The sequence below is a fragment of the Onychomys torridus genome, chromosome 2, assembly GCF_903995425.1.
Source record: "Onychomys torridus chromosome 2, mOncTor1.1, whole genome shotgun sequence".
Taxonomy (NCBI): domain Eukaryota; kingdom Metazoa; phylum Chordata; class Mammalia; order Rodentia; family Cricetidae; genus Onychomys; species Onychomys torridus.
Genome location: NC_050444.1, coordinates 150,813,188 through 150,884,436, shown reverse-complemented (window position 1 = coordinate 150,884,436; position 71,249 = coordinate 150,813,188). Strand labels below are relative to the sequence as shown.

The 71,249-nt window shown below is 43.6% G+C and overlaps 1 protein-coding gene across 2 annotated transcripts; it reads left to right on the top strand.

Annotated features, from left to right (window-relative positions):
- Window positions 1-15,876: 15,876 nt before the first annotated feature.
- Cdc42 (cell division cycle 42) lies at window positions 15,877-54,302 on the top strand. Of its 2 annotated transcripts, none has more exons than XM_036178682.1 (6): window positions 15,877-15,990; window positions 36,873-37,027; window positions 40,043-40,115; window positions 44,799-44,908; window positions 45,015-45,212; window positions 51,380-52,236. In XM_036178682.1, exons 2-6 carry the CDS (start codon window positions 36,923-36,925, stop codon window positions 51,467-51,469), a joined length of 576 nt encoding a protein of 191 aa, XP_036034575.1. In that variant the 5' UTR covers window positions 15,877-15,990; window positions 36,873-36,922; the 3' UTR covers window positions 51,470-52,236. The 2 variants fall into 2 exon arrangements, with proteins under 2 accessions (XP_036034575.1, XP_036034574.1); XM_036178681.1 differs by lacking the exon at window positions 51,380-52,236 and adding an exon at window positions 52,820-54,302 and having other exon boundaries at window positions 15,917-15,990.
- Window positions 54,303-71,249: the final 16,947 nt, after the last annotated feature.

Sequence of the window (71,249 nt, the reverse complement as noted above, 5' to 3'; positions counted from 1 at the left end):
CACCAGGAAACTGAGGAGGGTGGATACATGCTGCCGACTTGCTCACTTTCTCCGTCTTATACAGTCCAGGAGCCCCTGCACAGGCAGTGTCTGTCTGCAGTTAAATGAGTCTTCCCTTGGTAATTAACCTGATCAAGATAATCATCTCCAGACATCTCAGAAGCTAGCCTCCATCTAGATGATCCCTCATGGGTGTTCGAAGAGGGTCCTGAGAGGCTTGCCTCCTAGAATTCCAGATTCTGTCAATTGACAACACTAACCACAGCAAATGGTTTTAAGGAAATAAGTAGTTTTTGAAGGGAGAGGTAACATTCAGGTATTGTGTGGAAATTTCCTCTTCCTCCTCTTCTTTGTCTTAAATTTTGAGATAGTTTCATGTAGCCAAGGATGACCTTGTACTGTTGATTCTCTTGTCTACCTCCCAAGTGCTAGGATTTTAGGTGTGGGCCATCACCCCCAACGTGTTTCCTGTTTTTAAAGAAATCTTAAAAACAGAAGAGAGGGCATAATCAAGTTGGGAAGTGATATGTCAATCGACAGGTCAATCGACCGGTCCTGGAGAGCAGTCACTTCTTGGGCAAAGGCATGGGAGTACAAGGCCTTTTGTCTGGGAACAGTACCTTTTACTAGCAGCTCCAAGTTAACCTTTTGAATGTTGGAGACAGACTCTCACTTTATAGCCCAGGCTAACCTGGGACTTGGTATATAGGCAAGGATGACCTTGAATTTCTGACCGCATGTCTCTACCTCTTGAGTGCTGGGATTACAGGTGTGCCTCACCACACTCTGTTTATACAGTGCTGGGAACTGAAATCAGGACTTCCTGCTTGCTGAGCAAGCACTATCCCAACTGAGCTGTAGCCCCAGCCTTCAGAGTTTATGGCTAGGCCACTGAGGTTTCTTTTCTTTCATTTATAAAAATTTGGGGGAGAGGAGGGCATTGTGGACAGGGTCTTACTCTATGGCACAGGCTGGGCTTGAACTCATTGTCTTTCTGTCTCTGCCTCCTAAGTGTTATGATTACAACAGACTTTGGAAACCTAGTGTAGATTTCCAGCCTCAGCACTGTTGACATTTTGGACAAGGTTTGTTTGGTGTGGGGGCTTGTCCCATGCCTGTGAGCATGCTAAGTAGCCTTCACCTCTACCCATGACATACTAATAACATCCTCCCACATATAACAGCCTATGTCTCCAAGCATTGTCAACTGTTTCTTGGGTGACAAAATTACCCCTGGATGGGGCTGGGGAGGTGACTCAGCTGTTAAGTCCTTGTCATGTAAGCATAAGGACTGGATTTTGGATCCCCAGAACTCACGTAAATGCCAGGTGGGCGTGGAGGCCAACCTGTAATTCCAGTCTCAGAAAGCAGAGACGGATCCCCAGAGAAAGCTGGCAATGGAGACCAGCCTTCAGTGAGCTCTGGGTCTGAGTGAGAGACCTGCCTTCATTAATAAGGTGGAAGGGCAGTGGAGGATGACTCCTGACATCAACCCTCTTGAGTCTTTATATGCACCCACACACGTGCAAAAGCGTATGCACATGTATGCATGCACACCACATAATACACACACGAAAAGAAAAAAAAATTGCCCCTGGTTGAGAACCAGAAGGCAAGTTCAAAATGGACACTGGAGGGGATCGTGGCAGAGGGATCTCAGATTTCTGACCCTAGATTTAGGTCACATTAAGAAGGCTATAGGGAGAGCAGTGTGCACTGGCCTGTGTGTACTCTTCAGGTGTGATTCCCCTCTGATTGTGCTTGTTACTAGGGATTGAAGTTAGGGCCTCCTGTGTGCTAGGAAAGTAAGTGTTCTGCTGCTGAGCCATATCCCCAGCCCAAAGTTGCTTCTTTCTTTTTTTGAGGGTTTTTTGTTTTTGGAAGATATAGTATCATGTATGACAGACTAGCCATGCAGGAATCAAAGCTAGCCTTGAACTCCCCTGCCTAATGGAGTACTGGGATTAAGAGGGCGTGCCACCACACCAAAGTAGCGTTAGCTTTATTAAAAGAGAAAATAAATTTGATTCCTGCATGGTGGCATACACACACATATAATCCCAGAATTTGAGAGGCTCAGGTAGGAAGATTGTGAGTTCAGAAATTAGCCTGGGCTGCATGTCCAGCTCTAGGCTAGCTTGGGTACACAGAGAGACCTTGTCTAAAGAAATTTTCTAGTTGTTGTTTTTTCCTGAGACAGGGTTTCTCTGTGTAGCTCTGGCTGTCCAGGAACTCACTCTGTAGACCAGGCTGGCCTCGAACTCACAGAGATCTGCCTGCTTCTGTCTCCCAAGTGCTGGGATTAAAGGTGTGCGCCACCATCGCCTGGCCTTCCAGGTTTTTTTTTTTTCCCCCGAGACAGGGTTTCTCTGTGTAGCTTTTCACCTTTCCTGGAACTCTCTTGGTAGCCCAGGCTGGCCTTGAACTCACAGAGATCTGCCTGGCTCTGCCTTCTGAGTGCTGGGATTAAAGGCGTGCACCACCACCACCACCACCACCACCACCACCACCACTACCACCTCCACCACCACCACCCGCACCAGTATTTTTTTTTTTTTTTTTTTTTTGAGACAGTCTCACTATGTAGCTCTGGCTAGCCTGGAGCTTGCATTGTTGACCAGGCTGTCCTTGAACTCACAGAGATATACCTGCCTCTGCCTCCTGAGTGCTCATCACCATGCCAAACCTAAAAGCGTTGTTTTATTCTTTTTTAAACCCTTGCATAATCCTCCTTGTCTTCGTCACTGTTCTATTTCTATGAAGAGACACTAGGACCAAGGCAACTCTTACAGAAGGAAGCATTTGTTAATTAGGAGCTTGCTTGCAGTTTTAGATAGTTCGTCAGTGATTATCATGGCAGGTAACATGGCAGCAGGCAGGCAGGCATGGTATTAGAGACAAAGCTGAAAGCTACATCTTGATCTGCAGACAGCCGGCAGAGGGAGGAGAATCTAGGCTTGGCATAGGCATTTGAAACCTCAAAATCAAGCCTCCAACAATGCCACACTTACTCAACAAGGCCATGTCTCGGAATCCTTCCCAAACAGATCCACTAACTGGGGACCAAGCATTCAAACATATGAGCCTATGGGGGCCCTTCTCATTCAAACCACCAGACCACTTATATGGTTTTCCAATAAGAGGTGTAATGTCAACTTAGCTGTGGTGGCTTGTGTCTGTAGCCCCAGCTACTCAGGATGAGGCAGGAGGGTAGCAAGTTCAAGAACTTGGGGAACTTAGTAAGGCAGGCCCTGTCTCATAAAAGAAAAGGGAGCATGGAGATGTAGTGGTGGAGTGTTTGTTTCAGGTGCACAGAGTGATGGGTTCAGTCCTCAGCACTGGAACAAATAAGGTCACAGGGTTAGAGTCAAGTCTCTGTTAGCTGGGGTTGGAGGGGAAGGACAGAGCCGGGGCTCAGGTTCCTTATGGAAACCAGCGCTGATGCCGAGAACTTGTATTAGTAGCTCTTTGTAGAGAAGCAAGTTTACAAGTGACTCTTCAAACACCCCTACCCCACCCGCCCCCACCCCTCCCAGTGGAACGAAGAGGCTGAAATTCCTGTCCATTTTGTGTGGCTCTAGCCCCCTGGGGAGTCAGGGGTTCCCTACATCTTTTCTGCTCCCTTCACCAGATGGCCCTTGGGCTGACTCCATGTATATGGTCAATGCTACCCATAATTCCTACCTGTATCTTTTATGTAATTTCTTTTTTGTTTGTTTGGTTTGGTTTGGTTTTTTGAAACAGTGTTTCTTTGTGTAGCCCTGACTGTTCTCACTATGTAGACCACGCTGGCCTCGAACTCATAAAGACCCATCTGCCTCTGCCTCTCAAGTACTGGAATTAAAGGTGTTTGCTATCACTACCCAGCTATATCATTTTTGAGACAGAGTCTCATGTAGCTCAGGCTACAGTCAAACTCACTATTAGCCCAAGGATGGCTTTGAACTTCAATCCCCTGTCTGCCACCTCCTAAGTGCTAGGACTGTGGACATGTGCCACCATAACCAGTTAATGTGCTGGGGATGGGACACTGGGCCTTGTGGGTGTTAGGTGAGCACTCTACCAATTGAAGTCCACCCACTCCCACCCTAGGCTATTTCTTGAGTCAATACAGACTCTAATTCTGAAGAACCCTAAAAAACGTGTAGCCTTGCAAGTGATGGGGAAGGAGAACAGCCCTGAAGAAATGCTTGTACATTTTGTTTCTAAGATGTCTCCTCTTGTTAAAAAACTGCTCCTACTTAATGGCTGCAGGGTCACATGTCCTCACAACTGGCTGGTGCCTTGGAGAGCAATCTGCTGGGCACAAGTGGATGCCAACCTCTGGCTGCTGGGGAGGAGTCCAGCTTGAGGGCTTGCAGGGGCCTTGGAGTCCACTGTGCTGGGGCCAGGGAATGTGAGTGCAGGTGGCCTTCCCAGAAGTGTCACATTAGTCTGTTTCCACAGGCAGCTCAGTACATGGCGTTGACAATAGCTTGAGTATTTCAGTTACATTCTCTTCCCACCCACTGCCATGCATGTAGCGGACATTCCTCCCCACTTTGCCTCCCCCAGGCTTTGCCAGCCTACTCCCGTCCATCTATTTATTCTTTCTTCTTCTTCTTCTTTTTTAATAGCTGGAATTTCACTATAATGCTCATACTAGCCGCCAGTTCCTAGACTCAAGTGATCTTCCTGCCCTTCCTGTGTAGCTGGGACTTAAAGCTTGTGCTACCACGCTAAGATTTCTTTATCTTGCGCACACTCACACATGCTATGGTTTCTGTAGGTTAGAGAGTACAACTTTTGTGTAAATCTTCGCCTTCCATCTTATTTGAGGTAGAATCCCTTATTAGTTTCTGCTGCATATGACAGGGTGGCTGGCACAAGGACTTCCAGAGAATTCCCTGCTTCCTGCTCCCATCTTGCCATCAGATGATGGGAGCACAGCTACCCACGACTGTGCCCCTGTCTTTACCTGGGTGCCAGGGTTCCAAACTCAGGTCTTCATGCTTACTTGAAAGGACTTTACCCACTGAGCCATCTTCCCAGCCTACTTTTGTAATTTCAATTTTTATTAATGATTAGTATGTGTATGTGCACAGGCACATGCATGATACATATGGGGGGGGCACGTGTGCCAAGATCAGAGGGCAACTTCGTGGAGTTGGTTTTTTCCTTTCACAGGGATTGAACTTGGGACACAGGTTTGTGTGGCAAGCACCTTTGCCCATGGAGACACTTTGCTGGCCCCATCTTTTTGTTGTTGTTGTTTTAGAGACAGGGTCTCATATAGCCTAGGGTGGTCTTGAACTTGCCATGCAGCCAAGGGTGACCTTGAACTTCTTATTCTCTTGCCTTGTCCTATGATTACAGATGCCACCAGCATCTCCAGCTTTCTTTTTCTTTTCTCTCCTCTTTCTGTTCTTTTTCTTTCTTTTCTTTTTTTCTTTTTTTTTTCTCAAGACAGGCTTTCTCTGTGTAGCTCCTGCTGTCCTGGATCGAGATCTGTAGCCCACGTTGGCTTTGATCTGCCTGCCTCTGCCTCCTGAGTGCTGGGATTAAAGGCGTGCTGCCTCTTTTTTTCTTTTGACTTGTTCTCACTCTATAATGCAGGTGGACTTAGAACTTACGATCCTGTCTCAGTCTCCAAGTGCTGAGATTACAGATACTGTATGCCTGGCTCCCTCCCTCTCTTCCTGGTGATTGAATCCTGGGTTTCTTGCATGCTAGGCTAGCTTTGTGCCACTGAGCTACACCCAGCTCCTTTTATTTATTGTTCCTTAAAATTTATTTGAAGTACATGTATGTCTTGACTCCGTGTACATATGTGTACCGCAGTGTGTATGACACCCTTGCATGCCAGAAGCAGGAGTCTGATTCCCTAGAATTGGAGTAACAGGTTACAGACAATTGTGAGCTGCCATGTGGATGCTGGGAATCCAACCCGTTTTTTGTTTGTTTGTTTTTGTAAGAGCAGTCATCTGCCGAACCATCTCACTAGCCCCTCATTCTTTATAACACTGGTACTAATGACCCCTTTTGCGACTTCTGCCCTGAAACAGCATCTGAAGATCTCCTATGGGCTCCTGTGACATCTTAGACGTGATTCACAGTCCCTGTCCCTTCAGCAAACATGTATTGTGTGCCCAATGTTCTATACCACATCCTGTTCTAAGTTGGTCTCCACAGTGCATCCTCCTGGTTTATGTTCCTGGCTCCAGGAGGAGCGACTCTCTTCATTCTTGTGACTAGCCCAGTGCCGGCACAAGGTGGGACGCTCCTGGTTGCCCCCTGATCTTAGGTGACCACAAATAACTTCAGTTTAGAGGTGACCATCAAATGTTGTGCTGGGGTAAGAACAAGGAGTAAAAGAGACTGCCACTTCCTGTGATGGGGACCGGGTAGAAGAAATAAAACAGGAAGAAGTGGGAAAAGACGGATCGGGGAGGGCTTCATCAGTGGCCTCTTCCTTCTCCACAGCCCTTGGCTGCTCTGTCTGAAAGCTGGAGGCCTCTTGGGTACTTAGCAACAACTGTAACTGCCCAGCACAGACACTGGGTGTGTCTCCTGGGCAGGAAGCCACTAACAGCCCAAGCAGCCACTTCCTCCTGCCACAAACTCCGCCCCTTGTCAGCTGATCCTTAGTGGGTTTTTATGTTGCTGTTTTCTTTCAGACAAGGTTTTACACAGTAGTCCAGGATGCTCTGGAACACACTATGACATCCAAGCTTGCCTCCAACTGATGGCAAGCCTACTGCCTCAGGCTCTGGGGTGTTGTGATTACAGGCATGAGTCACCGCCCCCAGCTGCTTAACATCTTGGGGCCCCATGATCACTTCTACCACTTAATAGGGTATATGAGCTCACCCACATCACACCTCATCTTTGAGCTTCAGTTCCTATATTTGTCTCATCCTCAGGTAGGAGCGGCCTAGCATAACCCCTAAGGTGCAGACAACCTCAGTCAGCATGCATTGTGGTAGTGTCTGAGCCTGCAGCTCTTGAAGAACAAGAAGTTCTTTCTCAGCTGCTCCTTGCATCTTGTTCTTCTGAGCCCCTCTTAAATTGGGGGCAATCGGTAGTCTTGCAGTCTCTCTCTGTCACTGTCTCTCTCATTATTATTATCATTATTCTATTACAGTCTGGATGGCCTGGAACTTTCTATGTAGACTGTGTTGGCCATGAACTCGAAAAAATCCACCTACCTCTGCCTCCTGAGTGTTAGGGTTAGGGTTAAATATGTGTGCCACCATGACTAGCTTATTTATTTATTATTATTATTATTATTATTATTATTATTATTATTTGGGTTTTTCCGAGACAGGGTTTCTCTGTGTAGCTTTGCGCCTTTCCTGGATCTCACTCTGTAGACCAGGCTGGCCTCGAACTCACAGAGATCCTCCTGCCTCTGCCTCCCAAGTGCTGGGATTAAAGGCATGCACCACCACCGACAGCTTTTAAATTTTTTTTGTTAATTATTTTTTTAATTTAATTATTTTATGTATGTGAATTTTTTGTTTGTTTGTTTGTTTGTTTTGTTTTGAGACAAGGTTTCTCTGTGTAGCCTTGGCTGTCCTGGAACTCACTCTGTAGACCAGGCTGGCCTCAAACTCACAGAGATCCTCCTGCCACTGCCTCCCCAGTGCTAGGATTAAAAGTGTGTACCACTTCTGCCTAGCTGTGTATGAATGTTTTACCTGCATGTTTGTATGTACACCACATGCATGCCTGGTGTCTGTAGAAGACAGAAGAAGGCTTTTAATCCCCTGGAACTGGAATTAAGGATGGTTGTGAGCTATCATGAGGGATTGAACCTGGGTCCTATTTAAAAGCAACAAGTGCTCTTAACCACTGAGCCATCTCTCCATCCATCCATCCCTCCCTCCCTCCTCCTCATTATTATTATTATTGTTGTTGTTGTTGTTGTTGTTATTTTGAGACAGGATCTCTCTACATAGCTCTCTGTCTGTCCTTGTCATTTTGTAGACCAGGCTGGGCTTGAACTTACAGAGATCTGTCTGCCTCTGCCTCAAGTGCTAGGTGAGGTTTTCTTTGGTGGTTGTTGTTTAAACCTCCTATTTTTATGTTTCACAAACTGAATTCTAATCTTACTTTTTCCCCTTCTCTCTTGGTTTTCTATTTCCCATGGTCAGCAAATCTCTTTATTAAGATTTCCAACTGGATCTGTAATCCCAGCACTCAGGAGGTGAGGCAGGAATATTGGGAGTTCAAGGTCATCTTTACCTACATAGTGATGTTGAGTCCAGCCTGGGCTACTTATTTCCTTGTCTTAAAACAGAAAAAAAGTGCCCAAATCTTTACTGAATGAGTCAGTGCATTAGTACTTAGTGTTCCACAGTTCACACGTGGAGGTCAAATGCCAGCAGGCGGAGTTTGTTCTCTCCATCCACTATGTGGGTCCTGGGGCTAGAACTCAGGTTGTCAGGCTTGTCATCAAGCACCTCTACTGTGCCGTCTCATTGGCCCTCCACCCCTCTCTCCCTGTTGTATCTCCCCTTGTATTTTGTTCTACTGTCTTTCTTACCCTCTCCCTCAATTCTCAAAGGCTCCTTGCTGGTTTCCTGCCCTTCACCCACATCTATTCACACATGGATACACATATAACAACTAGAGGCAAGGTCCTGCATTCAAGAGGGAGCAGGTGATATGGAACCCTTTGAGCCCGAGTTATCTCAGCATAACGTTTTACATTTTCTCCTTTATGACTGAATAATATTCTGTTGGATAGACATGCTACATTTTCATATCCATTCATTGGCCGCCAATAAACATGGCTGTGTGTGTGATGTGTTTGGGCACTGAGGTTGTACCCTGGCAGGAAGTCCTTGGCCGGTCTTCTTAACAGGAGGAGACAGAGCATAAGAAAACTAAAGAAATGAGATCACAAGATGGTGGTAAGCCCCAAGAAGGAAGTGAAGCTAATTGAGCAAAACAGGGCTGCGTGCCACTTAAACCCAGTCGGGGGAGGGTCTCCTTGAAGAGGTAGCTTCTTGCCAAGACCTCTAGGGGCCTGAACTGACTGACAGGACAGCAGAAAGGCACTCTGAGGCAGACTTGATAAACACTTCCTGTGTGAGGAATAGCAAAGCAAGCAGCCATGTTGGAGCTCAGTGAGCAAGTGTATGGTCCAGATGAGGTAGAGGCCTACAAGGCCAGCCATGGGGGCCTCATAGGTTATAGAGTCCAGGTTTTGTTACAAAGGCCAGAAGAAGCTAAGGGCCAGAATAGAAAGACAATCACCTGGCCCACAAGAGCAAGCCTCAGATTGCTTTCCTCTTAGAACTTGATCTTTCTGTGGGTTCTCCCTGAATCCTAAAGGGTAAAGGTAGAGATGCTTGACTATTTCTGTATTTTTCTCTTTCTCTTGCCCAACATGCTGGCTGTCTTAGTCACCTAGCTTACTTCCAACATAGATGTGTATCTGGGTGAAGTGGGCAAGCCTAGGCCAGTCAAAGGAAAGTCAGAGAGCAGGTTCAGTGAGTCTTCTTTCTTTGGCTCCTGAGAAAGATCCAGGTTCCTGGACATGCCTATTGATGTGGGCACAAACGGAGGCTAACAGGAGCTGCACAGGGTGTGGGTACTGGGTCGTGAAGCTGGCTTTGATGGCAGCGGCTGCATACCCACATAGGGTGGCAGGCCATTCCAGGAGGACATCTGCACTCCAGCAGTAGGGTGGGGCTCCTGGCCTGGGCTGGGTCATCATGGATAACCTTGAACTCCTGGTCTTCCTATCGCCACTATCCCCCAAGTGCTAAGACGTAATTTTCTGTGGTGTTAGGGATCAAACCCGGGGCTTTGCGCATGCTAGGTGAACACTACCAACTAACGCACATCCCTGACATGCCTTCAGGCTCAGACTGGCTGCAAGCTTGCTATGTAAATATACAGCCAAGGATGCCCTGGGACTCCTGATCCTCCTGTCTCCACCTCCCAAGTGCTGGAAGTACAGAAAGGCAGCAGCAGCATACCTGGCTACTAAAAAAAAATTACATTTATTTATTCGTTTGTGGGATGAGGTGGGGGCTCATGCCAGAGGTCATGAGTGAAGGTCAGAGGACAATCTGTCAGTTAGCTCCTTCCTTATACCATGTGGCTCCTAGGGAGTGGGCTCAGGTCACAGGCTTGGGAGCAGGCACCTTTGCTTGCTGAGTCATGTCACAGCCCCCCCCCCCCTTTAAATTAAGGTTTATTAATTTTTATTTTACGTGTTTCGGTGTTTTGCCTGCATGAATCTCTGTGTACCACATGTGTGCAGTGCCTCAGGAGGCCAGAAGGGAGGGTCAGGTCCCCTGGAATTGGAGGTACAGACAGTTGTGAGCTGCCGTATGGATACTGGGAATTGAACCCTGGCTCTATGGAAGAGCAGCAGGACTCTTAACTCCTGAGCTATCTCTCCCGTTCCTCTTTTTACATTTTTTTTTTAATTTTTGAGAATGTCGTTTAATTACAGTATTTCTCCCTTAACTTTCTCCCTCCAAGCCCTCCCATATACCTCTCCTTGCTCTCCTTCAATTTTATAACCTCTTTTTTCATTAATTGTTATTACATATATACACTCCTAAATAGAGCCTGTTGAATCCATAGAATATTATTTGCATGTGTGTTTTTAGGGCTGGCCAATCTGGCCCTGGACCGCCAATTGGTGTGTTCTTTCCTGGGGAGGTCCACCTCTCTCTCTCCAGCTTTACTCACCTGCCTGTAGCTCTTTGTGTAGGGTTGAGGCCTCCCCAGCTTTCCCCTGTTCAGTTTGGCATGTCCATTGATGTCCTTGCTCTGCTCATGTTTGAACGGCCATACTGGTGACTTCATAGGCGTAGCTTCTGATGTGACTAGAAGACACAATCTCACAGCAAGTGTGGCTCTTGCACTCTGTCCATGCCCACCTCTGCAATGTTCCCTGAGCCTTAGGTGTGGGAATGTCTTGTAGATCTAGTCATTGGGGCTTCCCAACTCTGCATTTTGATTGGTTGTACTTTTCTGTGGCGGTCTCCATTAGCAAAGACAAGTTCCTTTGATGAAGGGGTGAAGACTATACTTATCTCATCTTTTAAAATAGGTACAGGTCTGGTTGTGCAGCCTAGGCTGCCCTAGAATTTGTGGAAATCTTGCCTCAGCCTCCCATGTATAGGATTAAAGGTGTGTAACATTGTGCTTGGCCAAAAGATACTTTATTTTAGTATAATTTTCATGAAATGACATTTATAAAATATTATCAGTGAGGAAAACCTGCAAAACAGATATACAAATGCAATGGATGATCATGAAGTAAATATCCATGTCCTGGTCCTGAAGCCTTGAGAATTGTCCTCTTATATCCCCTGTTCCCTTGCAGATAGAAACCCTTGGGTGATGCCAGTAGCTGGGTTTTTATAACTGTTGTTTATTTTTGTATTTTATATGGGGAAAGTTTTCAATGAGGGTTCACTTGGGCAAATCCCAGGAGCATAGACCACAGGGCAGTCTCCTCACTCAAGGCCTGGATCTTCGTGCCTCTCTGCAGGCACTGGTAGGGTTCATTCGAAGTCTCCTGACTCCTCCTGCTCAGCCTGCTCAGCCCATGTTTCATGTTCAAGGCATCTGCATACCTCTGGTGCCACAATGGATGGAAGCAGCCTGGGTAGTCTGGTAAAGAGGCTAGGGCTTATCCAAGACTCCCATAGTGCTCTGGGGCTTTGAAAGAGGCAAGGATCACTTTTGGCAGTGGCAGGGGGAAGCTGGCTTTGTGGAAGGAGTGCCATTATGTTCATTCATGTGTCATTTTGCAATCTTAGTGTGTGTGTGTGTGTGTGTGTGTGTGTGTGTGTGTGTGTGTGATTTTATGAGGGTCAAACCTGTGTTTTAGGCAAATAACTTCCCTCCTAGCTATAACCTTCACCACACTTGTTGCATCTTTTTCTTTTGAGACAAAGTCTCATGTAGCTCAGGCTGAAGTTGAACTTTAAACATTAAAAAAGTACATTTATTGAGTGTGTGTGTGTGTGTGTGTGTGTGTACACGCGTATGCCCCTGTGCATACACTAAGGTGTACCTGTAGAAGTCAGAGAACAACTTGTGGGAGTCAGTTCTCTCCTTCCACCTTTCTGTAGGTTCTGGGGTTTGAACTCAGGTCATCAGGCTTTGGCAGCAAGTGCCTTACCCACTGAGCCGTCTTGCAGGCCCCGTGGCTTTAAATTAAAAGGATATCTATTTATTTTATTTTCTTATGTGTATGAGTTTTGTTCCCATGTATGTCTGTGTATGCGTGTGCCTGGTACTTGTGGAGGACAGAAGAGGGCTTCAGAGCCCCTGGAACTGGAGTTACAGGTGGAGTTACCTCCATGTGGGTGCTGGGAATCGAACCTAGGTCCTTTGAGCAGCCAGTTCTTTTAACTGATCTAATTGCCCTAGCCACCCCCATACTTAAACACAAAGTGTCACAGGAGTGATTAAGAGAATTCAGAGCTGTAGCCAAGCTAGTCTGTGGAGAAGAAGCGTTTGACAGGTAGTAAAGAACACAGTAGAAGCTAGAGACAGCCGAGGGAAAGACCCCAGGCTGATGTTGACCAAAGCGGTGTTCCCAGTGTGGTGATGCATGGCTGAGATCCTAGCACTGGTAGAGGCGAGACAGGAAGAGCAGGATTTTGTGGCCAACCGAATGACAGGAGTTTGAAGTCAGTCAGCAGTGCAGCAAGATCCCGTCAAAACCCCAAAAAACTAAGGGGGGGGGAGCTTCATTGGGACTTTGGGGTGCTAATAGCTGGGAACTTGGAGATGGGTGTGGTATCAGGACCTGGAAGAGATGGAGATGTGGAAGTTATGTAGAGAGTGGGTAGAGCTGGGTCCTACGTAGGTAGGGGCAGGCAAGGCGCAGAGGTGGCAGAGCAATTTCATCAGGAGCCTTGTGTTTGGAGTTGGTGAGATGGCTCAGTGGGCACACATGGGCACACACACACACACACACACACACACACACACATACACACCATTCATAAAATAATAAAAAAAAAATCTCAGCTAGATCTCAAAGAGAAGTAAGTTCAGCACGAGGGGAGGGCAAAAAGAAAAAGAACAGAGGAATAGGAGTCATGTGTTTGTGACAGAAACCCATTCAACCTGGTCCAAAGATGGACTACAAATGTGGAAGAGTAAGCCAAATAAACCCTTTCCTCCCCAAGTTACTTTTGCTGGTGGTGTTTCCTCATAGCAATGGGAACCCTAAGTCAAACCTTGCAGGCTGCATCCTGTTAGTTTAATGGAGCTAGAGCCAGGGGGACCGGGGGAAGGAGACATGAGAGACTGGAGTCTCAGCCGACAGCAAGGGGTAGAGTAGATTGGGGTCAAGGAGTAACCCCACTCCAGCCTGGGAATGGAGGAAAGGTCAAGGGTGCCGTCTGACAAAACTCCACACGAGAGACAAAGTGCTGAGTGAGTCCTTGCCCTAGAATCAGTGCAGGCAGGGCCAAGCAGTTGGGTGACACCCCATCAAGATACGGCAGCTGGTGGAAAGGGCAGGCATTGTCTGGGGACATTCATGGGACCGTGAGGCAGGATAAAGGAAAGGACACAGTCAACCGGCCTTGGAAACAGAGAAAACAGAGAAAACCAGCCATTTCTCTCAGGCTGAAGAAACTGATGTGGTTTTGTTTTTTTTGTTTTTTTTGTTTTGTTTTTTTGTGATGGTGAAAAATTGACATTTGTGGTAGTCTGAGGGAAGGGTGTAGCTGAGTGGCAGATCACTTGCCTGGCATTAGGGAGCCTTGGTTTCCACTCTGGCGCTGAGGGAAGAATTTACTATAGGCAAGACAACCCAAATTCCAGCAGCTGAGATTGCCCGCATAGGGTAATGTCCACAGGGTAGAGTGCAGCCTGGGTAAGAGGGGCTTCATTCGACACGGAAAGATGTTGGTTGCAGGCTGGGAGGTGGCTTAGTGCGTAGAGTGCTTGCTGTGCCAGTGTGAGGACCTGAGTTCTAATCCCCAGGGCCCACATCAAGCTGGATGCAGCAGCACATCTGTACTCTCAGAGCTCTCCCTCCCAGTGCCAAGATTACTGACTTGTAGTGACACACCCTCCTGGATGCAATGTGAACCCAGCTAAGGGAACTCACTTTTCCTTTATTTTTAGATAGGGTGTTATGTATCCCAGGACAGACGGAACTCTATGCCGTCAAGGATGACCTTTGATTTTTCCCGCTTCCACCTCCCAAGCCTGGCATCGTCACAGCTGCTCACCCCCATGCTTGGTTTATTAAAGTGGTACGAGGATCAACCCCAGGGCTTCATGCATGCTAAGCAAGCACTCTACTGACTGGGCTACACTTCCAGCCTGTAAATGAACATTATTAAGATAAGTTTTCCTCCTATGTTGGGAAGCATCTGAGAGTATGATAGGGTCTCTGTTCTCTAGCGGCGTGCACACTAACAGGGAAGACAGCTAATGAGCAGGTGTTTAGAAGACAAGAAAGGCAGAAGGATTTGAGAGACCAGAGCTGAAGGGACTAGTATTTGGCACAAGACAACCCAAGACCCAGTTCTCAGCACAAAGGAGATTTATTTGCCCCAGAGGGACAAAGGGCAGGGGATAAGAGACAAAGACAGGAGACAGAGGTCCAGGGAGAAGGTGAAGGGACCAAGGAAGAGGGGCAGGAGTATTTGTCCCAAGGGACAAAGGACCGCCTCTGGATAGAGAGGAGATGGAAGTGGTCCATAGGAAAATGTCAGTTTAGAAAGGTAGAAGGGGAATCTTGTGTTAGGATGAAGTGTTTAATTTTAATTGGACAGGCTAATTAGGGCAGCCACTGGGGGCTTTTGATTGCTGGAATACAATACTTTGATAGCTGGACATTGGTAGTCAGCCTCAGGAGGAAGTGGCCAAATAAAGGAAGAGACCTTGGTGGCTAGCTTTAGGACCATAATCTAAAAGTTTTTAGCAAGACAGAGGGGATAGGGGAGAAGGGCAAGGCCTGCCAGAGCCATGTTTGCCATGCTGGGGCTGGCTAGAGTCCTTTCAGGAGCCAACCAAAGGGGCCAGGGAAGAGGAGCCAGTAAATGCAGGGCCTTTTTGAGGGGGCAGGCCTCTAGCTCTAAACAAAACCCAGGGTGCTAGTCTATCTACTCTTACTCCAGGACTGGCAGGTTGTTGAGAGGCCCGTGGGTTTCAGAAAGCTATGCACAGCAAGTCACTACCTCTTTTTGAGAAGCAAAAAAGAGGTAGTGTGTGGAGGTGCATGCCTATAATCCCAGCACTTGGGAAGTGGAACAGGAGGATCAGGAGTTCAAGGTCAGCCTCTGCTACACAGTTGTGTTTAGAGCCAGTCTAGGCTACGTGAGACCCTGTCCCAAAAGTCATTAAAAAAAGGTATCCTGGGCATGGGGATGCACACTTTTAATCTCAGCACTCAGGAAGCAGAGGCAAGCAGATCTCTTGAGTTCCAGGCCAGCCAGGGCTACACAGAGAAACTCTGTCTCGAAAAACAACAAAACAAAGCAAAACAAAAAACAAACAAAAGACAGCCCAGGCATGGTGTCGAGTATCAACGCTTAGGAGGCAGAACCAGGAGGATCTCTGAGTTCTGGGACAGTCTGGTCTATATAGCTGTTCTAGGACAGCAAGGGCTGCATAATGACACCCTGTCTCAAAATAAAAAATTAAAAATAGGACATTTACAACGCTTTTCTTCACAAAGTTTCAAGGATCAAAATAAACTTTAGTGACAACATTGTGAACATTTCTGTTTATAGTTTTATTACGAATAAAATCACTGTTAAACGGTGCAGAGAATAAACCTGACCCATGGGAGGAACCCGCAGCCAGCGCGAGCGCGACATGGGCGGAGCTATCGCTAAGCCCCGCCCACCAGGGCCACTCCGGCCCCTTTCTCTTTGCCCCTCCCACTTCCGCGGGCACTCAACTGTGCGTCCCCTGCGTGCTGACGTCAGGCGCGTGCCCCTGTCCGTCAGCCGAGGAGGCCCCGCGCAGTGCTGCCAACGCCCCGGCGGAGAAGCTGAGGTGAGTGCGGGGCTCGAGTAGCCTCCCCGCGGGAGCGTGTTATGCACCGCCCGGTCCCAGTCGCGCGCCCCCCGTCCTCCCTCGGTCCTCGAGGATCCTCGCGGTCGGGGTCATCCCGGTGCCTGCGAGCCTCGAGGGAGGGATTGCCGGGTTTCGCGTGCGCCCGCGGGCCCGGGTTCTGCGGGGAACGAGGCGGGGTCGCGGAGAGGCTTGGGGCCCGAATGGCAGCGAGGCGCGGCCGGGGATGGCGGCGGCGGAGGGCGCAACGCTGCCGGTCTGTCAGTGGCCGCGAGTTTACCAGGCACACCCATCCCACCCGCTCCCCTCCCCCTCCGGCCGCCCGCGGGCTCCGGGGGCGCCGGGACAGCGGGACAGCCGACGTAGGGCCGGGTCCCGGGTCGGAGGCTGGGGGCTGCCGCTACGTAGTCGGCCTCGACTTCCTGCTTCCCCGGCCCCGCCGAGGTCGCGTTGCGGCGGGCGGGGGAGGGGAGCGGAACTGCGGCCGCAGGGCCGGGCCGGGGCCGAGGTGACGGACCGGGCGGCTCTGCGCCTGCGCCCCTCGGCGGTCCCCGGCCCCGCGCTCTTTCTGTCCTCTCCTGCCCCGGGCTCCCGGGGCTTCCACGACTGGGCCGGCCTCCTTCCCTTCCGGAACCTGCCTAAGTACCTCCCGAAACCCCGCCTGGCTGCTTGCTCGGTTCCTCATTACTAGCAGGAAATTTTTTTCTTTTTTTTTTTTTTTTTTTTTTTTTTTTTTTTTAATTCCTCTTTCCTCCCCTTTAAGTCCGGGAGAAATGCAGTGTGGAAGATTACGTCATCGCAGCATAAGGGGTGAGAGTTTTAACTCCTACAAGTCAGGGCTCACCAAATTAAGACAACATCTTGCGGCCTTAGTGGGTGACTCCTCTCAGCACATCGGTTCAGAATAAGGTGGTGGTTTTTTGGTTGGAAGTCATGTTGTCTGCCTTGATGGCTGCCTGAGATGCACCTGAAGTATGAGAACGTCTAAAATCTTAGGTTATTTTTGGCCAGGGGATACACACTGTCTGCAGCCACTTGGGTAGGCATGAACTTTAGAGGGCCGCTTGGCTGTACTCCGGTGAACTCTCCTGTGGGAGTTCTTTGCCACACTGACTGATGTGACTTAACTTGACGTAAAGAACTTAAATTCTGTGTGTGGTGCTAAGAGTGAGCCGAAAAGAGAATTTGGTTATACACCTGATTAGTCTTTGTTAGAATTGCAACTTAAAGTTGCATGCTTCAGATTTACCATTAATAATGGCTTTATTTTTTATTTTGAACCAGGGTCTCCATATTTAGTTCTGGCTAGCCTTGAACTTAGAGGGACATTCCTTCCAAGTCTCGCTTTACAGGACTTATTTATGTTCTGTCAGGGGAAACTGACAGAAGTAGTCTCTGCCTCCTAAGTGCTAGGATTACAGGCACAAGCTACGTAAATGACCACCCTTGGTTTTAATTTTTAACCCCCAAAACTTGAGTAATATTTTTAGGCTTCTTGTATCTTTATGTCCTTGGATTATAAAACGCAGCAGTGTTGAATATTAACGTTGCAAACTAAATGAGCTCCAATTGTGTAATGCCTCCTTGTAAGGGTGGCTCATGTTTGAAAAAGAATTTTCCAATTACTGCTCATTTGTATAGAAAATAGCATTGTTTGTTAAGAAACATCAGAGTAGTGTATCCACGTTGGCTTTCTGTAGTTTGTAGATATGGTGCTGAATCTTTTAAAATACAGTTAGCTGTAATGTGACATAGGAGTATAAAATAGGAGTACTTATCTACTGTATTTTTTAGTCTTCTATATTTAAAAAGTTTATGCATGGGCCAATTTGTATTTATTTAGAAAGTTCGTATGTGCACCAATTTGCGCTTTTTTTTTTTTTTTTCTTTTTAATGAAATAACTGGGTTGGTGAGATGGTGCAATGGATAAAAGCACTTGTCATGCAGGCCTGACTACCTTAGTTGGATCCTCAACCCATGGTGGAAAGAGAGAAGCCGGATTCTCAAAAGTTGTTATCTAGCCAGATTTAGTGGTTCATGACTTCAATCCTAGCTCTTCGGAGGCAGAGGCAGGTGGATCTCGGATCTCTGAGTTTGAGGCTAGCCCGGTCTACATAGAGTTCTAGGACAGCCAGGGCTAGAGAGTCCCTGTTCTGAAAAAAACAAAAGTTGTCCCTGATAATCATACTCTTGCCATCGTGCATGTGTACACACTTACAAATACACACAGTAATAATAAATAAAAATTAATAACTAGTTTGAATTTTTTAGTTTTAGACTGAGGCAAGGAAATAAGAGATGGTAGTTAATTGAGTCTTAAAAAGGAGCTTTAAATATATATACAGTAATTTGTTCAGTACCCAAAGGTGTCTTGTCTTCTGTTAAATTTTCTTAAAATATTTTCATATTGTGACCAACCCCCTGTGCTTAGTAAACATTTCTCCTCTCCAGTAATCTGAGCAAGCTCGTCAAGACTAAATCCTGAAATTTACAAAGTTTACAAAACATCAAGATTTATTTCCTTAGTTTTTTTGCATTTGAAATATTTTAAAAAATGTTTTTATTCTTTTATATTTTCACTCATGTATACAAAGTGTTTTGTATTTTGATCATATTCATCCCTTATTTCCCTCTTCTGCCACCCAACCCTCTCCCCACCATGTCCCCTCCCAACTGTGTCCTCTTGGGAGCTGCTGCGTCTAGTTAAAGCTGCTCCACTTGTCATCTCATGGTCTATGAGAGAAGCATTCCTAGTTATTTTTATGTGCACCCTGATAAAAATATTTTATCTAAAAGCTATTAAATTTGGAAAATTATGTACTCTTCTCTTTTTTGGGAAGGAGCACTGATAGGGGCTTGGAAGCTCAGGTCAAACTGCACTTTGATGTATAGTGCTACAATTTAAAAGGAGTTCTCATTTTAGTTTTTTTTTTTTTTTTTTTTTTAAGAGGATAAGAAATATTTAATCATTTTAGGCTACACAATCTCTTATGAAGGGGAACAGTTCATATTGGGTGCATTTTTCTCCCATAAACAGCTCTCTTTGTCCCTCAGTGTTAAAGGGCTATTCTGTATTTCTATGATAGTGCCTTTTCAGTCTTTGCAAAATGTTTGCTCTAAGTTTCCCCTGATAGAACATAAAAAAGTCTGAATCGAGGGCTTTGACTTGGTATGGTCATCTTGTATCCCTTTAATAAATATTTGTTGGATGAGTGAAATTGGTATTGTCTGAGGGTTAGTTACCATTCTCATTTTCTGCACATCCTATAGGACCTCATGTTTTGTCTCCTGAGATTATTTGCCTGGCCAACCATATCCTATTCTGGACTCACTGAAACTATTGCTAAGCTCCTTGCTTGACCTCATCTGTCTGTTTAGTGCAGTGTCTTCTGCAGCTGACTATCTGGAAAGTTTGCCATCAATTAGGAAATCTTTGGTAATTATTCTCTTACTCTCCTAAAATGTATCCAGACTTACCGCCTGCTTCCTCAACTTCCTGTATTTCTTTGTTTGCAAATAGTAGCTTATTTCTGCTTCCTTCTTCCCCCTTGCAGTGTCAAGTTTCCTGGTCATGTGATGTTTTGCCCTCCCGAGTTTCTACTTTTAGTCCTCATCTCTTCTGTCCAAAATATTTTACTGAAGTGTTTCTTAGTGTTATTCATCTTTGTCTGCCATTGCTGGTGTCATAAGTTCAGGGTGTCAGAGTTCCAATTCACTAATTACCCTGGGACATTGGTCTCAGACTGTATTTATTCTATGAAGAGACTACAAATATTTTGTTACCTAAATGTGTCCTTCTTGCAGTTGAGAAAAATTAAACTGGTCAAGGTAGCACATTCCTATAATCTTAACACTTGGGGAGTACAGGAGGGTGTAGAAGAAGTTTAATATCAGCCTTGGTGATATGGAGTTCTAGGCCAGTCTGAATTACATGAGATCATGTCTCAAAAAAATTAAGTTTTTAATTTTAAAAAATTAAGAGTCTCATTAAGTTATCAAAGTTGACCTTGAACTTGCCATACTCTTCCCTCAGTTTCTCTCAGTAGTTAGGATTACAGACTTGAGCTACCTGACCCAGCTGAGAGAGAGAGAGAGAGAGAGAGAGAGAGAGAGACTGTCTGTCTGTCTTTAGATTTATTTTGTGTGCATGAGTGTTTTGTCTGCATTTATGCTTGTATGTACACCATGTGCATGCCTGGTGTCCACAAAAGTCAGAAGAGATGGTTGGACCCTCTGGAACTGGAGTGAGGGCTGGCTGTGGGTGCTGGGAACCAACTTGGGTTCTCTGCAAGAGTAGCAAGTGCTTTTAACAGCTGGGCTGTCTTTAGTTTCTTTTTAAGTTGAGTACCTAGGCTGCCATGTTGGTGCACTGTCACAGGAAGAGAACCTCTGACTTGGCTGTGTTGCTCATTATTTTCTTTAACACTTCCTGCTTTAACACATCATTTTCTTGAGGCTCTTTATTTCCATCTGCTGCTTTAGTTCTGCTGCCGTGATTTCTGGAGATGCTGCTGCCTAGAGGGGTTAGAAGCATAGACTTTGGAGCCAGACTGCCTGAGTTGAAATCTTTGATCTGTCATTTATTAGCCATGTACAATCTTAGGTCATGCTTTGTGACTTGAGTTTATCCTTTGAAACGTGAAGCTAGCAAGCCTGGCAGGTAACTTAGGCCTGTATAATCCCTGCACTTAGAAGGAGGGTTGGAAGATCTGGAGTTTAAGATCATACAAGCCTTGGCTATAGGAGTTAGATGCCAGTCTGAGCTACCTGAGACCTGTTTCAAATAAAAATCAAAACAAGAAATAAGGCTAGTAACAGCACCTGCCTCACAGTGTGGAAGATTGTGTCAGTTAATGTATGTGAAATGTTTTAAGACTCATCACCTGCAGGCAGAGCTCTGTAGGTGTTTGCTCTCACTCTTACTACCTCTTGGGCACCACCCCTTGACCTTAGAAACTGTGTTTACTTCACATCTAAATTTTTTTTAAAGATTTATTTATTTATTATGAATACAGCATTCTGCCTGCATGTGTCCCTGCAGGCCAGAAGAGGGCACCAGATCTCATTACAAGTTGTTGTGAGCCACCATGTGGTTGCTGGGAATTGAACTCAGGACCTCTGGAAGAGCAGTAGATGCTCTTAACCACTGAGCCATCTCTCCAGCCCCTAAATGTTTTTATAACCATCCCTCCCACAGACTAATCTAATGAATCCTAAAAATTCCAGGTGGACATTGTTATCTCCTTTACATTTTTATTTTCCCTACTGTCACAGAACCAAATACTACTGGGGCTGGTGGTGTGGCCCAGGATAGTTATTAATGTGGCCCAACACAAAATCATAAACATAACTTAAAATCTGTGCATGTGTGTGTGATTTAAAATTAAAATTGTATGTGTGTACACTTCTGCCACAGCTCATGTGGAGTTTAGAGGACAACTTTGTCGAGTCTATTCTTATACCATTAATGTGGGTTCTGGCTATTGAACTCAAATCATTAAATTTTCATAGTAGAAATTATTTTGCTTTGAGCTATCTAGCCAGTGTCTGTCTGTCTCTTTCTTTCTCTCATGAATCCCAAGCAGGTCTTGAACTCTTTTTGTAATTGGGGATGACTTTGAACTTCTGGTTTTCTTGTTCCCACCTCCCAAGTGCTAGAATCAGGGGCATGCACTACTGTGCTAGATTTATGTGGATTTTGGAGATCAGGGCTTCATGCATGTTGGGCAAGCTCTCTGTTAACTGAGCTATATCCCTAGCACATAGCCCATTAAAAAAACAAAACAAAACGTATCTACTGTTTGTGGTGGTACAAGCTTTGATCCCAGCATTTGGGAAGTGGAGGCAGGCAAATCTCTGTTGGTGTTGCACACAACACACAAGGTGCAGGCAAAACACACATATACACAAATGCAAATAGTTCCAATGTGTCTGGTTTAAAAGGGATTTAGGGTCTGGCCAAATAGATCAAAGGGTAAATCAAGTGTGAGGAAAGCCAGTGGTCATGATATCCGACATATAATACCAGCTTGAGAAGTCAGAGATGGGATTCCCCAGAGCAAGCTGATGAGCAAGACTAAGCATGTTGGTGAACTCTGTATTTGACTGAGAGACCTTGCCTTAGTGTATAAAGGTGGAAGAGAGATAGAGGACAATTCCCAGATAACAACCTCAAGTGCTCGAACACACATGAAACATACATAGGCACATACGTACACACCACATACAGGAAACAGAAAAGGGAGCTAAGTATATGTTGATGGTGGAGAGGGAGGAAGATAGAAATGAATTTGGGTTTCCCACATCAGAAGGCATTTGTGCTAAGATTGGCATTGTGTCAACATCAGGAATCCCTCCTGAGAACCAGCAGGGAACAATGTGCTTTCCTCCCACATCAATAAAGTTTGGGAAACAGTCTGTTAGTGATGCATGCTCCTTTCATCCAAAACAATGAAGTGTTCTGTGTGCTGTCAATGTATCTTAACAAAAATGTAAAATTAAGTTCTGCAGTTTTATATAATTTGATAAGATATGACAAGTCACTAGAAGTACATAATAACCAAAAAAAGCACACACTTCCCATCACCAGTACCTTCAGCTTTCTGTGCTTGGTCTGTTTGGCATCTCCATTTTTTTGTATTATTTTTTCTATTCCATTACAAAGAGGTACTTTCTCCCCTCGTTGTAGAGGCCTTGTAGACAGCCCCATGTGTCTTCTAGCTCTTGTTCTTCACCTCCATACTTGGACTTTTCACCTTCAGCATTCCCACCAGCCTTTGTTTGGGCAACGCCATGATGCAGTTGTTGAGCATAAGATAGGTGCATGGCTTTGATTTATCTGAGGGTGTGTGTGTTTTTTTTAACTGCCGTCTTAATTTCTTTTTGATTATTTATGTAGATAGTAGTAGATCAGGGAGCTAGAGGAGTATATTATTTTGAGTTCAAAGAACAAGTTTTGACTTGATGCATATCTAAACCATACTCATTGTCTTACTAATTTAGGAACTTCTGGACCCTTTGAGTGCTTGCTTTGTGACAGAGTTCCTAGTGTTGGTGGTGGACCAGCGACTAAAGAAAGACCAAGACAAATCTATCACAACTTTACATGGGAGTTATAGATAAGGGTTTAAAGAAAATGTTATAGATAAGGGTTTAAAGAGGTGGCTTGGTAGCATGTGTCTTTATCCACTGAGCCATCTAGGCCCAAGTATGTCCCTCCCTCCCTCCCTCCCTCCCTCTTTTCTTTTTAAAGGAGAGGCACAGGGTCTCATGTAGCCCAAGTTGACCTTAAGTTCACTGTGTAGCCAAGTTTGAACTTGAACTTCTGACTTTGCTGCCTCCACCTCCTGAGTGCAGGGTTTCAGGTTTCTACAGCCGTGACTAATTTTCTATGGTGCTCAAGATAGGGAGCTTGAACTCAAGCTTTGTGTGTGCTAGGCAAGCACACTACCATCTGAGCCTTGTCCTCAACCTCAGTTTTCCTTTTATCTGCAGCCTTTACCTGATATTTCATCTAACTAGAGATTTATTCTTTCTAGACTGTTTTCTGCACCTGCTACTGTTTTACACCTTTTAGCACTTGTTGATAATGTAAATTTTTAGCAATCTGAGAATAATAATTTAACAATTTTGTTTAAAGCCAGTAAAGGTGTTATATTTTGAGCATTCTAACATTATATACAGTACAGTCTGTCTGTTCAGGAAGTTACTGAAGTTTCTGTCTTACTCAGTATACTGCTATAATAGGCATTTAAATATCTTGCTGACTTTTGTAGTTAATATAACAGAAGCCCATTACAAGAGAGGTTGTTGTTCCTAACTTAAATCCTGGTAGATCAGATCTTAGTTGCTTAGATTTTATTTATTTATTTTTATGACTTTTTTGTAATTATTTTTTTCTTTTTGAATACAGTTTTATTGTGTAGCCCTGGTTGGCCTGGAACTTGCTGTGTAGCCCAGGCTGCTGCCTACCTCTGCTGGAATTAAAATTGTGGGCCATTAATACCAAGCCTGTGTTACCATGTTGATATTCTTCACAGTTTAAGAATGTGTAACATTTTAATCTTGTGTGTTGTTACTTATTTTTCTGTTGCATCAGCTGTCTTGCTCTTACAGTATTCCATTGTAAGTGTATGTGTTTAACAAGGAGTCATGCAAGATGGATTTGAATTTCTAATTCTCTTTCCTTCACCTTTGGAGTACCGAGATTACAGGTGTCTTCCACCCTTCTAGGGATTGAGTTTAGTGCTCAGTGCATGCTGGATACTCTACCAAACAAACCTTACCACCAGTCCCTTTGTCTCTTTTTAAAAAATTTAATTATTTCTTAAAAATTGAATGTATATGGGTATTTTGTCTGCATGTGCCTGGTACCTGCAGAGGCCAGAGGAGGGTGTCGGATCTCCTGGAACTTCAGTTGCAGACTGTTGTGAGCCTCCATATGGGTGCTGGGCATCCAACCTGGGTCCTCTTGAAGAGCAGCCAGTGCTCTTAACTGCTGGCTGAGCTATCTCTCCAGCCCCCCAATGTTTCTTAATAAACTATTCTTCCTTTTGGAAAAATGATCTGAAATAGAATTACTGAGAGAAATGCTATGAATATTTTTTATGGCTCTTAAGATACCTTCAGTGGCTGGCCTTGCAGCCTGCTTTTTAAAATTTTATGTATTAAGAAATTTCTTGGGGTTGGAGAGATGGCTCAAGGTTAAGAGCACTGATTGCTCTTCCGGAGGTCCTAAGTTCAATTCCCAGCAACCACGTGGTGCCTCACAACCATCTGTAATGAGATCTGGTGCCTTCTTCTGGCATAAGTAATACATGCTGTATACATAATAAATAAATAAATCTTAAAAAAAAAAAAGAAAGAAAAGAAAAGAAATTTCTAGCTGGGCGACAGTAGTGCATGCCTTTAGTCCCAGCACTAGGGAGGCAGAGCCAGGCAAACCTTTGTGAGTTCAAGGCCAGCCTGGTCTACAGATCGAGATCCAGGACAGGCACCAAAAGTACATAGAGAAACTAGGAAGAAAAAAAACAAAACAAACAAAAAATTCTAATGACACTGTAGAGGTTTCAAGGACTGCCATGAAAATATCACAGATTTATCACTAAGGCTAGATTGTGTTAATATGGTTGTTCTCTTTTGAGGGCTCTCATATACTTTGAAAATAAACTTTGGTTAGGTGCACACATGTTTAATCCAGTAGGCAAATCTCTTGAGTTACAGGCCAGGATTTCATAGTGAAAGCCTGTCTTGAAACAAAAAACACCCAACACCACCACTACCAACAACAGTAACAAAAATAAGCTCTGGCAGATATTATTTTAAAACGTTTCCTGGGTTTATTTTTCTCCCATCTGTTCTGACATGCTTTTCATATTGGAATGGACTGATTAGGTAGCCATGTGCTCCCTCTGTAATATTTTCCACATACTGTGCCCAACTTAGTATTATTGCTCTTGTAGTGATGGCCACTAGTTTTGGTCGACACAAAATGAGTGATGGTGCTATTCTAGTTGCTTTATATGCATTAGTTTGTTTCTCTTTGTAGTAATTCTGTGAAGTAACTTCATGGGATATATAGGACCCTATCTCAGGAAAAATAAAAAGGCTGGTGAGGTGACCCTGGAATTGATGGTGGAAGGAACGAACTGACTGGTAAAAGTTGTCCTCTGACCTCCTCATGCACCATGGCACACAAACACATTGTGCATACACACATACAATTATAATAAATATCTGAAAAGTTAATGTTACTTGTCTTTGAAAATTTCATGCTTCCCCAATATTTATTACTTTAGATAACAAACATTTTAAAGGTATTAAACATTTTTAATTTTTTCTTGCTCTGTATTACATTAGATGCTGTGAGAGGGAGACAAAGAGGAGCCTAGTCCTTTCAGAGAGCATAACCTGTATTAGAATGAATGAAAGTGCCTGGGGATAAGGTAGCTTGATTGTGTGATTTATTCAGTGGGTGAATACCTACTATGTGACCAGTATTCTGGATGTAAAGCAGAGTCCTTGCCCTTGAGGATTTAGTAGAAAGTGTCTTATTTTTAGTACCTTTGCTCTTTCCACCGCCATGGGGAATCCCAAGGATGGAACTCAAGTTGTCAGACATGGTAGCAAACCCAATTTACTGAACCATCTTGTTGGATCTGTCTTTCTTGCTGCAGCAGTATAAGTAAACATGATAATTAAAAATTACAACCATATTATAGGGAAAGTAAACAGAGTGCTATAGAGTGTAAGGAGGAGGTATATTAGTTACTTTTCTATTGCTGTGATACAACATCATGGTCAAGATCACTTATAGGAGAAAGGGATTATATGGGCTTCTGCTTCCAGAAGATTAAGAGTCCACTAGTAAGCATGGCAGCAGCAGGCATAGCATCTGGAGCAATAAGCTCAGAGCTCATATCTTAAATCACAAGCAGGAAGCCAAGAAGGAGAAAACTAGGAAAACTCAAAGTTTCTTCTGTGCCTCCCAAAAATACTTCCTCCAGCAAGGCTACATCTTCTAAATTTACCCAAACAGTGCTACCAACTGGGGACCAAGTCTTTAAACTTCTGAGCCTATGAAGGGCATCCTCATTGAAACTACTGCTGGAGGAAACTATGACTTTGGATCAGGTAGTCAGGAAAATTTCTTGAATATGTGATTTAGACTGAGATGTGGGGGATGATGAGAATCATCTGCCAGAACAGTGGGAAGGAGGTGGGAGAGTTGACTCAATGGTTAAGGGCACTTGTTGCCCTAGTGGAGGACATGGGTTCAATTCCCAGCACCCATGTGGTGACTCAAGACTACCTAATTGCAGTCCCAGGGACTTTTAGTGCCCATATGCACTTGCCCACGTGGTGGTACACATACATGCAGACAAAACATGTATAAAAAAATAATCTTAAGAAAGTTATTTTTAAAAGAATACTGAGAAGCCAGGCGGTGGTGGCGCACACCTTTAATCCCAGCACTCGGGAGGCAGAGCCAGGTGGATCTCTGTGAGTTCGAGGACAGCCTGGTCTACAGAGTGAGATCCAGGACAGGCATCAAAACTACACAGAGAAACCCTGTCTCGAGAAACAAACAAAAAACAAAAAACCGTGAGAAAGGGAGTGGGCATGTTTGAAGATACAGGAGGTCTGAGGCACGGAGACCAAAGGGTCAGGGGAAAAGATGAAGGATTTAGAGCCAAGAAGGGCCTTGCTGTGGAAACTCTTTCTTTGGGCTGTGATAGTGAAATACCAAGGGCTAGGTAGCACAGAAGCTAATTTCTCTTAGTCTGGAAGATTCAAGATGAAGGCAGATTGTTTCTTGTGGGGCTGAGTAAACAGATGATGCTTTCTTGTTGCTCTTTTATCCACTTCGTTAGTACTTAACCCTCTCCCAAGAGGCCCTTCCTGATGCCATTACCACAGGATTTAAGGTTTTGTCATGAAATTTGGAGAGGGATTCAAGCATTCAAACCATAGCAAGAGGTCAGACAGCTGGCAATTTTTGAAATCTAGAAGTAGGGGAGGTTTTTTTTTTTTTTTTTTTTGCAGAGGTGAGGTTTTGGAAGAGGTGGAAGGTTGGGTGATGATTTGAAAAAAAGGTAGACTTTAAATAAGCACAAATCATATTGGACAATTGAAGTGGCTGGTCATTGATTAACAATTTATCTTGGCAGTGTGAGATTCTTAGAAGCAAAGTAAAAGATTGTAGCCCTGCCTCCCTCGGTCTGTCTCAGAGCTGAGGTAAATGCAGGTGTTACCTGGTATGTGTTATCTGCTTTTTAGATGAGGTATGTGAAGATGCACCTTTAATCCACATTTTTTGAGGTGGAAAAATCTACCTTTGATCTGGCCACAACTTAGTATACTTTATATAGCACATGGAAGAAGCTTTCGCTCTTTGCCTGCTTGCTCTTGCTGGCAAGTCCATTCCTTCACTGGTATTAGAGCCTACTTCTTCAGAATTCTGGTGTATACTAAAGACCTGCGGAGACATCCAGCCTTATGTACTGAACAGTTACTAGATCCTTAGACCTTCTTTTAGTTGACTAACAGTCTTTCTGTCTGTCTTATCTCTATGCTTATCTGTCTATCCATCTCTATGCATCTCTATCTATCTGTCTATTTTTAGATAGATAGATATTCCTTTAGAGAACCTTGACTAATCCAAATTATGGTACCAGAAGTGGTTTTAGAGCAACAGAAGTATAAGGATGGATATTTTAAGTATCTGTAATAGGCTTTCCAATTTGCCAACACCTCCAGTTACTGAAGCCTCTCCTAGAAGCTCAAAGAGTATTGAAAGCCCATGGTATGAACTATTTTACAAACTTAAGGAGACTAATGCATTTACTATACTGATTCAGTAATTTTGTGATAACAAAGTATTTGGTGACTCTGTATATAAAGCTTTTGACAATTTGTAGAAAAATAAGGAAAATGATGATGCTGATTGGTTGTTCCTAGCATCCCTGGATAAATTGACGAAAAGAATGAACTCTGATAAAATTAACCAACTTCAGCCAGATGGTGGTGGCATCTTTAATGCCTTTAATTTCAACACTCGGGGCAGAGGCATCGGATCTCTGAGTTCAAGGCCATCTTGGTCTACAGAATGAGTTCCAGGACAGCCAAGGCTACATAGAAAAACCCTGTCTTGAAAAAGAAACCCCAAACAAACAAAAACAAAAATTAACCTAACTTCTAGCATCTCAGAATATGGTGAAGGACAACAATGAACTCAGTAATAGGCTCCAGATGTGTACAGTTTAAAGGTTTCTAAGTGTGCCCTGGAAGAGAATCTTCTCTCTAGCAGCCACAGAGCTCAAGTTGTGGCAAATGAAACCCAAGCTCTTATAAGACTAGCTGAATCACAGTGAAAATTCAAGTCCTGTGGTGGTTAAAGTAAGGGAATTAATAAAGAGTGGGATTCTGTAGCTTGGAATGGACATATGTGGGAAGACCCTATCGAGGCTGAGAACCTTGAATTCTCAGATTCTCAAGTGTTGCACAAATCCTAATTAGTCTTAATAAAAACCCAGAGCCAGATGTGGTGGTATTGTGTTCCCCAAAATATTGTGCACGCTAATAAACTTATCTGGGGTCAGAGAACAGGACGGCCACAATATTAAACATAGAGGTTAGGCAGTGGTAGCACATGCCTTTAATCCCAGCACTCTGGAGGCAAAGCCAGGCGGATCTCTGAGTTCAAGGCCACATTAGAAACAGCCAGGTGTGGTGACACTTGCCTTTAATCCCAGGGAGTGATAGCAGAAATGAGAAAGGTATATAAATTGTGAGGACCAGGAACTAAGTTAGTTAAGCATTTTGGCTGGTTAAGCATTCAGGCTTTTGAGCAGTAGTTCAGCCGAGAGCCATTGGGATGACACAGAAGTTTGCAGTCTGAGGAAACAAGACCAGCTGAGGAACTGGCAAGGTGAGGTAGCTGTGGCTTGTTGGGTCTCTCTGATCTTCCAGCATTCACCCCAATAACTGGCCTCGGGTTTGATTTTATTAATAAGTACTTTTAAGATTCATGCTACAGCCAGCTTTCAGGGTGAAAGCTGAAATATCAGAGAAGCAGAGCAAGCCACAGCCACCACCTCTTACCTCACCAATTCCTCAGCTTGAAGGAACCTGAGTTTTTGTCTCCTCCCACTTTATATTCCTTTCTCTGGCTAGCCATATCACCTCCTGTCTCAACCTTCCTAGTGCTGGCATTAAAGGTGCATGATCCCAAGTGTTGGAATTAAGGTGTATGCCACCACTGCCTGTCTCTGTTTCTCTTTTAGTCTTGTGTAGTCCAGTGTGGCCTTGAACTCACAGAAATACAGACGGACCTCTGCCTCTGCCTTCCAAGTGCTAGGATTAGGTGTGTGCCACCACTGTCTGACCTCCATGGCTAACTCTGGCTGGCTCTGTCCTTTGATCTTCTGGCAAGTTTTATGTCTTAGATTACAAACAGTATATCACCCCATTCAAGGGTTTATCTCAGCTGAGGAAATAGTCTTTCCACCTTCAGCCTTTTCCACCTTTGGGGAAATTAATCCATCATTGTTTGCTAAACCAGCAGTGACTTTCTCCCAAGTTGATGCCAGGCAAGACAATACTGATGTCCTTCAAGGCTACCAATTGTGCCTCTTGACCTATAAGCAAATTAAAGGTTTGGGACTTTGGGCTGGAAAAGCCATTAAGTGTTGAAGGCTTGGTGAGTTGTTCTGTAGAAGCTTTGAAGGTGAGAATGTTAAGAGCAATGCAGACAGTGGAGGCTTGCCTGTAAAATTTCAGAGGGAAGTTTGAGAACCTCTTAATGACTCTGTCACGGCTGTTTGCTATTTTGAGTTAAGAATTTGTGGTTCTGGTTAGCTGGGGCTGAAGAATCAGCTGTGATTAACAAGATAGTAGAACCACTAAAGAAAAACCTTTGTTTTGCTGGGATATTTGATGCTGGTCAGCTGGGGAATGGTCCCATATTTGGGGCTCAGTGTTGGTCTCTTCTGTTGGCAGATCTGGCACTCAGCACCAGGTATAGCCAGGTCAGCCTTGGTGTGTAAATAACCCTCATCTCTGTCACCATGACCACTTTGTTTATGGGACCATTGGGCAACAACAGGGATGGCTGGAGAAAGAGGTTGACTGTCCACAGAATGGGTCATCCACTTAAGGTCATCTTTTTTTTTTTTTTTTTTTTTTTTTTTTTTTTGGTTTTTTGAGACAGGATTCCTTTGTGTAGCTTTGTGCCTTTCCTGGAACTCACTTGTTAGCCCAAGCTGGCCTTGAACTCACAGAGATCTGCTTGGCTCTGCCTCCCAAGTGCTGGGATCACAGGTGTGTGCCACCACTGCCCTGCTGAAGTCATCTTTTGATGAACATTTACGTGGGACACAAGTATCTTCACATCTTTTGTCCCATGTGGAGAAGTCCATTACATCTTCACCTCATTTTTCTCATCAGTTTTCCAATCATTCTCTTTCTAGTCCCTAACCAGCCAGCCAATCTGTTGGCTATAGCAAAATCTTAACATCTGGTCATTTTTCCTTCCAAACAAAATGAATGACCATGTGTACTGCTGGAAGTTCTGCCCAATGGAACAATTTCCCTTCGCTGGTGTTTTTCAGGGTTATCCCAGAAAGGGTTGCAGCTGTCCACTTCTGAGTGGAGCCTATATAAGGTGCAGAACCATCAGTAAACCAGGCCCAAGATTTCCTAAGAGAGAATTGTTGCCTCCCTTCTCTCTTTTACTTAGTGGGGATTGAACCTGAGAATATGCAAGTTAGGCCTGTGTTCTACTTCTGAGTTCCTATTGATCTTTCTGAATAACTGCTGAGAAAAGCATCAGTCATCAGTGATGTCAGGAAGAATCTATGGAAGTGATAAATCCATAATATCTGTACCCAATAGGCTTGTTGTCTCTAGGGGGCATGAACTATACATTAGAGATGGCTTTGTATGGTATAAAGTTTGGCACATATCAGATTCTCAATAAAATCTGTTGAATGAGTGAAAAAAATTATAAAGGGAGAGTTTTAATCTCCATTCTCCTAATAAAATGTTTTATGGTATCTTCATACATTATTGTGTAGTTTTCAAACTGTTTTGAAATACCGTTTAAAATTATATAGCTTATTTAAATATTTAACAATTGACTTGAAAAAAAAGTGCTGGGGGTTGAAATCAAGGCTTTATGTGAAGCACATTGTCTACTACTGAGCTGTACTTACTTATTGAAGCAAGCCCTCACCCTCCCATTTCATGGTAGCCCAGGCTAGCCTCAGATATGCAGCTGGGATGGCCTTGAAATTCTGACGCAATGCTTTTGTTTTCTTAGTGCTAGGATTATAGGCATTTGCTATCATGCCCAGCTTTTTTTGAGACAGGGTTTCTCCGTTTAGTTTTTGATGCCCGTCCTGGATCTCGCTTTGTAGACCAGGCTGGCCTCGAATTCACAGAGATCCGCCTGGCTCTGCCTCCTAAGTGCTGGGATTAAAGGTGTGTGCCACCACCATCTGGCGAAAGTTTTTTTTTTTTTTTTTTTTTTTTTTTAAGTATATGAGTGCTCTGTCTGCATATACACCTGGATGCCAGAGGAGGGCCATCAGATCCCACTGTTGATGGTTGTGAGCTACCATAGGGTTGCTGGGAATTGAACTCAGGTTGCTGGGAATTGAACCAGTGAGCCATCTCTCCAGCTATGCCCAGCTTTTTGTTTTGACTTTTGAAGAATTCCTGTTTACTGATGGTTTTGAAAACTATAAAGTTAAAACAACCCTATGTGTGACTTAAATATGCATGAATGTGCACTCACATGTACATTTTCATTATATAGCCTAGATTGGCATTGAACTCATGATCCTTTTGCTGAGATGACAGGCATGTACCACCATTTGTATAAAGTTTAGAGTTGGAAAGGAATGGCATGATACATACATATCAGCTTTCTGGCTTTGAGACAAGTCTTTCAAGTCATACTTTTCTCCTTTCCTCTTTGGAGCCTGAGTGCTATACAGAACACTCTCCTGGAATTTGCTGTCATGTTCCTGCCTCTGCCTCCCAGGTGTTGGGACTGTAGGTGTGATCTGCCTCACCTAATGCTTAATTTTCTTACCTAGAAAATTAGTTCATTAAAAGACCTTCCATTCTAACTTTCTCATTCTTGTCTTGGTTCTTTTGAGTAATATTTGGAGGATTAATACAATAAGTTGAAATATTTATTCCAGTGTTCAAAAACAGTTAACAGTGTTTTTGTTTGGGGAAAAAAGGTAGCTATGGTAGAGGTATAGAAGAAATGTTTGGGAACTGAAGATGTAGTTCATTTACCCAGCATGTACAAAATTCTGGCTTCCATCCCTATCTCTGAGGCCAGTTGGGGATACATGAGACTCTGTCAAACTTTTTCTTTTTTTTCAAGACAGGGTTTCACTGTGTAACAGCCTTGGCTGTCCTGGAACTCATTCTGTAGACCAAGCTATCCTCAGAGAACTCTGCCCCTATCACCCAAATGCTGGGATTAAAGGTGGTGTCACCACTTCCCGGCATCAAGGTTTTTGGGAGGAATTCCCAAGCAATGTTCTGTTCTTAGTAGGATGATGTGTGATGTAGAGCCAAACAGGACAATGTGCACACATGTAAATTTGGACTGTTCTGTAGTATGAGCACTTTTTATGTGAGTTTATGTGTACATGTGTGAGGCCAGAGGTTGATGTCAAGTGTCTTTCTCACTTTCCATCTTTTATTTTACACCCCCCCCCCCATTTCTCTATATTAACAAGCCCTGGATGTCCTGGAACTTACCATCTAGAGCAGGCTGGCCTCCCTCCTGAGTGCTGGGATTAAGGGGTGCACCACCATGCCTGGCTGTAAAAAAATTTTTTTAAAAAGCTGTATATAGATATCTACCATAATTTATGCTAAGGTTATGTAAACTGCAGTCTCCAATGTAAGTGGATTAGACAGGAGAGAGAGACAAAGTTTTGGTTTTATATATTCTACCTAATCTGGTAGCCAGGCTAGTTAGTCATTCTGTTGGATTGGCAAGAAAGACATGTGGAATTGAATAATTCTTTTCTGATTTCCTGTAGTGTCTCCTCTTTCTTGTATCTAGACAAAATGGAGTGCTTTAGGGTCAAGTGTATTTAAAATGAGAACAACTTTAATAGTATTTTGGGTTAGTGTGAATGTAATATCTTTTTCTCACACCATGTCAGTTAATGTAACTTTCACAGCATACTAACTTATTTCACAAAACTGCCCTCACTTCAGGGGCTAGCTGCAAATGGTGGTGCCAAGGCTATTTACCTCTTCCCATTTGACTATGGATTTGGTGGTCACCATGGTTCAGTGTTTTGGTACACATGTCTGAAACTCACCAAATAGGCTAGTATGGCTAGCTAGTAAGCTCCAGTGACCAGCCTTTTTCTACTTCTTTAGCTCTGGAATTGCAAATGTGTATACCATGCATAGGTGTGCTCAGCTTAAAAAGATTTCTCTTTCATTCATTCAACCATTCATTCTTTCATTCATTCACTGTGTGTGTGTGTGTGTGGGGGGGGATTTCATAGAGTGTCATGTCACATGTGGAGATCAGATGACAACTTGGGAATTGGTTCTTTCCTTCTAGTGGGCTCCCAGTGTTGAACTCAGGTCATCAGAATTAGTGGCAATTGTCTTGACCTTTTGAGCCATCTTGCAGGCCCCAGCCATTGTTTGTGCTGGGTGTGTTCTAGGAAACAAACTTGGGTCCTTGTGCTTACAAGGCAAACATTTTATTGACAGAGCCTCTCTTACCTTTTGAGACAATCTTGCCTATTTAATCCTAGCTGGTTTGGGATTTATTCTGTAGCCCAGGTTGTCCTCAAATTCATATTTTTCTTCTGCTCAAGTGTTGAGATTATTGTTATCAGCATGTCCAGCCCATATTTCTGTGAATAATGGGGGAGTTTATATCGCCTGTGACTACTGTTATAGTTTTATATTTTATGTGAGTTTTATATTCATTCATCAGCTTATAAATGTGTCAGTCTGTTCTAAATGTTTAAAGTACAGTGATGTGTAAAGTATTCTAGGCGCCTGTATAGAGGTGTTAATGAACATTTCTAAATTGTCATTAAATGTTGTGAAGGGAACTAGTTTTAGAAATACATAGACGTGGCATCCAACCCTTGGGTTTATATTTTAATTAGTGGAGGGATCTATCTATGTCTTTTTTTAAATGCATTGATTGGTTGTTTATGGGGGAAGGCCTATCTGTGCCATGCATGATATGCATGTGGTTGTCAGATGACAACTTGTGGAAGTCAGTTTTCTCCTGCCATGTGGGTCCCATGGATTGAACTCAGGTCATCAGGCTTGGTGGCAAGTGTCTTCTTTGGCTGATCCATTTTACTGGCCCAGAGGACTATATTTTCATGTTTAATAAGATGGCAGCTCTAACCAGCAAGAAATTGTAAACCCCCCCCCCCCCCAGGGATTATGTTGATGATTTATTTATTTATTTCTCTCAAAACTGTTGGAAGTATTTGTTCCTTTGTGGTTGGGGGAGATTACTCAGTTGGTAAAGTACAAGCATGAGGGCCTGAGTTCAATCTCCAGAACCCACAAAAAAGTTGGTACTTGATGCTCAGTTTATCTTTTCTACTTGGTGAACACAAGGCCAATAAGAAGCCCTATTTCAAAAAAACAAACTAGGCCAGGTGGTGGTGGTGGTGGTGGTGGTACATGCCTTTAATCCCAGCACTCAGGAAGCAGAGAAAGGCGGATCTCTGAGTTTTGAGGCCAGGCTGGTCAACAGAACGAGTTCCAGGCACCAAAAGCTACAGAGAAACCTTGTCTCGAAAAACCAAAAATAAATAAAACAAAAATATAACTAACTAACTAACAAGCTGCATGGTAGCTGCAGAATTACACTTGAGCCTGTCCTATGGCCTCCACACTTTTGCACACAAGTGCATATGTACTTATGTACAGATATACACACATTCACAGACACACAAGGATTTCATATCTTCATTTCGCAGATGTCAGAAAAATTGGAAGGGCACTGAAGAGATGGCTCAGTAGTTAAGAACTCTTGTTCTTGAAAGAATCTGGCTTCCATTCTAGCCCCTTTCTCTTCTGACTTTCCTGGCCACCAGACACACACATGGTAGGTGCATGGACACACATACACATGAACAGAACACTCATAACAAATCTAAAAAATTTTTTTGAGGGGAAGTATATCTCAAAATTAAGTATAACAAATTCTTTGTTGTTTTGTTTTGTTTGAGATAGGGTTACCCTTTGTAATCCTGGCTGTCCTGGAATTCACTATGTAGACTGGGCTGGCCTTGAACTCAGATATTGGCTTGCTTCTGTCTTCCAAGTGCTGGGATTAAAGGTGTTTGCCACTACTGCCTGGCAACATTTTAATGCCATAGCCACTTGCAGTTTTTTTTTTTTTTTCTTTTTACAGTAAATTCTTGGTGCATTTGTAATAATATGTCTGCACATGCTGTGGTGTATTAGTGAAGGTCTGAGGACAACCTTGAGTAGCAGTCCTGGTCTTTTACCTTGTGTTTTGAGTCAGGGTTTCTCTTGTTCACTGCTTTGTGTATGGTCTAGGCTACAAGCTTCTGCCTTCCCCTTCCTGGAGGGGCACTCTGGGATCCTGGCACTTTCACTACTGCATCTGACTTTGATGTGGTTCTGGAGATCTGAGCTCAGGTTGTCAGGCTTGTCTGGGAAAGTGCTGTGCTCTCTGAGCTATCTCCTCAGCCCATGTAATTATATTTTTAAATAAATCACTATGGTTAGAAGAGCTGATATTTTCATTTTTAAAATGTAGGTTGAAACTCTTCAGGCCATGAGTAATAACTAGGCTAACCAGAGATAACCTAATCATTGTCCAGTTCCTAATGCTCACATGTTCTAGGGGTAATGGACTGTGCTGCTTGGTACTTAGGTTCTGGGATGCTGCAGCTCTAAGGCTGGGTAATGGACTACCCTTTACAGTGTTCTTTGTGTTGCAATTTATCTTGCATATAGTACATATGTGTTCATACTAAAGTAAGCTTTCACAGAGTTCATATATCACATGGGACTCTTTCTCCTATCTCTTCCTCTTTGTTATTAGAAGAAGTAATTCAAAAAAAGAAATATACTGATTACTGTTCTACTTTTAGATTTTGATACTTAAGACAAAACAACCAGGTCCAGAAACTTAGCGAATGGACCCTTGCAACTGAGCCATTGCCGTTTTTCTTTTCAGAGGTTTTTAGCTGTATCAGTAATGCTAGTTCTTTTCTTTGAGTGTCTGAACCTGTTACTAATTGAGAGGGGAAAATATGTATATAAATAGAAATCAATAGAATAATTGTCTTTAATTTCTTTGTAGGTCAACATCTAATTTGAAATATTAAAAGTGGATACAAAACTATTTCCGCAATGCAGACAATTAAGTGTGTTGTTGTCGGCGACGGTGCTGTTGGTAAAACATGTCTCCTGATATCCTATACAACAAACAAATTTCCATCGGAATATGTACCAACTGTAAGTATAAAGGTTTTCTGATAGTGAAAGGAATTTTTTTTTTTGAGCTGAGGATTGAACCCAGGGCCTTGCGCTTGCTAGGCAAGCGCTCTACCACTGAGCTAAATCCCCAACCCAGTGAAAGGAATTTTTAATGTGATCTCCTTTGAAAAAACTTTGTCTGCCTGAACTGAAATATTTTTGCCCTTTTAAAAAAATGAAATTTCATTATCTTTATTTACTTTGTGGGGTGTGTGTGTGTGTGTATGTGTGTGTATGTACATACCCCACCTGCCTTGGCACTTGTATGGAGGGTTGAGGACAACTTGAAGGAGTCTCTTGATCATGTGGGCCCAGAGATTGAACTCAGATTGTCATGTTTGGCAGCAAGTGCCCTTACCATCTCAGTCATCACACCAGCCCATTGTTTGCTGTTTTTAAAGGTTTTTGACTTCTCATGGGTACTTACTTACACTTTAAAAATGACATTAAAGAGCTGAGGGTAGAGGGATGGCTCTGCAGTTAAGGGTACTGACTGCTTGCTTTTCCCGAGAAAGAGGAAGTTTCTTTGAGGGGTGAGAATTTAAAGATGCAATTTGATAGCTGGGTGGTGGCGGCAGCGGCGGCGGTGCACACCTTTAAGTCCAGCATTTTGGAAGCAGAGGCAGGTGAATCGTTGTGAGTTTGAGGCCAGCATGGTCTACAGAGTTAGTTCCAGGACAGCCAGGGCCACACAAAGAAACCCTGTCTCAAAAAAAAAAAAACAAAAAGAAAAAAAAGTAATTTGGTACTAAAACTAAATTTTTGAGTTAGCTCATTAATCAGAAGATATTTTGAAGTTGCAAGGGTCTTTATGAGATAGGATGTAAATTGTGGGGGTTGGGGAGATGGCTCAGAGGTTAAGAGCACTGGTTGCTCTTTCAGAGGTCCTGAGTTCAACCATCTATAGTGAGATCTAATGCCCTCTTCTGGCACACAGGCAAACATGCAGGCAGAATACTGAATACATAATAAACTTATTTTAAAAAAAGATGTGGATCGTGTCTCAAGGTGAGACATTCATTGGGAAACTTGTGTCTGAGCTTTTACTTGTAAATGTGGTTTCCAAGTCTTTCATGATTTCCTTTGATGTGAGCTTCTGAGTGTTTTGTTTTTCTTTCTTTTCCAGAACTGAGGACTGAACCTAGGGCCTTGTGCTTGCTAGGCAAGCACTCTACCACTGAGCTAAATCCCCAAACCCTCTGGGTGTTTTATATGTACGTGTATTGTCAGGGAAAGATTATCAGTGGAGTAAATTTTTTAGATGGGCCTGTTTAGGTAAATAGGCCAAAGTAATTCTCTAACTATGGCGTCTACATTGACATGGAAATGGATTTGGTATACAGTGCATGTTTATGCCCATCTGCGCACTGAGTTACCAGCTAGAAGACAGAGATTAGAGCTAAAGAATTTATACATCATCTTATCTTCCATGGGAGAGAAAAGTCAGCTCCAACCTGCAGATGAAACTTGGAAATCAAGCTTTTCTGATACTTTTTTTTTTTTTTTTTTCCTCGAGATTGGGTCTCAACTGTGTAGCCTTGGCTTTCCTGGAACTTGTTATGTAGACCAGGCTGGCCTTAAACTCACAGAGGTCTGCTTGCTACCTCTGTCTAATGCTTCCTGATTCTTAATTTTTTTTTCCTCCCTGAGGCAAGGTTTCACTACATTGTTCATATTGGTTTCTAAGGACTCAAGTGATCCTTCTGCCTTAGCTTCTCAAGTGGCTTATTCATTTGCCACATTCCTGGTTTTTTTTCCTTCTTGTTAATCAATTACTTACTTACTTACTTACTTATTTTTAAATCTCACTTGTTTGTTTGTTTGTTTCTCTGTGTAGTTTGGTGCCTGTCCTGGCTCTCGCTCTGTAGACCAGGCTGGCCTCAAACTCACAGAGATCTGCCTGGCTTTGCCTCCTAAGTGCTGGGATTAAAGGCGTGTGCCACCTCAGCCTGGCTATTTAATTACTTTTTAATTGTGTGTGCATGATGTCCACATGCCTGCAGATGACCAAAGAGGCCAGAGGTGCTAGATTCCTTTGGAGCTGCAATTACAGGTGGTTGTGAGCTTCCTCATGGAGGTTCTGGGAACTGAACTCTGAAAGAACAGTATACCACTGGGTCATCTTTCCAGCCCAGTTTCAGTTCTGAATTAAAAGTAGCTGTCTGTGAATAAATAATTTCTTAGAAATTAGATTGAACATCGTTGAAGCAAAACACTGTTTTAAGATTTTTAGATTTGAAGGGGATTATTTGAAAATTTTTGTTATTTATTTTTGAGACAGTCCTTAAATTCACCAAGTAGGTCAGAGTGACCTTGGTCGGTTTTTCTTTCTGCTTCTTCTCCTGCCTAAGTGCTGGGTTTGTGGGGTGTTCCACCATACCCAATTTGTTTTTTTCTTTTTCTTTCTTTCCCCTCCATCCCTTCCTTCCTTTATCTTAAGATTTATTTATTTATTTATTTATTTATGTATGAGTGCTCTATCTGCATGTACACCTTTATGCTAGAAGGGCATCAGATCCCACTAGAGATGGTTGTGAGCTACCATGTGGGTGTTGGGAATTGAACTCAGGACTTCTGGAAGAACAGCCAGTGCTCTTTACCACTGAGCCATTGCTCTAGCCCTTTTCTTTTTTTAAGCTAGTTTGTTTTCACTGAGCAAAGTGTTTTATTCCAAAGCTTCTCAATACTACTAGTTGTCAGAAAGAATGAATATCACTTTTCCTTTACTGCCCAATCTCATTGAAGACGGATGGAAGGATCCTCTAGAGTTGGAGGCCTGGTTTCTGTGATACCACTTATGATTTTGTGTTCCTCATGTAGTAGGACATCCCAGGACACAGTCTCTCATTTTGTTATCAAGAACCATTCAGCTCATGCAAGGACATAGTTGGTGAGATTGGTTACATAGAAAGATGAATTTTCTTCTTAGGAAGGAAATAAGTGGCTAGGAATTGTACTATCTCACTAACAATGTTATATTTGTTTTGTTTTTAGGTTTTTGACAACTATGCAGTCACAGTTATGATTGGTGGAGAGCCATATACTCTTGGACTTTTTGATACTGCAGGTGAAAACTTAATGTCTCATAATATTTTGATCTGTAACTGTAACAGTTGCTACTGGATGTCTTCTTTGGATACCATGAAATTAGTATATTAGTAATTCACTTATTTTTTATTATTAGCAAGGTTAAATATAATGATGGTTATTGGCATGGTGGCACACACTTCTAGTCCCAGGATTTAGGAGGCAGAGGTAGTCAGATCTCTCTGAGTTTGAGGCCAATCTAGCCTACATAGTGAGTTCTGGGACAGCCAGGGCTGTAGAGAGACCCTGTCTCAAAAGACCACACTCAAAAAGATGGTTGACCCTGGATGGCTAAAGGAGTTTGGAATACCCTGGGTAGATGGTATGGTAGAGGATACAGTACAGTCTGAGAGTCATTAGGTAAACTAATGAGTTTGGAGGCTGGAGAGAGACTATGGGACTGAGTTCAGAAAACATGTCTGCTGATCATTTCCTTTCATCCCCTTGTTCAAATCTCACAGTTGAGGACTAGAGATGTAGCTTAGTTGGTAGCATATTCCCCTTGCATGCATGAGGCCCTGGGTTCAATCCCCAGCATTACCACATAAATTTGGTATGACTGTAGTCACAGCAGAAGCTTCTCTAGGCAGAAGCAGGAGGATCAGAAGCTCAAAGTCATTTATAGCAAATTCAAGGCTAGGCTGGGCTACATAAGACCCTGAAATGAAGTACTCTGTTTCCTAAATATGACCAAGGTTGTAAATATCATATTTATTATTTTTATCTTTTCTTTCATTCATTCATTCATTCATTCATTCATTCATTCATTCATTCATTCATTGGTTTTTTGAGACAGGGTTTCTTTGTGTAGCCCTGGCTGTCCTGGAACTCTTCTTTGTAGACCAGGCTGGCCTTGAACTCACAGAGATCCGTTTGCATGTGCCATTACACCTGGCTAGTTGTAAGCATTTTGAATCAGTCCTTCAAAATGTGTTTTATTTTTTGAGACAGTATTCTTGTGTTGTCCAGGTTAGTCTTGAATATAAAGTTTCCCTGCCTCAACCTCCTGACTTTGGGATTACAGGTGTGTTCAGATAAAAAGTTGTTGGATATAACAATAAAATTCATTTTGGTAAGTGTTAAGTTTGATGAATTGTATTGACCTCCGCCATAATCAGTATATCTACCTTGTCTATGGATCTGTTTTATCCGTCCATCTATATCTGTCTATTATATCCATACATCCAGCCACCCACCCACTTACCCATCCGTCTGTCCATCTATTATCCATCCATCCATCTAATTTTTAATATCCTAAAATTTTGCTTGTGCTTTTATAGCTTTTTCTTGGCCTTGACAGCCACAGATGGACTTCTAGGTTCCCACTATTTTGCTCTTCTAGGATTTCTTGTGAATCCTTTGTGTTTGACCTGTGAGAGCCATCCATGCATGTATATCATGGTTCTTTGTTTTTGTTGCTAAGCCCTATCCTACTCTGAATACAGCATAATTGTTTATCCACATGCGAGCTAATATGTTTGGGTTCTAGTAATAAGCTATTATAAATATTGGTGCTGTGAACTGCTTCTGTTTTATCTGATGTCAGTAACATTGATAGGAACATAGGTTTACAAATTCTTTGAGACCCTGCTTTCAGTTCTTTTAGCTGTGTATATCTGTAAGTGGAGTTGCTGGATAGTGTGAAAATTCTATTTTTAGTTATTTTAGGAGCCTCTTTTCAAGAGCTGTGCCAACTTACGTTCCTGCCAATAATGTGTGAGAGTTGTATTTTCTTTGGAGAAATGTGAGTCCTCTGGTTTTTTAAATTTTTTTTTTTTTTTACTTTTTTATGAATTGGATTTGTTTGTAATTTGGTTGAGTATTAGGAGTTCTGTAGATAATAATCTCTCATCCAGATCAGGATTTGCAGGCTATTTCTCCCATTCTCTGCATCGCTATAATTTTTTTTCCAGATTTTATTTTTATTTTATGTATATGGGTGTTTTGCCTGCATGTGTGTCTCTGCACCACATGCATGCAATGCCTGTTTCAGCCAAAAGAGTGTGTTGTATCCTCTGGAACTGGAGTTAACAGATGGTTGTGAGTTGCCATGTAAGTTCTGGGCACCAAATCCTAGTCCTCCAGAAGAGCAGCCAGTGCTATTAACTACTGAACCATCTTTCCAGCTCCTGGATTGTCTTTACTATGCTGATACAGTCCTTTTGAGGGATGAGTTTGGATTTGAGCCTAGGGCCTCATATAGATGAGGTAAGCACCTGCCAGTAAATTATACTGTTCTGCTGGGTGGTGGCACATGTCTTTAATCCCAACGGCAGAGTCAGACAGATCTCTGTGAATTTAAGGCCAGCTTGGTCTACAGAACAAGTTCCAGGACAGCCAAGGATACACAGAGAAATAAATATATACTCTCTCAATACTCCTTTTTATAAAAAAATAAAATAAAAAAATTTTGTCTGTGTGTGGGTGTTTTGCTTGCATGCATTTCTGTGCACCACATGCGTGCAGGGCCTGTGGAGGTCAAAAGAAGTCAATGGATCTCTTGGAATTACTGACAGTTGTGAACCTCCATGTGGGTACTGGGAATTGAACCTATGTCCTCTGGAAATACAGCCAATGCTCTTAACCACTGAGCCTTCTCTCCAGCTCCTTGATACTGGCTTTTGATGCATAAAAATGTTACATTTTCATGAAGTCTAATCTATTTAGTCTTTGGTTCCTGTACTTTTGGTGTTATTAATGCCCTCCTCTCCTCCCAGTAATTGTCAGGTATGATGCTATGAAGGTCTGCTCTAGGTTTTCTGAGAGTTTTCAGGTTTAGGTCTTTGATCCATTTTGTGTTATTTTTTTCTGTGTAATATTAGATAAGGGCCCAACTTCATTGTTTTGTGACTAGCCAGTTTTCCTAGTACTTTGTATTTACTATTGGATCCTTGTCAAAATTGTTTTGTATTATTTATTTCTGGGCTTTTCATTTTCCTCAGTCTATTTGTTTTTAACTCAGTATCATATTCTTTTGCTCACTGTAGCCTTTTAATAAGGTTTTTAAAAATTAGAACTATTCAATTTATGGTGTTTGTGGGTATTTTGCCTACATGAATCTATGCACATTATGTGCATGCTTAGTGCCCCCAGAGATCAGAAGCTGGCATTGGATCCCTGGAGCTGGAGTTACAGATGGTTGTGAAGCACTCTGTGGTTGCTAGGAATCAAACCCAAGTCCTCTGGAAGAGCAACAAGTGCTCTTTACTGCTGAGCCCCTTTCCAGCCCCATTTATTAAGCTTTGAAACCATAAAATAGGGTCTTCTAGCATTGGATATGTAGAGTAGAATTGACAGTGTCTTAATATTTGATCATCTAGCATATGAGTGTAGGATGTCTTTCCATTTCTTGGGGGCTTCTTTACTTTTTGCCCTTTTCATTTTCCTGGTTAATTCCTAAGTATTTTATTTTTTACATATCTTGATTCTTGCCAAGTTCATTTTTCTTAGGCCTTTCCAGTTTCAGATATTGGCTTTAACATGCACGTGGCAAGTATTGGGCTTAGTTTGATTGTTATTATGGATAGTGTTTGTCTTCACTAAGAGCTTCACTAAGATTAGTATTTTTTTAGGTAGTTTTCCTGTGATTGTTACATAAGCAGAAGTAGATCTGAATTTTTTTTGAATCACACTTGTAGCAGTAGTTTATTGTTACTACATTTTTTTTATTGAGTTACTAATAAAGAACTAAAAACTGGAAATAAAAGCAAATAATATGCCAATTTCCTTGTCGTTTAAGTATTGACATATGTAAATAGAATTAGCTCAGAGAGTATTGTCCAAACAGCTTGTAATAATACTAAGCCACACCTTTGAGTAGAGAACTTGCTTTGTTGCTAATGGCCAGTATGCTATGAACTGTACACTTGAAGTATTGACAGAGCTGTGATTCTTCCCCCCTTTGTTTTTTGAAATAAGAATTTTGCTATGTCATTTTGGCTGGTTTGGATCTTGCTTTGTAGACCAGGCTGGTCTCAAACTTGTGACTCTCCTGCCTCTGCCTCCTGAGTGCTGAGTTTATAGGTGTGTTCCACTATCCATCTCTCTCTCTCTTTTTTTTTAGCTGAGGATCGAACCCAGGGCCTTGCGCTTGCTAGGCAAATGCTCTACCACTGAGCTAAATCCCCAACCCCCACTATCCATTTCTTTTCCTTTTAAATTTTATTTAAAAACGTTTTCCTTATGTGGAAGCACATGCCATAGCATGTGTGTTTGGAGGTCAAGGGGGGTAAACTTGGTAGATGGTTCTTTCCTTTTTCTATCTGTTTCCTGGGGATGGAACTTAGGTTGTTAGGCATGGTAGCCTGACTCATGGCACTTTTTTTTCCCACTGAGTGATCTTTCTAGCTCCGCTCTATCCAGCTTTGACTTTTTTGTGGGGGAGTGATATCTGGTCTCATGGTCTCATGTTGCTCAGGTTGGCACACACCCAACCTTCCTGCTTCTGTCTCCCTAGTGCTGAGATTATAGTTTTGTGTTAACCATGCCTCGTTTTAATGTGGTATGGGGTTGAACCCAGGGCTCTGTGCATGCTAGGTACTCAATACCTACTAAAGAGCTATTGCCTTAGCTCTTGACCTGTGAATTTCCTTTTCTTAGACCTGTGATTTTAATGCCATGTGGCCATCAGATTTCAGTTGCTGACTTATAACTTTTTCTTTAGGGCAGGAGGATTATGACAGACTACGACCGCTGAGTTACCCACAAACAGATGTTTTTCTAGTATGTTTTTCAGTGGTTTCTCCATCCTCATTTGAAAATGTGAAAGAAAAGGTGAGTCAGACTCTTTCCCCTTTCAACCTGTACAGATGTTCTGTTGCCCTGTTACAATTTAAGAGGCTTGTGGATTGACAAAAGCAATTTGAAACCTTCCTTTTAGTGGGTGCCTGAGATAACTCACCACTGTCCAAAGACTCCTTTCTTGCTTGTTGGGACCCAAATTGATCTCAGAGATGACCCATCTACTATTGAGAAACTTGCCAAGAACAAACAGAAGCCTATCACTCCAGAGACTGCCGAAAAGCTGGCCCGGGATCTGAAGGCGGTCAAGTACGTGGAGTGCTCCGCCCTCACACAGGTAAGGGCTCTGAAACCATATCTCCCTGTAGTTGATTTTTTTTTTTTTTTTGAGTATTAGGATAACAGTGGCTCTTTTCCTTTTATTTTTCTTTTTCCCTTAAAAATTAAGAAAAAATTACTTCTGTCTGTGAATGTATACTGTGAGTGCAGTTCTGCAGAGTGTGTAAACTAACAATATTGCCATTCAAGGCATGACTGAGAGGAAGGTTTCTATTGTAGATATGAGAGAGAATGTAGCTGGAGGCATCTGGATGCATCCAGAGCAGAGAGAGAAAACTGTAGGCTGAACATGGCCAGCAGATTAGACTTGGTCATGAGAGGAGAGAGATGGGTAGAGTGAGAGAGGAAGAGAAAGATGCCCGAGACAGAGAGGTCAAGAGAGGACAAAGTGGAAAGAGCAGTTGAAGCTGTGTGGAGGGAAGCTTCTGAGCTGGAGAAGTTTAGGGTAAGCAGTGGGGTGAGAAGAGCCAGGATGCCAACATAGACTCTGAAATGTGTAACAGGTACTTGTGATAGTGAGGGAACATGTAGATGGGCATGTGCTTTGATATGCTAAGGAGTCCCATAGATAGCCGCTTGTCCCTTCTGCCGGTGATGAAGAATTGACTTCTTTGGTGGAGGGTAACTGCCAGAATTTGGACCTTATGTTCCAGCCTTTGTTTGTGATAAGAGGCAATGTAATCTCTTCTGTAACTGCTTCTTAGCTGAAATTAGGACATTATTGTCAGAGACCAAGAAGGCTGGAATGTTGGTTTAAGGCTGGGGGAGTAGGGGAGGCTAGGCTGCTTTGAAGCTGGAATGCTAGTCCATAGCTTGAGCCCGTCAGAAATTCTGTCAGCAGCGTTTAGTTTACATCAGCTTTCAGCAAGTCCAGGCTTTGCTGGTTCTGAAGAACCCCCTGAGACTGGCATGTTTGGAGCCCTTTGCATTCTGTAGTTGTTTGGAAATGTGCAGGGACAGATAGAGGCTAGGAACAAACAGTGAAGATACAGAGCTAGGGGGGAATCTTTATCTTGGGTATCGACTTGAAACTTCCAGGCCTTTGGTCCTGGAGGTTGGGGTAGGGGTGGTGGTGGAAGAAGAGAGTCCATCCTCAGGTATAGCTGGAGTTCCCTCCAGTCCCACTCAGTCTCAGGCCCGCAGCCACTCAGACCCAAATAAACACACTGTTTGGCCTAATGGCTCAGGCTTCTTATCTAGTTCTTATATCTTTTTTTTTTTTTTTTTTTTTGCTGGAGCTGAGGACTGAACCCAGGGCCTTGTGCTTGCTAGGCAAGTGCTCTACCACTGAGCTAAATCCAACCCTTTATATCTTAAATTAACCCATTTCTATTAATCTATAAGTTGCCACGTGGCTTGTAGCTTACTGGTACTTTACATCTTGCTTCTCATGGCGGCCACGGCTGGCAGTGTCTCCTGACTCAGCTTTCCGCCTCCCAGAATTCTCCTCTCCTTATCCCGCCTACACTATACTTCCTGCCTGGCTACTGGCCAATGAGTGTTTTATTTATCAACCAGTCAGAGCAACACATTTACAGCATCCCCAGCACTCAGGGATAGGCAGTAGGCAGGAAAGGTTAAGCTGTTGATTGACAGGAATACTTATTTGGAGTCTGGTTGACCTCTGATAGGTGGATCCAAGTCTTGACTCCCTGAAGCTTACATGAATTTTTTTAAAGTTTATAAAAAGATGAAAGTTTTAGCATTACAACTGTTTGTAATCTTCACTGAAGTCCTCCTGTAGAAAAAAGCAGTTAACGAATGTCTATAAGCCAAAGATGTTTTCAGCACAGTGAGAAATACTTTTAAGTCTATATTAGGAAACAACCAAAAGAAGTTAAAAAAATTTGAGCCTGTGACTATAATAGTAGCCAGTGCTTTGCCAGGTCTAGGTCAATAGCTTATCAGAACTCTGCTGATTAATGTTAAAATTTCTAATTTTTGAAGTCCTCCCTCCCCCCAGACAGGGTTTCTTTTTGTAGTTTAGGTGCCTGTCCTGGATCTCGCTCGGTAGCCCAGGCTGGCCTCTAACTCACAGAGATCCTCCTGCCTCTGCCTCCTGAGTGCTGGGATTAAAGGCGTGCACCTCCACTTTTTTTTTTTTTTTTTCTTCTTTTTAAGCTTTCAGCTTTTCTTGTGTGATATCAGATTCCCTGGAACTGGAGTTATAGACAGTTGTGAGCTACCATGTGCTGGGAATTGAACCTGGGTCCTCTGAGAGAGGAGTCAGTGCTCTTTAACTGCTGAGCTATCTCTCCAGCCCCCAAATTTTTGAAGTCTTGATGTAACAATAGTATATTGAGAGGGAAAGAAATCTGAAACATTTCTCATTTTTCACAATACTTTAAGTCACTTCCTCAGACTTTTACAGCTTGCATTTACACACCACTTTCTTAGACCCTCACAACTTACTTAAACTTTCACATCCTCAGACCTTTACAACTTGTACTTACTGGAGTCCAGGAATTGTGAACCGTCTGTAGTGGGTGCTGGGAATGTAACCCCAGTTCTCTGGAAGAGTAGGAGGCTCTATTAGCCACTGAGTTGTCTCTCCAGCCCCCTTTTTCTTTCTTGAGGTAGTGATTTGTTATGTTGTCCACGCTAGCGTGGAATTTGTGCCAGTCCTGACTCAGTCTCCTCAATCCTGGGGTCACAGGATTGCACCACCAGGCCTGGCTTTACAGAGGTGGTTTTCAGCAGTAATAGTGCTCATAGCTGTCCAGGAAGAACATGTCTGGCTTCAGTATGTTGTTTTGTGAGAGAGCTGTGTTTATGGAGAGCCTTGTTAGTCTCTTAAAGGTCTGGCATTGTTTCTCTTCCATGTTGTACTCTTGCTGAATGATTTGGATAGTCGAGATGATGAGGTCCAGATGAGTGTGTTTTTTTGTTTATCTGTCTGTTTGTTTGTCTTTAGATACTAAAATCTTTCTTCCTTCCTAGTTCTGACAAATGATATAGGCTAATTCAACTGGGACAGAAAACTAATAAAAATATTTGAGGCTTTTGAGTCAAAGAAGGTGTGGCTACTGTGTGGGCTACTTTTGCCATAGTCCTCAATCATATATATTATCTTCAATTCTATGGTTTGTTTTTTTTCCCTATGATGTATTTTTATCTATTTTATGTATATGGCTGTTTTGTCTGCATGTATGTCTGCACACCAGAAGAGGGTATCTGATCCCATGGGACTACAGTTATAGAAGTTGTGAGCTACCATGTGAGTGTTGGGAATTGAACTCAGCAGCCAGTGCTCTTAACCACTGAGCCATCTCTCCAGCCCCCAGTCCTGTGTTTTAAGGGTATTATTTCCCTTTTGGAATTTTTCCCTGGACATTTCTGAGTGATGTGACTAGAAGTGCTCTTGGAACTGAGTTCAGGGAGCAGTGAGTGAGAGTTTAACATGCTTGTGCACTGACCAAAGCAACATACAGGAGAAAGGTTTCTTCTGGCTCACAGGGTAAAGTACAGTTCATCATAGTGGAAGCCAAGGTACAGAAACTTAAGCAGCTGCTCACATGCATCCAGTCAGAGACAGAACAAATGAGTATGCTAGTTAGTGCTTAGCTCACTTTGTCCTTATTGAGTCGAAACTCTTCTGCCCAGGGAATGGTTCCACCCACATTTAAGAAGGGTCTGCCCACATCAGTTAATGTAATCAAGTTCATCCTCCATAAGCATATCCTCCAGAGGCCAATTCCCAGATATGTCTGGATTCTGTTAAGTTGATAGTTACTAACCATACACTGTCCATTCCTGGTTTTGAGTGTGGTTCTAGGAACAAAGGAAAGAATTTGGAAATAATTAGCATTGGACTCACTGATTTACATACCTAATTAAAATAGAGGTTACTAATATATTAAATCCAGTTATATTCATTGTGGTTTTTCAGCTATTGGTCATTTTTAATACCATTGGGTTCTTGATCAAATGTTTTTATCAGTGATATATGTATAATTATGCATACTTAGATTTTTATGAGGAATTTAGTGTATGTAAGACTAGATGCATAATTTAAACTCACAGCTTTTTTGCTTGATTTTTGTATTTAAGCGTAAAGCTTTTGTACTTAACCAGGTTTCTGTAGGGTAACTTGAAGGCACAATTTCTTAGTTTCACATCCCCCCGCCAGTTTAGTAGTTGATCTTACTATAGAAGCAAATATTTAAAGATTCATAAAAACTTAACCTTTTCAGAGTACAGACTGAGACAATAACCAAATAGTGTTCTAGTACCATCCCTTGAGAAGTGAAAGCAGGCATGGGGAGTGTGTCTAGTAAGAAGTGTGTGGAACCTGACAGCATGTATCTGAGGCATGCTCTCTGTTCCTTAGATATGGCTCCTTTGGGGAAGAGGCAAGTAGGCCATGTGGACCAGTTTTAGGTCACCGGTGAAGCTTATTTTAGACAGTTGGATACTTCATTTAAGATTTCTACAGTGTGAGCAGATTATCAAGTTACTTAGAACTGGAAGCATATGGAAGTTACTTAGGAGAAACATTTTTCTTTCCAGATTCTGAAGTTAGGAGAAGTCAGAGAGGTAAAAGATAGAAAATGGGGGGCTTTGTGGGTATGTATAGGAGTTTAAACTTCAGGTTCTGTTTGTTGATTCCTCTATAACTAAAAGTTTTGTATAACAAGGTGCTAGTAAAGCCAAGATTAGCCTTGTTTCATAAGGTATTTGTTGATCTTTTCCCAAAGTAATTACACAAGAAAGGATTGCTGTTTTGATTGTTAAAAAATTTTTTTCGAGACAGGTTTCACACTGTAGCCCAGGCTGGCTCCAAGCTCAGAGTCTCCTCTCTGCCTCCTGAGTGCTGAGATTAAGCCACTTCCCCTGGCTGGGAGTTCTTCTTCTGTGGGGTATACCCTACTTTCTAGCTGTCCTCTTCCTCTGTGTACAGTCCGTGCAAGATTTCCCTCCCCGTCTCGTTTCTTCTTCCGTGCCTGTGAGCGTTCATACAGATGTGTGGACAGACAGCAGAGGTACTTTAGTGTTTACGTAGTATTTCTACAGGAAAAGGAAGTCAAAGAAGAAAACATTTAAATCTCATTTGTTGATTGCTCTCATTTATTTTGTATTACATGGATTGTGTGGGTATGGTTCCTCTGGGGGTATGTAGGGTATAAGGAGGGCAGCCTGGGTAGTCCATTGGATGACACCACTGGAGCTAAGTTCTGGAACTTTGGGGACATTTTTTACTTAACATCAAACTGACCTAAAGAACACGTGAAACTGCTCTGGGTACTAAACCTGTGGCCTCAAGGGTAGGTGAGCTGTCTGGGCTCTAGAGTTCCGCTGCTGCCAATCTCAGTATCCTTGAAGTTTCTGGCAGAGCTGTAAGTGTATTTGTAGTCTAGTCCCTGTAGATGTCAGGATGGTCTGTTTTCATTCCATGCTACATGCGCTGGACCCATGCAGACATCTGAAAGCGTCGGACTGCTTGCTGACTCTCATTCTGAGACCCCATTCTTTGTTTCTTTATGACTTGGGTGGTGGTTCCTTGCTCTAAAAACATTGCTGAGTACCTGAAGTGCATGCTGTTTCTGGGGCCCATTCTTTATGAACTCCTTACAGTTGCTGCTGCTGCTGCTGCTGCACAGGGAATCCTCCTGAGTGGCTGGGAAACTGACATACTAAATCCCGATTAATCCCACCCAGATATGTCACTGAACCTGTCAGCATGTAGCATGCCTGTTAGTTGCTGTTTGTGCCCTTCAGTTATTCAGGGGCTGAATTCACAAAAGCCTGGAATTCTAATAGATTGATTTCCAAAATATGTATGTCATCATCATCAATAGTAATGTTGGGGGAGTCTCACTTTTTCCAACACATCTATCTTGTGTTTAGATAGCTATTTTTTTCTTCTTGAGATTTTATACCAAAATGTAATACTAGATTTCAGTATGTGATTCTTTAGACGTTAACATACTGCATTTTTCATTAGTTTTTTTCCTTGTTTAGTTAACTGTTTTTGAGGTGACATTTCTGTCCAGCTATCTACCCTCTCAGTGCTCTTTCACTCAAGAATGAACATTCTAATGTCTCCTTTCCTTAAGCACACATTGCTTCTGTGAATTCAGCTCTTAACCCAGACTGCTATTGTATCTGCTAGTCTCTAATCCTCTAACCTGGCTGCTATTCTCTCTCCTCCCCTCTGTCTTGTAGAGAGGTCTGAAGAATGTGTTTGATGAGGCTATCCTAGCTGCCCTCGAGCCTCCGGAAACTCAACCCAAAAGGAAGTGCTGTATATTCTAAACTGTTTTCTCCTTCCCCTCTTTGCTGCTGCTTCCTGTCCCACTACTGTAGAAAGATCATTTAAAACAAAGGAATAAAACCATCCTGTTTGAAAGCCTCTGCGTCTTCTTACTCAACACATTAGAGCAAACTGTATTCATTTTTGATCATGAATGCAATATCTTAGAATATTTTTTGTGATCAGTAGTCACATTAGACTTGTTTAACTTTCTGCTGCTTGAGTTGCCTGATGCTCAGAGCCTTTGGTTTGAATTATTATTGCGAAAAGGAATGTGGTTTGGCATTAAGAATGATGTCTTGGAGAAAATAAGAGTTTTAACACTTCTAGATGTTAGTTCTAGATGGACAAAGTATTGCTAAACATCATTTTACTCAGTAATTACTGATTGTTAATTGTAATTGCATGACAAACTATGAAAAAGGTTGACTTGCTAGTAGAGTGTATTGGGGAAGGGAGGATTCTCCTGTGGTTTTCCTGTGTGCAGTGAAATTTGTGTTGCTCTTGCTTTGGCTGTTTGTGCTGTAGGTGGAGTGTTTGTCATTCTGGGATGGGGACAGTATCCATGTATCTGCTACTGCTTTATGAGTTCATTGTTGTTACACATTATCTCCTAATCCTAGCATCCATTCAACAGTTGACTCACGGTTTGCTGATGTTGAAATGTAAAGCTACTGCCTTTATATTTGATTTTACTGTTGTGAGGGAAACATACAATTGTGGTTTTCTTTACATTTTGAAATTAAAAATATACAATTGTTTGTATAAATGCCTGGTGAAGCTTTATTCTTATTGCACTGACTGGCTCTAACTTCACTTTTATATCAGGTACCAACCTCTGCTTACTTGAATCCCCTTGGCTCTGTCTAATTAGTGGGATAAAGGGAGTTCACAGTGAATAATAGCTGCCATACCCTTGCTGCCCATTCCCTGCCTTTCGTGTAACATGGATGCCACTGCCCAGGTGTATTCTCTGTTTACATACTGCTGCTCCATTTGAATGCAGAGCTGCTTCCCTTGTTCCTATGTACAATATTCTAGCAATACATCACACAACTCATCGAATGGTCAAATGACATGTGCTTGTTTGCTTCTTGTGATGCATATTGGTTTGCAAAAACTCAGAGGACCACTCACGAGTATCTGCTCATCTGTGCCAGCATTCCTGAATCTCTTCTGTGCCCTGACGAGACAACTGGGTGAAGCACGATTGTTAGGTCAAGTTTCAGGGTTATTAATATTTCTTTGTTTGCCCACTGTCTTTGGGGTTTGTTTGTTTTAAACATGAACTCCAGCTCTGTTGTTATACTGAAAAATCAGATTGCCCATTTCTTCTTTCTACCCCTTTTCAGAAAGGCCTAAAGAATGTGTTTGATGAAGCAATATTGGCTGCCCTGGAGCCTCCAGAACCGAAGAAGAGCCGCAGGTGTGTGCTGCTATGAACGCCTCTCCAGAGCCCTTTCTGCACAGCTGGTGTTGTCATCATACTAAAAGCAATGTTTAAATCAAACTAAAGATTAAAAATTAAAATTCGTTTCTGCAATAATGACAAAACGCCCTGCACCTACCCACATGCACTCATGTGAGACAAGGCCCATTGGTATGCCCCCCTTCCAGTAATAGTTAATTTTGAATAATTGTGTATTGTCTGAAAAGTGATGAGTGCTAGTTTTTGTTTCCTTGCTTAAAAAAACAACAACAACGACAAAATCCCCACCAATGTTTTGTTTTGTTTTTTTGTTTAAAGCAAGGCATGCTTGTGATGACTTTGTAACAGACTAATTCGAATTGTCAAAGCTGCTCCCTGGTTCCATTTTGGAGAGTAATCTGGGGCATCTTAGGTCCCCCGCACCCCAGCTCTTCTCTCCTTTTGGGGTGTGTGTTTCTTAGTCTTGTTTTTTAAAATTTGTTAACCAGTGGGCAGCCCTTAGGGAGGAGGACAGATTATTTCCACATTCCACTCCCCAGGTGTAGTTTAGCAAATGTGTCCCCACCTGGTGCTCTTAGGAAGGAGTGTAGAAATGCCTCGTCTAATAACATACTCCTTCTTGAAAGTTGCCTTTTCCCTCCACCCTTGAGTGGATCCAGTCTTTGATGAAACTCATGAAGGTGGATGGAAGCTGTCTTGCCCCTCTTTCTAGGATGCACTCTCTATGTGACTGTGACTTTCAAGGGTGTTTGTTTGCCATTTGCTGATTTGGGGAGGGGGGGATAATTTCTATCTTTCATTGATAAATGAAAAAAAGTATTGCACCTTTTGAAACACCAAATGGATTGAGTTCCTAATTAAAAAGGAAGTTCTTTTGCCCTGTCAGTCATTTTCTTATATGCTTAGCATAGATTTACAACTCACTGTAGTGTCCCAGGTCTTCAGCTGAAGACCTGGGACATAGGGTTCCTTGAGGGATGGTGCTAGAAGACAAATGGTTCCTGATGATTGCCATCTCCTTTCAGGTGATGAGGTTACAGGCCTGCTTCATTAAGAAGCCATGAGCATGTAGGATGGGGAGAGCATAGCATACTTAACCAACATGGGCACCAGTTAGGGCTATCCCCTTCTTTTCTTCCTTGCCTGTGAGGACCCTTGAACAACTGGCGGAAGTTCTCTCACTCAAGAAAAATGTTAAGAGTCTCCTGACTCTTCATAAGTGTTAAGAGATTTTATCAGATTATTTTGTTTTCAGGTTCCAATTTTAAAAAATGTTTAGGTAATCTCCTTCCCCAGTCCTAATCTTGTGGATTCGTCAGTGCTGAACCAATGCTTTCTTGTGTCTCAGTTCTTTGTATATGAATTCTTTTCAGATGTATTAAACAAACAAAACCCTTCACAAGCCAGCCTGAAGGTCGTTGTTTTCCCTCCGCCTCTTACTTTTCAGGTACTTAGAACCGACGATGTGATTGTTACATGACATCAACATCGACCAGATTTTGGGATAAAATTTTTAAGCTTTAGTTTTGTTTTCTGGCAATAAGCTTGTGTTGTTTCCCTCCATATTATGTTCAGGTTTATTCCTTCCCTTCTAAATTGATAGCTAGCTCAGAAACTCCTCACCGTGTATGCTGAGTAGGTCAGAGCAATTGTTAGTGCAGAAATACTTGTGAAGAAGATCTCATCTCATGTTGTTGGAAGGAAGCACTAACGTACTCCTATAGTGCAGTAGCAAAGTAGACCATTTGTCCCAGCCTGCCTGCATTGGTGGCTTTCAAATTTGGTTACTTAACAAAGTACAACTTGCATAGTGAAATCTACAAATAGTGTTCCAGGCATTTCTAAAATGCAGTCAAGTTTGAGTTCCTAGATAGTTTTTCCTCTCATATTAGAAAATTTTTTGTTTTGTCAATATGATTCATTTTCTTTGGTCGGTAAGAATGATATGTTTACCTTAGTTGCATTATATCTATTTGTTTGGGAAGCTTAAACTTAGTCCAGTTCAGTGTAGGCTCAGTTCCCCCTGGGGATTCAAGTTTGGCATGACTGGATTATGTTAAGACTAAGCAGGGTGGGGTGTGAAGGGGTTTAAAAGAGGCACAGTGAAGCTTTACTAGTTTTTGGGGTTTTGTTTGTTTTTAATTACATTTTTATTTATTTTGTAAGTATATGTACAAGCATGCCATGGCCCATGAACTCTCCTTCACCAGGTAAATCCCATGATCAACCTCAGGTTGTCAGGCTTGGCAGCAAGTATCTTAACCAGTTGAGCCATTAGCTGCTATCTTGCTGATTCCTGCTTTGCATGTTTTAACTAGTGCATCTTGTTTTTTGAACAGTCTAGAGAGGGGTACCTGGATTTTGCAGTGATATTTCGGAGAGCAGAGATGTCTATCCCAACATCTTAGCACAATAGCTCCATTGTGGCTCTGTGCCTGCCTTAGAATGGTGCTTAGCCCAAGATTTGGCTGAGAATAGTTATTGGTTAAGTACATGATCCAGGACAGGGTTTCTCTGTGTAGCTTTGCACCTTTTCTGGAACTCACTCTGTAGGCCAGGCTGGCCTTGAACTCACAGAGATCGGCCTGGCTTTGCCTCCCGAGTGCTGGGATTAAAGGCGTGCGCCACTGGAAAGTACATGATTTTAAGAGTGAATACACAAAGTTGGACAGTGATACTTTCCAGGCGGTGGTGGCGCACGGGAGGCAGAGCCAGGCCAATCTTTGTGAGTTCGAGGCCAGCCTGGTCTACGGATCGAGATCCAGGAAAGGTGTAAAGCTACACAGAGAAACCCTGTCTCGAAAAACAAAAACAAAACACACACAAAAAAGAGTGAGTACACACACAAAAGCAGGCCATGTGATTGAGGAGGGAAAAAAAAAACTTTTTTTTTTTTTTCCCCCTGGTTTTATTTTTTGGGACAGGGTCTTGCTATGTGGTCCCATATGTGGCCTGGAACTTGCTATATAGTCCAGGTTGTATTGAACTTATAGAGATCTACCTGTCTCTGACTCCTGAGTGCTGAGATTAAAGGTGTGCACCATTGCTCCTGACATTGATGGTAGATGTATACACATGAGAAGAACAAGGGTGACAGGTAATTGAAGTTAAATTTAAGTACTTTTCATTCTGGCTTCTTCATATTAGGAGACATGCATGGGTAGCAAATGGATGGAGATAATGTGGGTTTTTACTTAAATACTGTTTTCTTTGACTCAAGAAATTTGTTTAGTCTTGGTGAGTGATACTGCTCTGTAGTGTGTGGTGGGTTAGACTCATGGCGTTTTCAACCCTAAAGACAATTTAAATTTGTGTGTATGTCCATGTGTCTGTGTCTTTGTAGGGTTATACATACAGGAGTGCAGATACCTGTTTAGGCCAGAAGAGGGCATCAGAATCCCTGGAGCTAGAGTTACAGGTAGTTGTGGGTCTTGGGAATTGAACTCTGCTCTTTTGTAAGAACAGTGCTCTGTCTTAACCACTGAGCCACCTCTAGCCAGTGTTCAATCTTTTGACAATATGGCTTGATCATCTGCAAATATGTTGGCCAAATTCATAGCAGATTTAGCTTGTAGCAGAATTTACAATATCAATACATCACTGGTGTTCTAAAGAGCAGTTTACTGGGGCTGGGGATGTAGGTCAGTTGGTAGAGTGCCTGCTCTGTATGCATGAAGCAAGCCCTGTTTTCTATCTCCAGCATGGGAAGTGTTTAATGTCATTTTCACCTGCCTATAGTGAGTTCCAGGTTAGCCTGGGCTACAGTCTCGAAAACAAATACTTTGTATACAGTGGCTCTGCTTAAGGATTGAAATCAAGAATGGTGGCACATGCCTGTAACCTAAGCACCTGGGAAGTGGAGGCAGGAGGATCAGAAGTTCGAGGTCATCCTTGGCTTTAAAGTTTGAGGCTAGTCTGGGCAACATGAGGCCCTGAGATCTCACTCCTGCCCCCAACATACCTTAAGTCCCCCACATCCAAACAAACCAGCAAAAACCAAATTCAAAATTTGATCCTTGCTGATCCTGGCTTTCCTCTTTAGATGAAGTCTCTTATGTCTTACTTGGTAATGACAGCTGTAATCTTTGAGGAATGGCCAGTTAATCAGACTATCTGACTGAATATGAGGAAAGGAGCTTCCAATCGCACTCCCATTTTAGCTTTCCTTGTTCTCTGTAAATCATTCCCTGTGTTCGTTCACCAGCTTCAGAGCGTGGTGACATAATTACACAGAGAAGCCGAAGACCTCACCAAGTGTGTGCTTTTCTTGCCACTGCCATGTAAGGTATTGCTCTGAGTCTCTTCAAAGGGCCCCACTTCTTTTTAAAGCCCATTTTAGTAGCCATGGCCATGGTAGTGTGCTGTAAACCACAAGAAGGACAGTAGTTTAGTGTTTACTTTCTCAAGTTGGATCATTTGCACACACCTCCAGTTTCAGGTTGTACTTAGCTGGGTCCTATATTTCTCACTCCAGAACCAGCTCAGGAGAGCAATGACTGCCTATGAGTGACTTCTCATGAGCAGCATGTGGGGGTAGAGGGAGCTACATTTAAGTACATTGAATTGTTCTCATTCTGTTGATTGGAGGATGCCAAAGTGCTAAGCTAGCTCAAAAAGTACTGTTCATTCATTCTCAGCAGTCATTGGTAAATTTAATAAGTAGTATATTTAAAAGTACATCATGCAAGCTAGGTGTAGTGGTGCACACATTTAATCCTAGCACCCAGGAAGCAGATCTCTGTATGAGGCCAGTCTGGTCTCCATACAGAGTTTCAGGACAGCCAAGGCTACATATATTCTGTCTAAAAAACAAAACAACAACAACCAAACACTTAATGCACTAGAGAATATAACAGAATTAAGTAGCTAACACCTGCCTTCTAGTGGAAGTTTCTTTCCTTTATGGTTTTGACAGCTGCCTCTTCTTGAGTAAGCATGTGTTCTCATCCTACTTTGAACTGCTCCCAAGACAGTCCAAGGCTTGCTGTGTGCATACCATGATACATTCATTTTCCAGTATTTAGTGAGGATGTGTCCCACGTGGGGCACTGGAAAATGAGTGTCAAGCAATGCCTATGTAAGCTGGCAGGGTAAAGATGTCAGTACCCCATAGGTTACTTTGTCCACTGTATTTGCTGTACATGTACTACAGTACCCAAAGTTCTCTCGGGGCCATGATTGGCATGTGGCCCACTGTCAACCCCCTGTAAGACTGTGAAAGCCACTGCGTAACTGTATTAGTAATAGTCTTTTCTTTCTTTCTTTTTTTTAAGACAAGGTTTTCATTATATAGTCCTGCCTGCTTCTGCCTCCCAAGTGCTGGGACTAAAGAGGTGCACCACATCTGGCTTTTCATTATATTTTTATGTGTTTGGGTGTTTGCCTGCATGTGTGTTTGTGCACCACATGCATGTAGTGCCGGGGGAGGCCAGAAGAGGGCGACAGATCCCCCGGAACTAAGAGGAATGGGTGATTGTGCATCACCATGTGTGTGATGGGAGTTGGACCTGGGTTCCCTGGAGGGGTAGCCAGTGCTCATAACTGCTGAGCAATGCTTCCACCCTGCTAAAGTGGTTTCTGTCAAATTTAGGTAGTAGAATTTAAAACAAGCTAAGGACAGCTGGGTAGGTGAATAGTTTTGTGATTCTTTCATAGTCCTTGTATTTTGTAATTACAGAATTGAGAGTGGTTCATATAGTCCCTTAATTGTGTGTGTGGTGAAGAAAATGAGGCAATTTAGACATCTTTTCCCTGCACAACTGTGTGACAGCTGGGCCCACATTCCTGGCTTCCCCTTTTATATTGTTTGCTTACAGTTTATTAGCCCTCAGCACTGAGTACTGGTTTCCATCTCTGCTTTTTCCTAGATTCTTCCTACTGTCTTGCTGCCTTTGGGTAGTATGGGCATTAGAGCTAGCAATCGACAGAATTGTTAAATTTTGTGGTGGTGGACACTTGCCTATTGAAAGTATATACATTAGAGTACTGGGTTGCAGGAAGACTGAGATATATGTCTGAAGGGGAGGTTTAAAATAATTGTGCAGATTAGTGAGTCCAGGATATAAAGAGTCCTCATTGCACTCTTTTTCTGAAGTGGAAGGGATAGGTTTTGAAGGGAAAGGTGAGTGTGGTACTCTGTTACCTATTAAAGTACACATCAGAAGCAGCCCTGGCTACTCTGTCACATCCTTTCCAGCAGCATTCTCTGAGCTCTGGTCTTTGGCCACTGTTCTCTGTAGAATCATTGACCCCCAGGCAGAAGAGCATCCCTGTGATGAAGCTATTTTGTTGATCTATTGAGTTGCCCTCTGGCTTCTGAGTTCGTCTTACTTGCTTATTCTGCTACTTTTACTGGAGTATACCATCAGATACCAGGAGCCCCAGTATGCTGATCTTAGCCACTCACCCACAGTACACCAACTAAAAGGTACAAATAGTGCCAAAAACCAAGAAAGGAGATTAAATTCGCAAGGCTAGCAATTAAGCTAGTTGGTGAATACTGAAAAGGGGGTACACTGACTCCAAGTCTTCCTTGTGGGTAATGACTTAAGCTCTATAAAAATACAGAGGAAGAATTGGGCAGGGTCCAGAGGTACACATAATTAAGCCACTGGTGTGGTCTGCTTGGTCAGTGAATCAGTTTAGGTACTGCTAGGTGATTTGGTGAAGTTACTGCTGGAGGCTCTGTTCTGGTTCCCAGGAGATTGCAGCTCTTGTTGAGGGTGATTTCATTATCTATTTGGGAGGCTCTGATGGTCTGGAATCTGAGGTAACTGCTGGTTTAAGACAGTGACTGAAGGCTTCCCGGTGCCTTTATGGAGGTCTGGAATAGGACACTAAAAGCGGACAGTGAGGTGCCTCAATTACTCTTATCTTTGTGTCTTTAGCCTCAAAGGAGAGTGAGATAGGTATCACTGGCAGGTCAGTGATTAATGTGCCTGTAGCAGAGTTAAGCATCACTTTGACCTGAAAAAACCCGTACAGCTGAAGGCAAGCAGACTTTTGTCCTGTCTTAGTTATAAGTGTGAAGTAAGTGCTTTAAGTAAAAGCACCTTCTAGTACATGACAGTGTGCTGTGTGAGTTTTCATGGAAGTTGGTGTATTTTCTACTCAGAAATATTTCAGTTTACTCCCAGAGAGAACACAGTAGCAAATTTCAGGTCATGTGAATTAGTGTTAGAAGTGAATATGAATTAAAGCTGTTCTCATAGGCTAAGTTGGGCTTCTAGGAAATTCATAGACGCAATGGTTTGTTCCTTTGCTGAAGATCCCATCTCTGTTATCTGTCTCACCTCACCTCCGCACAATGTCAGGCCCATGTTCCATCAGTTGGTGGGAAATTGTAGGTGGGTTGATTTTTTTTTTTTTCCTGATTATTTAGGGTTGATAATTTTTACTTTCTTTGTTCTTCCTATTTTTGTTTTGTTTTGATTTTTGATTTTTCAAGACAGGGTTTCTCCATGTTGCCCTGGCTGTCCTGGAACTCGCTCTGTAGACCAGGCTGGCCTTGAACTCACAGAGATCTGCCTGCCTCTGCCTTCCTGCTGGGAGGGTACACTACCACTGCCCCTAGCTAGGATTGATTTTTAGCTGTAAAGGATTAAACAGGTAGTACCTGCTTTTGTGGATTAGCTTAATTTGTGAGCTATAATTTAGGTATCTGGACAATCTCAGAGGCAGAAACTGGAGGGTGTTACTGAGCTAGTTCTCATCATGAGCTTTGGAGCAGCTTTAGGAAGGTGGGAAGGCCTCTGCTAACACCACACTGTCTAGTTCTTTAGAATGATTCCTAGAGAGACTTAGCTCAGAACCCAGACAAGAGTTTCTGGTAAGAGCTGCTTGGATGGTTGAGATTAGTGCCACCTAGTGGTAAATTTAGGTTAAAACTCCAGTAGTTGAATCCAAATTATAATTTGGATGTCAATTCTTCCTTATGGGTGACTTTTGCTGTTGTTTTTTTTAAATCAGTGACAGAAAGTAATAGAGCTGCCTTTAGTAACTTGCTGGACTGGGAAGACTAGTGAATTGTTCAAGAGGTCAAGAGTTAGCCTAGAAATCCCATAGGCAATCAAAATGTAAAATCCATGGAACTTCTAACATAGGAAAATTGTGCAGAGCCTTGACTGTGCTGTTCAGTCTTGGCACAGTGTATGAGTGCCCCTAATACTTCAGTAGGTTGTTCAGAGATAATGGTTGAATCTATACCTGAGTGTGAGGACTAAATGAGATCATAGCTTTTGCTGTGCAGTGTTAGCAGTTTGTAGATTTGCATTGCAGGGGGAAAGAACATGGTGTGTGAAGTTCTGGCTGGCACCACTGTGGTGTGTCAGAAATTTTGTGTTTTCTCTAGCTAGCTTTAGACTCACTCACTTGTTCTTCCTTGAATCAGAAGCTCATGAATATCTTATAGCCCATGCTGACCTTGACCTTTTTATATAGCCGAGAAAGACCTTGCTCACCTGCATGCTGTGATTTTAGGCATGGACTGCCACAGTGTTTATACAGTGCTGGAGGTCAGTCTTGGGGGCTTGTGCATGGTAGGCAAGCAGTCTACCAACTGAGCTACACCCCCAGCCTCAGATTCATTTTTTTTTTTTTTTTTTTTTGAGAAGAATGTTAACAGTGCAAGGAAGTTCCACTTCCTTTAGGAAGAGCCTGATGAGAGGTGGTATTTCTCTCCAGCTCTTTAATTTCATAGAAGTACTTCATGTGCACAGTATTTAGTTCCCGAGAGCTCCAGAGATCTTGCTGTCTGAAATGGCGTCTGTCCTTTTTTATGTCCTTGGATAATCTGGCTGAAGATCAGATAAGCAGTGTGGTATTCTGTGTCTCAGAATGGTAAGGACCATCTTCAGGATGGCTAACACAAGGATTCTGGTGGAAGGAATAAGAAATGCTTAAGACCATACATCTCCTAAATGTCTTTTGTGTAGAGACAGTGTACTTTTAAACAATTGCTGAGAGATAGAAACTGGGACGAAAGCTGTCAGAGTGAAAGTAAGTGGGGAGTTACTAAACACTGGGAGAAATCATAGTTGGATATATGGAAGGGTGTCAGATAAACCAGGAAGGGCTTCTCCAAAAAATGAACTGTCAGCTCTGGAGATGCAGCGGTTGTCGCTTGCGTCACTGCTCCCACCAGTGACATTTAATCGTCCTTTTAGTTGACACACAGAAAGAATATGATGTGTGAGTGTGTGTGTATATGAGTAAGGTACATAGCTAAGAATTTCTGGGTGGGAGCCTGAACAAATATGGGAGAGCCTGGGCATGTTGAGGGGAAGCCAAGTGTCATGCTCCACCACAACATGACTCCCAAGGGCCCACAACCAAAGAGGGGAGTGGCTCTTAACATTCAGGACCTTAAGAGAGATGACATACATTTGCTGTAATAGCTGTGTCGACTGAGTGCAGAGTATGTATTACACTCAGGTTTATAACAGCCTGTGAAGTTGATAATGCAGATACCTTCATTGACTAGAGAAGGACTCTGATTGGAAATTCCCTCATGTCTGCAGCCAGAGTTAGAACAGATCTTTCTGATTGGAACATGTGGGTTTGACTAGTGTTCTGTGGAAGTAAAATCCTGTGACTAGTCACCCAGCTGAAAATTGGAGCCTGAGCATCTCAACAGAGGTCAGGGCCACAGCGTTGGGAAAGGCTTCCTGTGCAGGGCAGGTAAGTTGGGAAGCAGCATTTTAGAGAAAGACCTTTAGGGCCAATACTAGAGTAAGGTACCCTTTCCTTTGCCTGGCTTAGAGCAGTAGTTATCCTGTGGATCGTGACCCCCTTGACAAACTTCTGTCTTCAAAGTATTTAAGATTCATAACAGTAGCAAAATTACAGTTCTGAAGTAGTAAGGAAAATAATTGTCTGGTTGGGCGTCACCACATGAGGCACTGCTTTAGGGGGTCACAGCATTAGGGGGGCTGAGGACCCTTGGAATAGAGGATCTTGAAAGGGCTGAGGGTGTAGCTGAGTGGAAAGCAATTGCCTAGCATACCCAAGGCTTTGGGTTGGTTTGATTCTCAGCACTGGGGAGGTGGGGGTAAGAGCAGGCCGGGCCTAGGTGAGTACCCGAGGCTGGGAATGGAAACTGGGCCTTAAAGCCTGCTCGCCTCCCTCCCTCCATTTGTTAGCCCTGAACTAGGTTAATAGTTGGGCTCTAGCTGCATATTTCCCAGCAGAGGCTCTCAGCCATTTGTGATTTACTTGACCCTCTCCCATCCTTGAGGAGAGAGAGGCAGGGGCAGGTGGCGAGAGTGAAGTTAGACGTCTTGGCATTGCAGTGCTCTGCAGATTGTATACATAGGCTTGGGGCTTGAGTTTGGCTCCAATTTGAGGCCAGTAAACATTTCCCATGTGAAGTGGAAGTAGTTGTGTTTTGCTGAGGGTAGAGAATGCTCTCTGTAAGGCTGGAAAGTGGGTACCATCATCACTTTCCTTGTCATTATCAAGCAGGGCCAGAAAGGTCTGTTGACAGACTCCTGCCCTTGGGCTACTCCGTGAATAAGGGATCCTCGTGTTTGTTCTTTCTCTCCTCCCATCCCCATCTCATCTCCCCATCTCTTCCTCTCATCTCTAACCAGTTCTGGAGGTGTGGGGGAATGTGCCTGAAGTTTTAGACTTAACCCTGGAGCCCTGATGCCAGTCATCTGGCTTTTGTGGAGCTCGGAGGACTGTCCTGGTCTGATGGTAGGGGATTTGAGGCTTCCTTTCTGAAGCACTTCTAAATGAAGCCCTTTGTTAGCTAAGGGCATAGGGATACTGGAGTTAGTTAGATCCATCCCTCCACCTGAATAGTGGACAGTACCTGCCTGGCCTCTGGTGAGCTGATCTGAGTCTGCACTCACTCTTTTTGCTGTTGTAAGGACTCTGTTGTGACTGCCAGCTTCTTCCAAGACCCCCAGGGGCCTCGAGCACTGGCTGTGCTTTCTGCTGCAGCATGGTTTTTGATGTTCCCTTCCACTTCTCCCACTGTCCTGACAATACCACTGGAAACAGCTCTGGGAGTTGGAGACCCAGGTTTTGTTTGGGGTATGTGATTTGTGTGGTAGAACCCCATGATAGAGACAAAAGCTAATGGGAAGCAGCTCCTCATGGAGGCTCCTCACTTTTGCTCTGCACTGCTGCCCCAAGCAAATTGAGCTGTGTGCCCCTGTGCATGGGATTTTGCCAAGAGATTTAAATACCATTGGTGTAGGCCTTACTCTAGCTTCTTAGTTACCCCCACCCTCTGTTTTAATAGCTTAGATTAGCCTGGAACTCACTATGTAGAGAAGGCTGGCCTTGAACTTGCAGAGATCAAATTGCTTCTGCCTTCCAAATGCTGGGATTAAAGGAGAGAACGAAGAATATTTGCTAGCTGTGGATAGATAACTTCTAATACTGCTACTTCTACTCCCAAGCAAGCACATGCTACCATGCTTGGTTTATGCTGTGTTAGGAACCAAGCTTGGGGTCTGGTACATGCCAGGCAAACACAAACACTCACGAATATTACAACCACAGCTGTTAGGGAAGTTTTTTTATTTTGTTTTTATTTTTTGTTTGTTTATTTGTTTGTTTTGGTGTTTTTGGTTTTTTGAGACAGGGTTTCTCTGTGTAGTTTTGGAGCCTGTCCTGGATCTTGCTCTGTAGACCAGACTGGCCTCGAATTCACAGAGATTCGCCTGGCTCTGCCTCCCTAATGTTGGGGTTAAAGGTGTGTGCCACTGCTTGGCTTAGGGAAGGTTTTATACACTTAGATGAGACCCAGGCTTACCTTTAGTCCCTCAGTTTCTGAAAGGACAGCTTGAATTTGAATAATGCTCATTTAGGGGTAGGACTAACCTGGGTCATGCAGCCCTGATTAGGGGACAGGACCATGGGTTCTCCTGAAGGAGGTTTTGCTATTAAGAACTTAGTAGAACTTAAACATATCACAGGAAACAGGAACTCTGGGGAATTCCCCTGACTACGCAGGCCAGCTAGACTCCATCCAAGTCCTTGGGAGACTGAGGTGAGGGGAGAGTCAAGAGCTGGGACTGTTGTGCTGGGCACCTGAAGCCGTCTTCCTAAAGTCTTGCTCCGGCCTGACTTAGCACATTAAAGTATTATCCCCACTAGTACATGGTGCTTCTGTTGGAGTGGGTAGAACACACCTTCAGGAAAGCAAAAGATGCGGGGGGGGGGGGGGGGGGGCAGTAAACAGTAATCTGATGGTGTTCAAAATTCATAGTAATTCTAAAATCATACAATGTCAGGATCATGAGAAACATCCCCCAATCCATCTCGTTGCCTTTGGAGACTCAGCAGCCTAACTGGAATGCTAAGTCTAAGGCATCAGCTCGCAAGAAGCTCCTATTTCTGCTCTGGATTTTCTTCTGGAACATTGTACCTCATAAAGAAGCTCCAGAGCCCTTGAGCTATTCCTTTCGAAGCCTCTGCCCCTTCTTTGTCGTCTTACACAGCCACCAGGCTGTCTCTATCACCTGAAGTTTTCTCAGTTTGGAGGTTTTATGTATACAGGGTGATATATTATGTAGGATTTTGTCTTTGGCTCTTTCACTTAGCATGTTTTCAAGGGCCTTGTGTATTGTAGCATGTGTGCGTGACTACTTCATCCCCTGTCTATATGAATTCAAGGCAAGCTCTGCTACTAAGCCCTCATCCCTGCTTGCTTCATTCTTTACTACATCAGGCCTCTGACTGTCATGTTTTGCTTATTGATCCATGAGTGGGTAACACTGTTTCCATCCGTTGTGAACCCAAGTTTCATCCTCCAGTGAACCCAAGTACACATTTTTTGTATGGCTTTTAATTTTCAAATGGGGAAATTGAGTGGGGAGATGTGCACATGTGTATTTAGGGCTGCAGGAAGCTGGTGTCATCTGTTTGACTTGGCTGGTAACTGGCCAGCAACATGTAGGGACTTGAAGAAGAATTAAGATTGCTTTGGGTTTGGAGCCTCCTTTCTCTTCAGAAGCAATTGTGTTGCCTGAGGGAGACTTTGGCCATGTGTTCTCTGCTGTCTTCTGCAGCCTGGGATGACTTCTCTACCCCTTTGGGATCACATTAGATATTTCAATTCATAACAGTAGCAAAATTAGTTATGACGTAGTGATGAAATAATGTTATGGTTCGAGGGCAAGATCACCACAACACAAGGAACTATTAAAGGGTCACAGTATTAGGACTGTTGAGAACCACTACCCTGACAGAAAAAGGGTATCTGCCTGCTTTGCAGTGTTGTGAAGTAATGAAGGTCAGACCTCCTCAGTACCCCTGTCTGAATGGCCTTGAAGAAGCTCTGTAATGATGCAGAATATCCACTAGGTGGCAGAGAAGCAATAAGAAAAGGCTGGCCGAGGTTGCCCAGGTCTCAGGAAGCTTACTAGTTTGTTTTTCTCATGTCTAGTGAGAGCACAGATTCCAAAACTGCTGTGAAAAGAGCTCCCAGCTCCAGTCCTGTCACTGCAGCCATACTCTGACTTCTGAGGAGCCCCGCTGTCCCCCCAACCAAGGATCTTGTTTCCAGTTCTCAAACAGATTGCTTGCCAATCCCCTAGTCCCCAGTCTGTGTGATTCTTGTGAATTGGTTTGCCTTTTAGGTAACTTGCAGCCAGGATCATCTTTTTTTAATTGAGTCATGCTGAGTTTTTGATGTTGACTGTCTCTGGGGAGCTTTTTGTCTGAGACAGCCTCTGTTGTAGACAGACTCAGGAATAATGAAATGTAGGTGGGGATTTAGGAGGAATTGGTTTATTTCAGGGCTGTTTGGAATGTGCAAGCAGGACTCTTGAGAACATGCATTCAGACCCTTGGAGCAGACAGCCTCTGTGTTCTCTTGCGGTTCAAAGCCAGAGTGGGGAAATAAGGAAGATGCTTAGTCTTATTTCCTTGAGCCACTCAGGATTTCCTACAGTTCGGTTTCTCTTAGTGGCCTTCTGCTCTCAAGGAGGGCAATTGTGTACCTAATAGAGTGGAAGCTCCCTAGTTTGCAGAGCCCTGTGGATGGAGGTTGAGGAGAGCAGGGATGAGGCTGGATGGCTAGATCTGCAGCTGGAAGCAGCTTCAAGATAGGGTTGGATTAGGGAGACACTAAATCTCTGCCGCTGAGGCTCTGCTGTCAAGTGAACTGAGAGTGTCGGGGCAACCCTGGAGCTTAGATGGACAGAAGTAGACAGATCTTGGCCCTTTCTGTGCCTCAGCAGGTCTGCTCCTGCAGTCACCAGGAACCAGCTGGCTCTGGGCTCATGTTGTGATATGTCTGTTGTCTTAGCAGGTGTTTGAGCCTCTGCTTGACACTTTTAAAATGGCTGGGCTAGGAGGGTCATTCCCAGGTCTTGTGCATGTTGAGCTAATGTGACGTTGAATATAGTGAGTTCAGATGTTTGACAAGAGGAAAAGCAGGGAGAGGGGGACATCAGGAATGCAAAAGAAAACAGCAAGGAAAAGCACATGCGAGCCGTGATGTCATCTGTTTATAAAGCTGTCATAGGCTGCTTTCATGTTCATCTATGCAAGGACTGGTATGGCCAATGCAACAGGTGTTTATTTTGCAAATGAGAAACTGGCTTAGAGTTGAGTTTTCCAAGATTTTACAGGTTGAACCTGGACCTGTAGGTTTTGTGCCTAGCGCTCGCTCTGTTTGTGTGTGTGTGTGTGTGTGTGTGTGTGTGTGTGTGTGTGTGTGTGTGTGTGATGCCTCTTTCCAGCCCCTGAGATTAGAGGGTCAGGCATAACCTTTCAAGTCAGAGTGTGCCAGATTCATCCTTGGCTCTTCTCATGGCTCCGTGTTCCCTTCACAAAGTCGACATTCACCCTAGTTGCCATTACTTGGTCAGATTGAGGTGGAAGTGACTCATACGTGACCAGGCTGTGGCTTTGGCTTCTGGATTTGCCTCCCTTGTATGAATTTTCTTCAGATGTTAAAGAGGAGCCTCCCCTCCCATTGAGGTTGAGACATAGGAAGCTAAGGGAAGAGGGAGCTTCAGAGTAAGGCTCTCTGAGTTACAAACATAGCAAGAATGAGTCCATAGCTTCAAAACTTTGCAAAATAGTGTCAGGTGTCTGCCATCCAATAATAGGTAGGACTTTCGAAAAGCCTGTTTACCTCTTGGAGGTTTGTTCTTCATCCCTGAAAGTTAGATCCTGTGTTGCAGGGTAGTTGAGAGCTGGAGACCTGTGTGCAGAGAATGGTTGTCATGCCATAGTTGTGGCATGAGTGATCACTCTAGTTTGCCACCCTTCCCTGTGCATTGTTAAAGGCTGGGCCCTTGATCACCTCGTGCTCTGCTGAGCTGGGAACAGGAGTCCAGCCCAGGCCTGGCTCTTGGGAAGCTAACCCCATGGGCTGTAGGATCTGATGAAACTGTACTTTCCCAGGAGAAGGGGGAGGATGTCTTTAAACTTGCTGGCTGCTGAGTCCTGGGACAAAGGGGAGACAAGCCCCAGGGCTGAGACAGTCATGTCTTCATTATCTCAGATGTCTCAAGCCTGTCCCCCCCTGGAGATATATGGCCGGGAAGGCCAGCTCCGTGGCCTCGGCGTGATTCCAGGTCCTAGGAATGTCTGGCTGTTTTATAGCAAACGGGATCACGCACAACAGCCCAGCATCCAGGCATCTCCACCCCAGCAAGCTCATTCTCCCCGCCAACTTGTAAAACAGTGGGACCTACAGCGGTGACACAGGCCCCATGGCTCATGGGGTCCCTGCAGCTTGGCACAAGACAGCAGTCCTGGGCACTAGTGAGCCCATCCAGGGCTATGGGCACAAGGCCAGCAGTGAACAGCCTCATTGATCCTTGGACCCCCTTTAAGGCCAGACCCTGCCAGCTCAGCTATCACTTGTAAGCTATAGGCTGCCCTGATTCTAGCCTGTTTCTCCCCCTTTTTGACCCCTCGGGGAGCAGCTGCAGGGAGCCACTGAGAAGGCGTGTTTACAGATGCACTTGGCACGGGACGAGGAGACCAGCCATAGTCCTTGAGTTCCAATGTCCAGCTGCTCCCAGGTGCTGGGGAGCTTTCCATTCTGGGCCCCAAAGAAACAAGCCCACACTGTTGTCTTTGGCTGAGGCTTCAGGGACTTGGAGATGAGGAGGCCAGGAGACAAGATGGGTCAGATGGCTATTCAGGGCGTCATTTATAATAAAGCCATGTGGGCTGGCCTCCAAGGAGGCCTTATGCAGGAACCAGGGGTCACCGGCCAGGCCAAGGTTCTCTTCTGGGGCCCTGGAGGGGGGGATTACTGGGTCCTAGGCTTTAGGGAGAGTGATGAGTGGATTCACTTATTCTGGAGTGGGAGAGTCTAGGGCAGTGGTTCTCAGCCTATGGGTCAAAGCCCTTTTGGGGGTCACATATCAGATATCCTGCATATCAGATATTTTATGTAATAATTTACAACAAGCAAAATTATAGTTATGAAATAGCAACAAAATAATCTTATGGTTTGGGGTCACCACCACATGAGGAACTGTATTAAAGGGTTGCAGCACTAGGAAGATTGAGAAGGTCTAGAGTAACAGGCATTGAGCTGTTGCACTGTAGAGCTGTGACAGAGCAGAGCCCACTCTCCTGCTTTCCCTTCTCAGCTCAGTCTGCCTTGCACCTGTGTCCTGCTTCAGTTGACTGTGTGGCCTTTCCCCAGCTTCCTGCCTCAGTTCATCTGACCTTTATTCAATGCTCCCTTCCATGGAACTGAGGCACTATATCCTACTCTGAAGGATTGTGTGGTTCACCATGCAGATACAGATGTATAAGCAATAAACTGTCACTGTCACGTCCCTGTGTGTCCCAGGTGATGTGTTAGCATGCTTTTATCTTCAGTGTGGGCATCCTTCCTCCAGTTTCTCTTCCAGGTCCACAGTCATAGAATTGAGGTTTGCTGATTCCAAAGCTCTTTGCCACTGGACAGCCCTGAGGGAGAGTGACAGAGTAGCTGATGGCCAGAAGGGACATAGAGTTTAAAATGTCCACTTGGAAACTGCTTTTGATTTGTCTCCTGGGTCCAGATCCTCTTGCTCCAGCAGGGAAGCTCTATGGGACTCTGGCTTTTGAGAGGGAATTGGATGGGAGTCTCTTCTCATTCCCCTCCTTATGCTGGAACTCTTCTTAAACTGGGGCCTGCTGTGGTTCAAATGGATATCTGAGCAGTTTTGGGACCAGCAGTCTGTTGAGTATACCTCAAATTCTTGAGACTATTAGGTTCTTTCTGTATGTGGAGTGCCACCCATCAATGTCTGACTATGCCCACTGGCCTAAGGTGGAGGGGACAGTGCATGGCCCAGGGCAAAAGAGGACTACTTATTGGATACCAACTTGCACTGCACTGCGGTTCAGTTCTCAGCAACCCTCAGCTGCTCCAGATGGGAAGGCTGAGACTCACAGGAGCTGAGGTCACCTGGCCAGGGTGGGGCTAGAAGGGCTGTAGACCCAGATCTCTGCAGCTGCGACTCCCAGGCTGCTCTTAGCACTCCACACCTGTATTTTTGAAGGGTGAGTCAGGTTCCCTCTTCTTTTCCCTTCTGATTTGAATTTTGGAACTGCCCCTACTCTCAGCCTCTTTCTCCATTAGTCTGACTTCATAGCAGCCCTACATACATCATTGCAGCTCCACAATGATCAGGGTAGCTACCGGCCCTGTCCCACCTGGGAAAACCATCAGCCATTCCTGAAGCATCACAAGTGGCTTTACCTTTCTTTGTCCAAGAAAGGGATTGGGGGAGGAGTGCGTGCTGCCAGAGGTGCTGGAAGATAGAAGGAGGAGGGATGAGGGGGTTCAGAGAGGAGAAGGAAGACCCAGCAGGTCCTAGTGCCTTCTGAGCCTGCAGGAGCCCGGCCTGTCCTCCTGTCCTGTGCTACCCTCCTGTCCCACCACACACTTGCTGACCCCTAAGGAAGGGATCAGGATACTTACTGGCTGATAACTGTCATCTGGACCCTAGAGTCCTTCCCAGTCTGCATGCAGACTCCATTGTAGCCTGACTTGGTCTTCCCATAGTAGAAAAGTGGAGATTGGGTGAATAGACACGAAGTTTAGAAGACCCAGGCTGGCCTTGGCTCTGTGGCTTTCCCTTGTTTCCAGGAGGGAGCCAGAAGTTACTGAATTGCTTCAGGGTCTGCGGTCTGCTGGCGGAGGAGCTGTCAGGAGACAGCATGTCTCCACAACTCTGGTTAGGTGCTAGTTGAAGTCTGTCCTGTTGAGGGATCTGCTTGTTTATGTGTGCTTATATGCTTGCTTTTTCACTTTCCCAGTGAAAGATCTGTTTTGGAAGCGACCTCCTTGCTTGCCTAAACTTTAGGGGAAAGGACTCCTAATCCCTTATACCTTGTTCTGTGCTAAATATTCTAGGGAAGTGGTTCTCAACCTT

Excerpts from the sequence above, each read along its gene's own strand:
- Cdc42 (XM_036178681.1), top strand. The coding sequence starts at position 36,923 with ATGCAGACAATTAAGTGTGTTGTTGTCGGCGACGGTGCTGTTGGTAAA. Across the intron at positions 44,909-45,014 it reads TTGAAAATGTGAAAGAAAAG|TGGGTGCCTGAGATAACTCA; the intron begins GTGAGTCAGACT and ends CCTTCCTTTTAG. Across the intron at positions 45,213-52,819 it reads AGTGCTCCGCCCTCACACAG|AAAGGCCTAAAGAATGTGTT; the intron begins GTAAGGGCTCTG and ends ACCCCTTTTCAG.